Source organism: Strigops habroptila, chromosome 18, assembly GCF_004027225.2.
Source record: "Strigops habroptila isolate Jane chromosome 18, bStrHab1.2.pri, whole genome shotgun sequence".
Taxonomy (NCBI): Eukaryota; Metazoa; Chordata; class Aves; order Psittaciformes; family Psittacidae; genus Strigops; species Strigops habroptila.
The window spans coordinates 3296412-3348914 of record NC_044294.2 but is presented as its reverse complement, the minus strand read 5'-3'; the positions used below and the strand labels follow the sequence as shown (position 1 = coordinate 3348914).

General features: G+C 47.0%; 2 protein-coding genes across 5 annotated transcripts; one reads left to right on the top strand and one right to left on the bottom strand.

Moving 5' to 3' along the window:
* Positions 1–1690: 1690 nt before the first annotated feature.
* Positions 1691–6759, bottom strand: SNRPC (small nuclear ribonucleoprotein polypeptide C). 2 transcript variants are annotated; one of them, XM_030473043.2, is made up of 6 exons: positions 6202–6759; positions 5931–5973; positions 5405–5513; positions 3968–4060; positions 3287–3391; positions 1691–2065 (listed from the first exon to the last, which is right to left on the bottom strand). In XM_030473043.2, exons 1-6 carry the CDS (start codon positions 6207–6209, stop codon positions 1941–1943), a joined length of 483 nt encoding a protein of 160 aa, XP_030328903.1. In that variant the 5' UTR covers positions 6210–6759; the 3' UTR covers positions 1691–1940. The 2 variants fall into 2 exon arrangements, with proteins under 2 accessions (XP_030328903.1, XP_030328904.1); XM_030473044.2 differs by having other exon boundaries at positions 3968–4057.
* Positions 6757–40969, top strand: ILRUN (inflammation and lipid regulator with UBA-like and NBR1-like domains). Of its 3 annotated transcripts, XR_003989629.1 has the most exons (6): positions 6758–7157; positions 21327–21481; positions 24950–25147; positions 28072–28400; positions 36940–38674; positions 38747–40969. XR_003989629.1 is itself a non-coding variant. In XM_030473042.1 (5 exons), the coding sequence occupies exons 1-5, from the start codon at positions 7000–7002 to the stop codon at positions 33411–33413; spliced, it is 873 nt and encodes a 290-aa protein (XP_030328902.1). In that variant the 5' UTR covers positions 6757–6999; the 3' UTR covers positions 33414–36259. The 3 variants fall into 3 exon arrangements, 2 of the variants coding, with proteins under 2 accessions (XP_030328902.1, XP_030328901.1); XM_030473042.1 differs by lacking the exons at positions 36940–38674; positions 38747–40969 and adding an exon at positions 33381–36259 and having other exon boundaries at positions 6757–7157; XM_030473041.1 differs by having other exon boundaries at positions 36940–40969.
* The last annotated feature ends 11534 nt before the right edge of the window (positions 40970–52503 follow it).

Genomic DNA, 52503 nt, shown 5'->3' with positions numbered 1-52503 from the left:
AACAACTCCCAAACCACTAATTCCTGTCTATTTTTGCACTGGCAGAGGCAAATCCCTCTCACACTTCCATATTAGATGCAAATATGTCAGGAATAAGTCGGACAGTTCTGCACACTGACACAGATGACGACAAGCACAGAACAGCCAGCTATGCTCACAGAATAAATTATTTTCATTCACAGAATCCCATCATAGAATCCCAGAATGGTTTGGGTTGGAAAGGACCTTAAAGCTCATCAAGTTCCAACCCCCTGCCACAGGCAGAACAGCTTCTACTAACACAATAACAACTTCTTCCTAATATCAAACGTAAATTTTCCCTCTGTTAGTTTAAAGCCATTCTCCTTGTCTCTCCTATCGCTACTTGCCTTTATAAAAAGCACAATTCAATTGGAATTGTGCACCTGCATGATGTATAGCTCATCAAAACCCTTTTAATAAGATGAAGGACTTGGGATGTGTCTTCAGGAACATGTCTCTTCATGCTAAGGAGGGAGCAGAGTGTCCATAACTACTGACTGAACAGCTCCAGTAACATAGTTCTATGTGTCCACACAAACACCCCAGTAACAATAGAAAAGCAGAAATACATTTGGCAGTATCAGAACAATTACTGTAAGAAGTAGCATTTTAACAGCAGTTCTTTGCTTCCCTCAGTGGAGAATCAATATTTTACTAAATTCCTCCTATTTTGCACTACTGAAGTCACTTCACGCTGCAGTCTCACCAGAGTGAGACAAGGAAGCACAAAATGAAATATAATCCTTTGTAAATAAGAAAATTCCGTTTTATGTAACTTTAAGCTTGGTGGCTTTGTACATAGCAACAAAACTTTCCAAACCTAAAAAGCCCAACCAAAAGAACATAATAAGGATCCTTGTATAAGATAAATTGTTGTAGCTGACATAGTTTTAGAACCTTATGACCTTCGTACAAAATTTATTGTAACCAAAACAGGACTGCAGCTAATGGGTATCTGAAACTAGCAGATGTTCAGGAGGTGCTGTAGCGAAGTTAACTGATAAGTAGAAGGACGAGGAGAAATCACTCGCTTACGTCAGTGGTGTTACCGAATTAATTAAGCTGGTGTAAGCATTTATCTACTGCGCATACTTCAAAGACTTCCAGAACAAGAGTTCAAGGAACTTCAAGTGATGAAGATTGTTGGAAGAAGTAAAACGACCACCAAAGACCACTACCACCTTGTTATGTGCATGCGAAAATAGGTGTGGAATTATGTAAAACGATTCTCAGACAACTAATGAATACATATGACGTTTATCAGAAACGTAATGAATATGTATGTTAAGCAACAATATAATCACTGTCTGTTTGATGCTTAAATGAGACACACATTAGGAGGAGATATCCCCTGTGTCTCCTGGCACTGCAATAAAGAATACCTGCTTGTCAACTTAAAACTTTGTTGGCGAGTTCTTAACAAGTTCTACGAATCAAGAGATACCAGCCTCCGGTCACTTTGGGTTTTATTTAAAAAACATGCACACTTGTTTTGAAACAAGAATTCAAAATGCAGATAGCAATACACTTCTGGAGGGGTATGACATGGAAAAGAGACTACCTAAGAACTGAGGAGGTATGTGCTTCAGAGGTTTGCACAAGACAGGTAGAGAGGGAACAAAGAAAACCGACATCTCTTTCTGCCAGGCAGAAACACCACACAGCAAGGTTCACATTCTCTACATGTAAACCAGCATCAATGTTTTATTGTTGTGTTCTACAATTCAAAAGGGGGAGAGAGAACCAAAAAGCATCCATCCAGTGTGCAGCAGGATCTAGGCCAAATCGCCTGCAAGCTGCGGCAACAGCACATCTCATACACACTATTTTATTACAAAACGTTAGAGACAGAGGCCTGTGGTATTTTATCATACAGAAGATCACAATATGAAAACGAAAAGGCAACTCCATTTCCCCCTTTATCTGTCTGGACGGGTCATTCCTGGCCTGGTTGGCACCATCATGGGTCTGGAGGGTGGTCTCATCATTGGGGGCCCTGGCATCATTGGCATGTGTCCACCCATCGGTGGCCTCATCCCTGGAGCTACAAGGGGAAAGAGAAGATGTCAGAGAAGAGCTCTTGGGAGTAGTAACTGCCTAGTCATGTCGATATATGTGCAGGTTCACCCCCAACGCTCCAGGGAACTTTCATTTTACAGGTCTGTAAGCTTAGATCTGGAAGCTGGATTACGTTTCCCTGAGGGATATTAGCAAGCGGAAGAACCAGGCCCTGGGTTATATGCCCACTTCCGACAATACCCACTGATAAATTATTTTCAATAATAAATAAGTGGCTTTGTAATAAATAATAAGTGGCTTAATCACTGAATCGGAAAGTGCATTTGGAAAAAAGTGCTGCAAAACCCTGCAGCGTGTTCAAAGAAAACCAAACTGGTGTACTTCTTACAGCTGGGTAACAGCGTAACAAAAGAAAAGCCAGTGTTCTACTAAAAAGCACTGAAATAATGGCTTCCATCCAACTTCTCCATTTATTATTAGGCAGCTACTATGCTGCTTAATTATAGCAAATTATGCACGTATTTTGTGCCTTTAAAAAAGCACTTAAAGAACAGTTTCTACCAGCAAGACAATCATTGCAGACACTTTGCTACTTTTAGAGAGTGTGTGTGTGTTCCTTTAGCTTTATTCCAGTTAACTGCTTCAATAAGATGTCCTCTTCAAATGCCAGGAAGCTCAAAAGCAGAACAGACCAAAGACATTTTTGTTTGTGTTTACTGTTCCGAAGGAAAATTTAAGGCACATTATTTCTCTAAAATACATTATCTTGAGACATTTTAAAGACTAAAATCCATTTAGTGAAGTGCACTCCTTGTGCAAAAACCTAAGTGCTACAAACAGAATTCCTGAACAATTACAGGCTGTACTGCTAAAACTTGAGGTAGAAAAGCTGCAATTTCAGTTATACAGGGGAACTAGTCACTCAACAAGTCATAAAGGAACATAAATTACCAGTTGTAAAACTGTTTTATGTCTTAACACACAGAGGATAATGGATCAAACACGTGTATACAGTACATGCAAACTGAAATACTTCTACAGCCTGACACTCGGGGCTGTCCATCCACGCTGCATCTAACACACAAGCTATAAACTAGTGTGTCACTACAGCTAGCATCCAAACACCGCAGCTGAGGTCCTCTGACATCTCTCTATTGCACAGTGAGACAGAAAACATGACCCAAACACTCCACAAAACGAGAGCACACGGTACCACAGCTGGAGATGTACCTGTACCCAGACTTACCAGGTCCAACGGGCATCATTCCTGGTGGGGGTGGGCCCATCATTGGCATCATTGGTGGTCCACCCATATGAGGGGCTGGCATCATGCCAGGCCTCGGGGGGCCAGCTGAAGAGATACACAGATCAGTTACACATCTGGCTGCTTTGACATTCATAGACAACATGCAATGCAAAGTAGTTTAACTTTGAAGGACATTTTAGTAACTAAAGTGTCTTAGATTGTTTTACAACTTCCTGCCATCATTTTCAGATTCAACTCTGACTTCGGGTGCCAAAAAGTGAACTGGGGGAAGAATATACAAGCTGTTAATGCCACCTTTGCATCCCTAATGCAGATGGCTACTGCTGCCAACAGCCGGACTCTGCAGAAAGAGAGCTCAGCCATTTGCCAGCTGAAGCACAAAAGAACGTTATCAATCCTATCCTATTTAAAAAACAAAAAAAACCCCAAGTAACAAGGAGGCATGTATTTCTGTTAATGTACTTAACATTACTAAAATAAGACAAAATAAAGATTAAGATGGTTGCTGAAAGACTCTGACAAAACATTCCCTTACATTTTGGTATTCACGTCTTAGCTTGATTCCAAGCTAAAAGGACTTTCCTCTACAAGTCCAGAAAACAGGCAACACCACCCAAGAGAGCTGCCAGCCCTGCCAAAACCCGTCCAGCTCAGACTTACGGATGCTGGGAGGAGGTGGTATCATGGCTCCTGCGGGAGGTGGTGCCGAGAACGGTGTAGGTGGGATTTTCCCTTGCTGGAATGCAGCCGCTACATTGGGGGGGAAAAGAAAAAAAAAAGGGGGAAAGAAAGAATCCCAGGAGAAAAGCCAGTTACTAGGCTGAGGAAGTTCCTGCACCAATCGTCCTTCTCATGCCACGCGGTCAGAGCATACTTCATGTCATGCTGCGTGCTCAGTTGTTCTAACTCTGGAACAAATCCCTGGTTTACGCTGTGGAAACACCTGATATTCTTGAAGACAATTATTATAGTGGTTATTCCAGCTGAGACTAGACAGCTCCTTGATGAATGGCACACACCTAACGGGAAGGCGGGTGGTAAAAAAAAACACATCTCGTGATTTTCAGCTGCAGCGTTCAACTGGGATCATTAAAGATATGAAAATGCTAATTGGCAGTGACTCAGGTAGGTGACAAAAAGCATGAGAAACATCTTCCGTGAAAGGGAAAAGAAGAAATTCAAGAGACTGAAATTGACTTAGAAGGAAGGCAAAAGATGTGAAAGTGAGGAGCATGGGCACAAGGAATGAGGGAATGAGGCTGCGTCGGGAGGAGCGCAGACCGCACATCAGGAAAAGGCTTTTGGTGAGGGTGGTTGGTCCCTGGAACAGGTTCCCCAGGGAAGTGGCTGCAGCACCAAGCCTGCCAGAGTACAAGAGTGTCTGAAGGACACTCTTAGTCATATGGTTTAGTTTTAGGTAGTCCTGTGAGAAGCAGGAAGTTGGGCTCGAAGATCCTTATGGGCCCCTTCCAACTGGGTCTATGATTCTATGATCTAAGTAAAGTTGCCATAAAGTTAACCTGGCATTTGTATTCCTTTTCATGAAGAAAAGAAACATTATTCAGAGGACAAGCGAAAAGAACCCTATAAACTGTCAGAAGAAACACTTCACACTTTATTTACATTCTTGCCTTTAACAGCAGGGGGGTAGGGGGGAAATGAATATCCCAGGGAATTGAGAGCAAGCAACTATGTTGTAAAATAAAAAAAGGCAAGAGCCCACAGATTTTAATGTCCATTTTCTCATCTTTTGGATTTCTTCTTCATGCTCTTTCTATAAACATGCTACTACCAAAGAGCAAAATCATGTTATGTGATCTTTTAGGACACTACTAGCAGTGGTAGGTAGTGCCTACTGCCCTCTCAATCACAGTAAAGCAGTGCCTGCTCCCAGCAATCCCTTCAGCTGAGCCCTTGGTATCTTTGGTGGAAGCCACGCTCCAGCAAGTTCAAAATTCAGATTCTACGCAAAACTTTGGTGCACGATTCACAGAGCAAAGACTCACCACAAGAATCAGTACAGAAGAAAAGCAGCTAGAGGAACAACAGAGGAGGTGATGGGAAAGCAATCCAGGGTTGCAGAAAGATTGGCCTTACTTGTTTTGTCAATCAGGCTCTGAGCTTGCTCCTCCATCCATTTTTGATAATAGTCTTTCACATTCTCTTTGTGTTTTCGGCCACTGCAGTGGGTTTTTCTCACAGAGGGCTGAGAAAGATCACATAAAGCTTACAAAATATCACACAAAACCAAAGTTTACTGGGAAATGTTATATAATTTTAAACATACACAATTCATCAGTATAAACCAGGTTGGTTTCTGTGCCAGAGGATGGACAATATGCAAAAGCTCTATGTATAAACTCTAAGCGTTGAGACTCCAGTTTAATGAAAGAGGCTACTCTAACGGAGCTGCCTCCTCCTCACTCACTGGAAGACTCACAGGCAGCCGTGACTGTCGGCTGCTCCCTTATGCTGGTGACACCAGACGGTTTGGTTCTTTTTAGACGGGACACAGGAGAGGACAAGGAAGGACGACACCACGTTATTTCAAGTGACCTGGGTTTAGCTCGTATGTCTTCAAAAGCTCTTGATACACACTTAATGCTGGTAATTCGGTACTTACCGAGTCGTGGGTGAGGTACGTGTCACAGTAATCACAGTAAAACCTGAAACGGGAAAACCCGGTATTTGCGCTGTGAAGATTAAACCCCCACCACCCCCCCGCCACCACGGCACAGCCCGCACCCGACTCCGCGCTCCCCGCTCCTCCCGGCTGCCCAAGGCCTGAGCGGACACCAACAGCCGCCGCGGGGGCCACCGCCTGTCCCCGCCCGGCCCGCACGACCCCCCCCTCGCCCCGTGTCCCCTCGGGCCGCGGACCCCGCCGCGCTCACTTCGGCATGCTGCTCCCCGCCGCCGCCACAGGGAAGTGACGCGCTCACACAGCGACACCTTCCGTCGCTTGTCCTCCGGCGGCTCCCGTAGAAGAACCACGGCGGGGCAGGGCCAGGACCGAGCCGCCTGTAACGCTGTAACGTCAGCGCGGGGCCGCGCTCAGGCGGGTGGAGCCTTCCCGTGACGCAGCGCGCTCGCGTTCAAGGCCCGATGGAGGTTGTTCGCACCGGACCCTTGGGCACAGCCGGTGGCGTTTGCCGCCTGCACCGCCCCGGGGCAGGCGGGGCGCGAACCGGCGCCTCCGCGGTCTCTGAGACACCGGTCACGGAGCTCCAGAGCGCGCGGAAATGGCGGGAAAAGGAGGGAGGAGGTGTCCCTCACTGCGCCGCGTTCGCCTGGCGCCACGTGACGTCACAGACCCCGCCCACCCGCTGCTCATTTGCATACATAAACACTCCATATATGGAAGCGAGCGTCCCGCGCTCCCATGACGCAGCGCAGCGCCCCCTCCCTCCCCTCTGCCCTTGCGGCTCTCCTTCCGTGGGGTGACGCCACCGCGCCGGGGCCGCTCAGCGTGCTGGCGTCATAGGCCCGCGTGCCCCTGGCGCGAGGCGGAGCGGCGCTTGCGCAGTGCCGGTCAAGCGGCTGGCGTCGCCCGCGCCCCCTCCTCCTCCTCCTCCTCCCCCCCCCCACACCCCCCCGCCGTGCCCGCGCTCCCCTCCGGCCCCATGCGGCGCTGAGGCGGCGGCGGCGGCGGCAGCGGGGCGGCCCCGGGGCGGCCCGGCCCGCCGAGCGCCATGGAGGGCATGGACGTGGATCTAGACGCGGAGCTGATGCAGAAGTTCAGCTGCTTGGGCACTACCGACAAGGACGTGCTGATCGGCGAGTTCCAGCGGCTCCTCGGCTTCCAGCTCAGCCCCGCCGGCTGCGCCTTCTTCCTCGACATGACCAACTGGTGCGGGGGGCCGCCAGCGGGGCCGGGGAGCGGCGGGGTTGGACCTGAGGGGCGGCGGGGCCTCTGAGGCGAGCGGTGAGAGGCCGCCGGCCCTGAGGCGGCGGAGGGGAAGGGCGGGAGGGCCGCCCGCCCGCCCGCCCCGCGGGCGCTGAGGGGAGCCTCGGCAGGCCGCCGGCCGCCTCCTCCCGCCCCGAGCCGCCTCTGGGGGCGGCAGGCCCGTCTCGCCGCCCCGCTGCGGGGGGAGCTGCCGTGAAGTGGGGGGGGGGGAAGGCGGCGTTTAGTGCGGGGGGCCCCTGTTCTCCTCCCCTTCCCCTCCCCTTCCCTGGGGTCGGCGATGGCGGGCCGGCGGCGGAGCGGGGGGTGTGTGTGTGGTGAGGAGGGAGCTATCATGGCAGCGCGGAGGAGGAGGTGGAGAGGAGCCGGAGAGGAGCCGGACAGGAGTGAGGAGGAGCCCGGGGGGGGTTCGCCTCCCCAACAGCTCCGGGTTGTGATTTTGCCAGCTGAAGGAACTCGTCGGTCAAAGGGCTGCAAAGCTGTTAAAGAGTGACTAATTGATAGGAAGAGGGGCATGTGATCCAGCGGACCCAGAAACTCTTAAAGGGCGCTTTCCCAGCTGAGCGGGAGGATGAGCTGAATTCAGAGGTGGTTTATAGTGCCCTGGACACTGAAGCAGGCTTTGGAAGGAGGGAAAACCGTGGTTTAAAGGCTCTATGGAAGTTTTAAAGCTTCCGCGGTCAGGAACTTCTCTGTGAGGAAAGTTACCTAGGTGTTTGGTAAAAAGTTAGCATCTGTTTGCAAACCAGGGCTCTCTCTAAATGCTCTGGCTTTCGTTGCATATTTTGGCTCCGTAAAGGCTCTATCACTGCCCTAGGAAAACGAAAAAGCAGGTACAAGTTATCAGGGAAGCTGCAGCACCAGGAAAAACGTTGGAAATAGGCAGTATAATGGTGAAGGACAGAAGCCAGGAGTGTGAGTGGCGCGGTGAGCCCAGTGGCTGTGACAGAATGTTGTGAAATTGCCGCTGTCTGAGTTGTGGGCTTTGACTTGTTACTGCACTTGTATCTTTTAAACCATTTCTAATAGCACTGGTGTCGTGTAGGTTCAGGTGTTGTTAACAGAGATTGCTTAGCTAAGTTGTAGTTACTATTTTTTTCTTAGTGATATAATGTCAAAACCAGAAACCACAGGTTTGCAACTTGAATTCCAAGCATAGGTCTTGATATCAACAGTTGGGGAAAGAACTTGTGTGGAGTTGTTGAACTAATAAACAGTAAGAAGACTTTTTACATTTTTCCTTTCATCTTTTCCTCCTTCTGTAGCTCTCTGTTGAATTATATTGGTAAATCTGCATCTGCAGAGGGAGTAAGGGAATAGTAAATAATACTGCGTGCGTTGTAAGTGATACAGTGCAAAAGTTGGTCTCTCTTGAGGAGTTCAGGAGTTCGCTTTGGGGAAGTAGTTCACAGCAGAGGACGTTCATTCATGTGTGGATGATATGAATAAAATTCCCAGCACTGCAGGGTAATACTGGGTTTTCTTCTATGATGTTCTGGGGGACAGGAGAAAGCAGAGCTGAACCTCAAAATTACTTGTGAAGATACTGTGTATAGCTGTAGTATTCCTGGTTTGTGCTGAAGAAGCTCTTTCTTTTTCAGGAGTATTCACTCTCATTTTGAAGTGACAGCATGTCAAATACAGTCTTACAACCAATGGCTTTTTTCTTTTCAAAATCTTTTAATTACAGTTGAAGAAAATCTGAAGTGATCTAACTGGCTTTAATTTCCCAACTTCAGTGGGTAGTTTGGTTCTGAAATCACACGTTTTCAGATATTTAAGTATTAGTTGATAAGCCTTGTAGTTGAATGGGGGTGTGTGAAAACAAAATCGATTAAGTTGGTGTAATGTAGGCAAGAGTAGATGAAAATTAGTGTCGGTTCGAGCCTGACTGCTCTTAGAGGGGACTTAAAGCCTGTGAGAGTTTAACCTTTGAGCAGCAGGGAGCTGGGCTGGGTATGCTGACAGGTGCTGCTCCGTTTGCTCGTGTGTTCTTGCCAGGGCGTTGCTTTCCTGGCCTGTAGTATGGTTTGTTGTGCCTGGGTTTCTACAGCTCTGCCGCTGTGTTTCTGTTCAATTCTCCCCCTCCCACCTCTCCTTGTTTGCCTGAATGTACTAACCCTGCTCTCGGTCATCATAAAAAGGTGCGATGAAGACACATTTTCCTTTTCTAGAAACACCTCTACTTTACCATGTTGAGGGTCCCTGTGTAATCAACGCTGCTGCAGGTGATGTTAAGTAGTGGCCTAGGTTTGGGTTTTGTGGACTAGAATTAGAGTTGGAATCTTCTATCACTGTGCTGTCCTGCCAAAAATTTGTCTCAATGAGACTGTCAAGTTGCTGGAGAGGGACTTTCTGCAAGGGCCTGTAGGGACAGGACAAGGGGAATGGCTTTAACCTGCCAGAGAGGAGATTGAGATGAGCTCTTAGGCAGAAGCTCTTCCCTGTGAGGGTGCTGAGGCGCTGGCACAGGGTGCCCAGAGAAGCTGTGGCTGCCCCATCCCTGGCAGTGATCAAGGCCAGGTTGGACACAGGGGCTTGGAGCAACCTGCTCTAGTGGAAGGTGTCCCTGCCCGTGGCAGGGGGTTGGAACTGGAGGAGCTTTAAGGTCCCTTCTACCCAAACTATTCTATGATTCTGTGAAGTCACTTTTCCTCTTGTTGAAGGTATGGCACTTTCCTGCAGCAATGATCCCTTCACCCTCTTTCCGCATCAGGATTAATGTTCATCTACAGGAAATGATGAGGGAGCTCACAGCAGGGTGAGAGAAGTGCACTTACGTGGTAGATAGGGTTCTTTTTAGCCCCGTCCAGGTATGGGCTAATTAACAAAGTCATAAATAATTCTCACTAGAGGTTTTTCACAAGTGTGGCAAGCTGCTCTTTGGCAGGAATTATGTAGTCTCCAGACCTGAAGTTACTTCCCTGTTGCATGCCTTTCACATACAGTGTAGTAAATAATCTGAGCTGTAATGTGTTTTGGAATAATATTTCCAATAGTATCGTCAGTAATTGCGTTTATTTAAAGTGTATTTGCACTTTAACATTCCCGCTGGAACAGCGGAATTAAAATAGCTCGTTCAGACAATTTGGGGAAAAAAATTAGTGGTTGACTGTGGAGCAATAGAGATATTTGTCAGTAGCCTTGAAAAGTCTGTCCTCTGCCCCAGTTCACCTGCAATTGCTCAATGCACTTTCCAAGTTCTCGCAGATTTGGGACCCTAGTAAGAAACTGCCAACTGGTTTTATTAACAACAGTGCAAAAATGCCTCAGGTAGAACCTGAGTTTGAGACTGTTCCTTGATCTTCAAGAAATGCAAGTTAAACACTTGGACTTGTCTTTTTCCCCTGTTGTTTATTAAATGCTTTTCCTAGAGTTCTGCTTCTTTTTAATGATGTGTTGAGTTCTGTTTGTGGGCTGTTATAACTTCTCAGCTTTCTGCTTTGCCCTTTCTGAGAGCATGGGCTGTTCATGCTTTAACGGCTGCCCACATTGTCCCTCTTTACTATTTATTTATTTATCTTTCATTAGAAGTTGTGAGGCTTTAGAGTGAGAGGTTGAGCTTTTGCTTTTTGGCCTAAAACCAAAAGCAAACTTCTCCAAAAGATGCTTTGGCACCAAGGCATTTCTTCCTTGGGAGGCAAACCCCGGCAGCATAGCTGGGAGGACATTTTGCTGCCATTGCATCTGGGATAAAATTCCACCCTCCATTAAATGGCATGTTTAACTCTGCCTGCTCCTTTCCTCCCTCCAGATGTTAGGCCATGCAGGAGCCTGCACACAGCAGCACATCCAGCCCTGCAGGTTTGAGGGAGGGGGGCTCTTAAGAGTGTTTTTTGTGGTAAAGTTCCATGTGTCGACCACAGCTTCTCAGTATTATGTGATAGCACGGCCAGGAACTTGTCTGAACTTTAGTCTAGACTCAGGCTACCTACCTAAGAAACTCCTGTTGAAAACCCTTTGTGGGAATGTTTTAAAAATAGGAATTGTTTAGGACAGACAGTTGATGCTGAATGAGTCTATGCCAAAATACCTTCTCACAGGCTTCCTAACACAAGACTGGTTGTAGGTCTCTGGATAGATGGTGCAAGGGCAGAACGGACTTCCCAAAAACACTTGCAAAACAGAGTTTCTGGAGCTCAGGCCCAGCCCTGACTGGTTTCCAGCTGCGTGGACTGGTGTAAATGGAAGAGCAGAAGAAACTCTGCACAGAATGTGCATTTTATTTTTGTTGACACTCAGTTAAAGCCTGTTTCATAAAAGTCATCAGATTTCTCTAAATCCAGTATGGAAATTGTATTCTGACAAGGAAGAGGGGTTTTTTTCTTTATTTTCAGTTGGAGAGTACAGTAGCTTTAAGGGAGAGATGCTGCAGCGTGCGGCTTGAAGGTTCTTATTCTGTGAGAAAGTGAACTCATTTGATTTGAAGGAGCTAGTGGTGCTGGATTTAAAATCCAGATTTCCCCACAGTTGGCTGTGAAGGGATTCCTGGTTTGTAGATATATTTCAGTAATTTACATGTAAATATTCCTTTATGTTCTCCTCGCTTTTGTTTAGAAAGCTGAGGTTTTAGTAGTGTGCTAGGTGTGATATGTAATAGAAATGTGCCACATAATGAAGATTTCCGGGGGGGAGGGGGTGTGTGTTTTATTGGTGCACTTTTTGATCTAGCTCTCTGGTGAGAGGTCGTTATTTGTAAGGTCAGAGCTCTTCTGGAAGTGCTCAATTTTTTCATGCATTTAGAAGACTGCAGATGTGTCATGGTTTAACTCTGAATATCCGTAAATTTATCTCTGAAAATCCTACAGAGATCTGCTGTAAGACCTCCTTCTGTATTGTGTAAGGTGTAGGGCATTCGTGTATGCAGGAGTGAGGGGAGCTAAGGGGAGGTGGTGGTGATAGTGATGTTTGCATTAGGAATCTGCAATTTTGGAGTGTAGCAAGGAAAATGTACCCAACACTTGTGCACGTGTTTTATTGGTCTTGGAGAACAGACGGAATATTATTAACAAAACTCATTTGCCCTATAAATGCCTGGTTTTATCCCTGTGCGGGGGCTGTTTAAATTCTTTCTATCAAATGAACCCCCTATATTGCCCAGAAGTGGATGTACTTGACTGAGAGTCTAAAGACATGTTTTAGCTAATAGGTTGTTTTAATTGCTTTTACTTTGACTTTGTTTAAGTGTTTGTTTTGCTTTCTAGCAAGGATTGTAGGATGTTACTCTAAGTAAAACTTTGATCGGTGGGTGAAAGCATATCTAGTTACACTTGCTACCAGTGCTGGGGTATCGGTGCTATATAATCACTGAAGTATATTTAAGGAAGACAGAATTTAACACAACATTCTTGAATTAATGAATTCACGTGCCTATGATGCATTTCCCACAGTGGGTAAGACTGGTTCCTGGTCTTGATTTGTAACCTTGCAGGTGTTTGCAGAGCTGCCATTTAAAAGGGAAAAAAGCATGCAGATGTTCTCCATTAACAGCTTTTTTGGACTGCTTTTGAAAAGAAGCTCTCTCCAAGTGGGTGTCAGGAAGAAGTTGGGTTTGAAATGTTTCTTCTCAGTTCAGACACGTTCAGATTACCACATGAGGGGCAAAACATAGCACCAGCATGAGGGAAGGCTGTTCTTTGTCAGGAAAGGCTGGACCAGATGATCCTTGAGGTCCCTTCCAACCTGATTGGACCTTGAATATGATTTGATGTTTCTTCACCTCAACATCCTTGGCCTTCCTGCACTTTTTGTATCGAAAGGGTTTGCTGATACAATATACCAGTCATCCTATGGAACTGTATTGTTCCAGTCTTCAAATAGTTGTGTTATGTTTCAAAGATCTATGGAAAAAGCACAGATAAAAGGCAAATACAAGGACATGCAAAGTCAGACTGTGCAGCTGTAAAGTTTTTAAGCATAACCTGTCAGGTTATGAATATTGAGGTGGAATGTGGGGCCTTACCTGCGCCATAAAACCTTTGATTGTGGGGTTATATCAAAAGCTGGTTTGAGTGATGACAGTGTGGCTCTACATGGTTGTTCTGGTAGAGGGGGTTCTCTCCAACTAACTGCTGCCATTAAAATGGCTGCATTTTTATTGCAACCCTTACTTAAACACTAGCAACCCCTCAATAATTTAATTGATATCTTAGATGAAAACAGCTTTTATAGAATTTTTTAGATGAATATAATTCCCTGAACTACAGAATGTAGACTCTTCTTTCATGTCAATATTGGCATTGTTGGATTTGCCACAGAAGTGATTATGACCTTGTGATTGAGGAGCTGTGGTGTGTATCTTTACCTTAGGGAAGTCCAGGGATTCCTGCTGGCTGTGTCTGGTCACTCTTTGTCTCAGTCTGTGGGGCTCTGTGACTTCGGAGGAGAACTTTCCCACTGTTCTGCGTAAGCCTCCAGCTTAGTTTTGATGCACCTTTCCTTTTGAAAGGGTAGTGGGGGGGATCCTTGTGTCCTGGAGGAGGCAGGAAACCTGAGACCTGATCTTCCAAGTCAATCCTCCTCCTTTCCTGGAAACTTCTTTGGCTTGGCTCAGTACTCATCCAGGCATCTATTAGGGAAGTGACAGCGGTGGCTGGGAAGTCACGTTACTTTGCTTCTCTTTTTCCTGAATCAGGTGATAAAACAAGAGAGTCCTATGTTCTTTATGGCTTTATGTGTCTCGGTACACAGGAAGGTTGATTTTTATTTTATTATTTTAAGGAATTTAGGTCTTAATGTGACTCTTGAGATTAATATTTGTAGATGGTGACCAATTGAATTGAATCTGGTGAGAAGGGTAAAGCAGTTGGTTTAAAACATCGTTTGGGTTTTGAGTTAAGTAGTAGGGAAGGGGAAAGAAGAGAATTTAAACTTGCTGACATTCTTACTCTAAAACAATTGATGAACTGATGTCCTTACAGGCAGAAAAGACACTGTAGAAACAGGTTTAGTAGTTCTTGAGGTGCTGTTGCTGAATGTCAGAACAGGCCAGCAGTGCCTGAGCTATGGCTGCTGCAAAGCACTGTGTATGTGGGGTATCTGCAGCCTATGGTGGGGAGCAGAAAATTGGGGTTAAACTGTTAGATCTGTTGTGCCTAACTGAAAGCATAGTGGATATATCTTACTACATTATATACTTATATTACTTGTAAGTATTACAATGTAAGTAATAATATATGTAACTGTTGTAGACTGTTGCATCTCTGGTGTCCGCAACTGTCCCCTGATGCTACTAAAAAATAACAGAATTATAGAATTAAACAATTAAAAAATAATTCTTGGCCAGCTTTCACCTAATGCATTAAAACCCCCAGAACAACCCAGTGATTTGACCTGATTATTTTGAATGAAATCTAGACTTGAAATATATTGTCTTTTTAACCATGCAACACACTGTAATTGTGCTACGCTCCAAGTTACAAAACGCTTAAAGTGGTGCATGTGAAATGGGAATGTCAGCAGACAACTGGAACAGAAGGAATTGGGTACAGTATTATTTTAGTCCAGCTAGACTGCCTTGCATGCTTGAACTTGTTCTCAGACAGTTTCTGTAGCTTAATCCCCCTTTACTTTAATGCATACAGTTATAGATTGGTGACATAGTTTATACTGAGGAATTAGCAGTTGCAGAATCTCGGGTCCTGGCAGCTCTTGGTTGCTTTCCATGGGAAGAGCCGTTGCCTGTTTTCAAGGGCAGCAAGCAGAGAGCATCTCCTGCTGTGACATTCTCAACATATTTCACTCTGCATTTAAAGCTCCCGACCACCTGCTTGAGGAGGGTTCAGCTGCTGGGGGTGGCTGCGTGGACTTGTGCTTATAGCAGTGTCCTATTGATTCTGTCCTGACACTGCTTGCTGTTGTGTGGCCAAGTGTAGGCCCCGTGATAACGGTCAACTGCCGGGGTGTGTGTTTGCATGTGTAGAAAAGCCTGCTCAAGGAAAAGTTATTTCCTTTGGTGGTTTGGGGTGTGCAGAAAATGGTGTCTCTCTTCTGTGGCCTCTCCCTTTCTTTGCTTGTGCAGCCCCTGCAGAGGGCACAGAATTGCTTCTGGTCACAGCAGGTTTCTCTTGTCTTCCTGGAACATCCCACTTGTGTTTGGAAATGGCTGTTTTCAGCTAAGACAAGGAAATGTTTTTCTGTGTCTTCATGTGAGAAAATACATAAGCTTTGAATTAGCCAGCTCTCCCCCCACCCTTTAGCTGTGTAAGTTTAGCTTAAAGCTTTCAACTTCCCTCGGTGATCCTTTTGGATCATCTAAGGTAGTTTCCCAACTTCATGGTTTAGCATCAGAGAGGTCAAGAATGAAGATAACTGACACCCACATTTTGCGTTTTAAAATTGTCTGGTGAAAGCTGTTCACTGATTAAAATTCCCGTCCTTGAAAGCATCTCGAGACCTTCCACTTAATTGCCATGTGTCACCTGTATTGAAAAATGTTTGAGTCCAAAACTCCAGGTAAAAGTGCTTCCCTGTGGTGTAACCAAGTCCATCTCTTCCACCTCCTTCAGCTTTCTCTAAGGCTTTGAAGGAGGTATCTCCTATTTCAGGAGCAATAGGGTAGCAGGTTGAGGTGTCCCAGCCCATGGTGTTATCAAAGCAGTTCCCTAATAGCTGAGGTGAATAAAATCCAAATTAGATACTAGAGACTAAGGAGGCAAAAAGAGCGGATTTAGGATTGCCTCATTTGGATGTTCTCCCTGTGCATTTCTAGTCTCTCCTACCTCTATCATGTAGAGATATTCCATTATTTAGGAGTGAGAAATTATCCATCTGCTGCACTATTTCTTTTGTACGTTTCTTTCTGGTTTTAACAATAGACACCTTATGGGTATTACCGTGGTTACATACTGCATTTGGAGAACAAGAGAAAGGTTTGTAAAGGTTGAGAATTCAGTTACGGAAAGAGTACACTGTGTTCTACCAAACATATTATGTTCTTGAGATTTGATTGTGCTTTTCTATTGCTGCTCAGGCTTTGCATTGCGTTTTGCCAGCAGACCAACACCTGGGGTGCTTTTCTCAGGTAAAATACTGCACTGTATGTGAGTGCTGAGGACGTAGAAAGAACATACATTGCAGCTGAGGCCCTGCCTGGCTTTTCCCTCCCTCCACAGGGGGAGACAAGTGTAACTTGGTATTTACATCTTTACAGTTGCTCAGCACAACAAAGTGACTGACTCCATTTGTCAAACTGCTTTCTACTTGACCTAGTAAATGTCCTTCACTTACCGTCTGTTTGTGATCTAAGGGCTACATCCTGTGTGAAACTCTAAATCAAAGGCTAACTCGGTATTGCGCTGACAAGTCCAGCCTTTGCTTTTTCTGACAGGTCAGGGCAACGTTAGCTGGTGATGGTGCTGTAGGAATGGGCAGGAGTTAGTAAGGGCAAAATCTGCATGCTTAACCTGTGATGCGATTGGAATTTTTACTCACAAAAATCTTTGGCTCTTTCGTCAAAGAATTTGACAATAAATGAAAACTCAGATTCCTGTAGCTTAGTTAAAATTTTGTGTTTGAAGTTGTTGCTTTCTACTGTATACGTTAATCTGGAGTGGAATTCTTCAGTGTCACCGCACACACTGGACAACCTGCACCTCGTAAGGGATTTTAGTCTTCTTGAGTTCAGACCTTTAAGCTGCTGTATTGAAAACAAACCCTAAATACGGTTCCTTGTGTCAGGAACACTCGAGGGGTGATGGAGAGGCCTGTGGGGAGATTACAGCCCCTCCAGCTCACTTTGCCTATTTTGAGAGTATCTGTTTGTCAGGACTCTGATGTCCCTTGTCTCGTATGTATGTATTGCTTTCCTTCCAAGATGCTTAACTTCAATATGTTGAAAGAGTCACGTTTTTATTGGTAACAGAAGGATTAGGGATTGTGCATCTGCCTTGCTTTGCATCAGGCTGAGGTAAGTCTCAGTGCTTTGGTTTCTTCATTCCTTCTAAAAAGAAATCCGATTCCATGAATAAAAAGTATTTCCAATTACCTGTATGTTGCTTTTTGTTTGCACAACAGTTGGGTTGTATAAAGAGGCCTCTGGTTTGTCAACTGATTTGGAAGAGTTTCTTACATTTTCTTTTTTAATAACATCGTGCTGACCCAATTAATCCGGAGTAATTACTATCTAAATATATTGGTTTAACATAAGAAAAGGCTGCCTGGAAAAAAGCTGGGAAGGGAAAGAAGGGCTCTTTGCAAACGCTTAAGAGTTGTTAAGGGATGTCGCCAGAGCTATTAGCAGCGAAGGTTTTAACTTCACTATTTTGAATTTAGCTCCTGAGGCTTGAAACAAAGCAGCAGAGCGGAGGAATTGATCTGAAAAGGAACGTTTTCTCTGGCTTTGGGATAGTCTTGTTGGAAAAGCACTTGACACGGATGAGTCATGGGATGCCCTTGGAGAGTAAGGAGTGGGATACCCGCAGTTAGACTGGATTTGGTTGTTAAAAATGGAGCTATAACCTTTATTTGCTGCCTTCTCCCCTCTCTCTTTCCAGCATCTTGCTCTTGGGCCTAGAATTGAGCACTGTGTTGGTTGTGAGTAGGCTCAGTGACTTCTGATTGCAGGCATTTCTCAGGAGTTTGAGCCTAAATCCTGTCAGACCTGCTCTGTCAGTATGGCAGAGCTGCAGGGTGCTGCAGTCCAGGACTGCTCTGAAAATGGAAAAAGTGCTTAATTTAGGAAAGGTAAGGAGGGCTGACACCTGAAGGGCTGTGTTAGCAGGAGATGTATGGCCATCCCTGTAATTAGGAGAGATCAGTCATGTAAATTATACTGGCTGGATTTGGAGTGCTCATCTTAGTTTCAAAGTTGCTTGGTTTATAATAGTCATTCATCTCATGTGGCAGAGAGCAAAAGGGTAGTGTGGTGCAAGTCACACCGAGGAGGAGTAAAAGAAAGTGGGCATGGATGTGTAAGCCTTTAGATTATAATCCCCTCCTCTCAGAGGTCTGATGCTGTGTCCTGTCCCTGCACTTATCTGCAGTTGGCGCTATGCGATTACAGCTGGGGCATGGGGGTAAAGGCCTAAGAGATAAATTATATATATGTATATATATATATTTGAAAGAGAGACATATTGCAGGGTACTGAGTTTGTTCGACCTTGAAGCCATCTCTCTCATGTATGCTTGCATTTGCTTGTAAACTCCACTAATGTGGTGCCTTTAGCAGGAAGGCAGTGGCAGGGGGTACTGCTTACCTGCAAATAAACAGGTTGCAAATAGTTTTCGTCTGCAAATGGCACTTATTTTCCCTAAGCAAAGTACTATCAAACTGGTGCTTGGGGAGTTTGAGGGTAGGGAAGGGGTGGAAGCACCATGTCTTGAAAAGAGGAGGAACAAAGCTCACAGCGATTCTTTGCTGGCTTTGCTAATTGTGGCAGCATGGTGCCGTACAGCCTCTCAGTGGCTGTCTTAGGGTTGCCTATGTCAAAGAACTTGAACTTCAGTCATATTTGCTTTGTCATCCTGACTTTGGCTCTTGCCGCTTTCAATTTCTGTTTAGTTTCTGGAAGCTTCTTTTTAATTCTCTAGTGGGAACGCCAAGCTGCATCTGAACATGCAAACGGCTTTCTCCCCAAAGAAGACCCACCACACATTGATCCAAAGTGGTGGGAGCAGGAAGGTGGGTTTGTGACTATCTGTTCACAAAAGGGTAGCAAATCTGGCTTTCAGCATGTGTTCTCCTTTAGTTAGTTTTTAACTAAATGCTGCAGAGGACTAGAGCTGTTTCCCAATGGCGAAGGGAGCAATGAAATATGACACAGGGAGGGGAAGAGGGTTGGCACAGGGCCTGTGTGCACAAATAGCCCACTACCTTTTGAAGTGTATTTGCAGCCAAGCAAACAGTGCAGGCTGCCTTACAAAGAATTACAGTAGAAATGTTCTCCTTGGAACCTTCATTTTTTTTCCTCTCATGTCGATAAAATGTCATTACTACTGATTCCAGAATCATAGCTCACAAGATGTTGTGGTATGTCTGAAAATGTCTTTATGTAGGGGTGGGTTAGGAAGGGAAAGAGCTATATTGCTGTCTTTGGTAGCTCTTGGAATGCCTTTTGCCTTGTCTTGCTGTAACAGAGGATGACACCCCACAGTGAAACCTAAACTCTAGATCATAGTGTTTGCTGGTTGAGCGAACAGGAGTCTTTTGGCACAGCCCTGTTGGGAGTTATGTAAATCCTGTGCAGTGTATAAGCAACAGGCAGTTGGTGACATAAAACTGAGTGTTTGTCTCTATTTACTAGCTAATGTGACATGCACCCTTCCTGCAGCATTTGTCCGAGCTGCCTGTGTTAAATATAGCCCTGACACTCCTGAGTAGAAAAATGGCTCAAGCTGAATAATGGTTTCTGGTCTGAAATTCATTGTTCTAAACATAGAAATCTTACACGGTGGCTCTTTTGTCCCCCCTTCGTATCAAAGTCCGTTCCCTGTTGATGGCGAAAGGTCTCAGTGTAAGGCTTAGTTTCCTGAATTTGCCAATCAATTGCTGTGGCCACCTTGTGCAGAATATTCCTCCAGTGCCTCCTAATGCTTTGGCTGTGCGCTGGGAGGCTTTAGCAGGATGTCGGGAACTCCTGTGGTTAATACAGCGTCATTATCTTGTGTCACTCTGATGGATCACCCAACTGGTACATGTGGTGTTTAGGTCCTCTCCCCCGCGCCTCTGGAGCAGAGCTGCCTAATTGGGCTATTGCCCGCTGTGCCCCAAGCTCCAGTGCTATTAGCTACTACACTTTGGGCCCCCTGTGACAAGGAAGCAGTGATACTTCTCCCATGCAGTTCTGATTTGATCCAGAATGTCTGATTTTATGCCCCCCCTCCGAACACTGTAGAGATTGAACAGGAGGCAGTTTCTCCGCTCACTGTTTTGAGCCTCTTTCCAGCTGGCAAGCACTCCAAAAAGCCCTTTGTTTGCTCTTTCTCAGGGTCACACTGCAAATGTTTCTCTTGCTTTCACCTTGGCTTTCTGGCTTTGCTTTAGACATGTGACACTCTGCCACACAATGCAAACCCTCAATATAGCACTGTACCTATCTAGTGCAGCTTCTGACTAACCCTCTGCATGGTTTCGTTTAGGTGACGGTTCCCAGTTCTTGAAGGTTTGGAGTGGTTTTTTTTTTACCCTGCTCAAAAAAGCAACACAGATTTTTGTAATCCTGAATAAAAAGCAGTCTCTGTCCATTGCATTTGGCGGGATTTTACTCATCTCCGTTCTCACAGCACCTAGTCACAACATGTAAATGAGGACCACAGCCTCAGACATGAGTAAACGGAGGAATTGCATGACTTGCCAAACACATAATAACTTAATAGTGTATCGTGGAATGGCAGCTAAGACTCGTGAATCCTCTTCCTGTTGGACTGTTCCTCTTCTCAAATTAATGATCACATGAATGTCCTTAATATATCACAGACTTCCACTGTCATTTGTCTTTGTTAAGTAAGAACTTCTGACTCAGATGGTTCCTTTCAGTTGTGACTATCCAGAGCTGAGCAGGCACCTTAATGATTAACAAACAGTCTTGGAGTACTCGTGGCTCATACATGAGAGTATGTTTCAAAAGCAGCAAGGCTTGAGTTACTATCCATAGCTACTGATGCCCTTTGGCCCTGAGAGGTGTCATAAAAGCATTCTTTGTGTTTTGCTCATCTTGTGCTCCTTTTGGGCCTTTTGTGCTAAAATAAATTGGAGAGATTCAGTCCTTTTGAAATTAGCACAGGAAACAAGGCGGATAGAAAGAAACTGCCCTGTTGTTTATGTGCTGCTGCAGAGCACTTCCCTCGGTGTCTCTTGAACTTCTCTGCAGATTTCATAAAGAGCTAATGGGATAGAGGTTTCCAGGCCTGGTAGGTTCCAAAATTTCCAGTGCAAATAAGAAGCAGAGTAGAAAAGTGGTCTAAGATGGTGTCCCTGGCAAATAAAATGCTATATTTTGAGCTCTAATCTTTGGGAATCCGTGTTTGACACAGAGAAAAGCTTAAAAAAACCCCCATGACCAGCAGAGTTAATACAGATTGGATTATATTTTTACTTAACTGTTTAGGATGACATACCTAAAGCTGTGAAGACCCTCCTGTACTTCAGGTTGTAATCTGCTTTTTTGCTTTCTAGGAATCTACAAGCCGCCATTGGAGCCTACTATGATTTTGAGAGTCCAAATATCAATGTACCCTCCATGTCCTTTGTTGAAGATGTAACCATAGGGGAAGGAGAGTCCATCCCTCCTGATACCCAGTTTACGAAAACATGGAGGATACAAAACACAGGTAAGGCTTTTAGATTGTGGCAAAACTGATGTAGTACGTGATAGGTTGGCAGATCTCATGGAAGAGATGCTGGCTTAAGGCTGGAGGTTTGTGTGCACTTAACTTGGAATAGAGCCACCCTGTCACTGGAGAAGGTAACTGCCAACCTATGTGCTATCCCTTCCTGCACTGGCACGACATTTTTGTGGTGAGATGTGCAGCTCAGTTCACCAATTTGTTCTTGAGGCCACCACGCAAAAACAGTGTGAAACTTCTAGATAAAAATAAAGGGAAGTACAAGTCGTTGGGTGGGCCTCCCACGCCCTTTTTGGCCTCTGCTTTCTTGCTGGCCTCCCACTCATATTCAGCCTCTACTCTGTAGTTGGCCTCCCACCCGTTTTCAGCCATTTCTCTGACATCTCTGTCATTGGGTTGTGCTCTCTGTAGCACTGTGTTCTCTGTGGAGGCAGTGATGCAATGATCTACCTCTGGGAAGATGCAGTGACACAAGGGTCATGCGGCAGATACCCTTTCCTTTTGAAATCTTTCTTGGCAACATTGCTTGTTCATGCTCTGAGAGACCACAGTCCAGTCTGAAATAAGTCAAACAGTGACTGTGACCCAGGAAGTGGGATGAGGCAAAATACATTCTCAGTGCTTGATCTGTTGGGATGTGGTCAGAGAGAAAGATGGGATCCGTGGAGATGTAAAGCAGAATAGCTTGTCTTCAAGCGTTGCAATGACAGGATGTTGCTTGGATGTTTAAGCTGTGCGTCTGAATTTAATTGACATGCTTGCACTTTTGTGAAGAATGATAGCACAACAAGGTATAATATCATGAATCATCATGAGTAAAGTTCAGCTGTGTTAGTATTTCTGCTTGTAAATAACTGCAGTACTTAAGTGCTGTACAGATTTGAGCTGAATATCAATGTATAACAGAGACTGAAACCATACTAGAAGTCTAGGAGTATTTCATCAAGAAGCAAGAGGTGAGAAGAAGGTCCGTGTGTGTTTAAGAACACTTAAGTTATAGAGACTGTACTCTAGAGAAAGGGTTTAATGATTTCAGGTGACTTTTTCTGCCTTCATTTGTTTGACATGGCACAATGGGAAGGTGGCACATGTAGCTTGCTTAACTCCAGTCATGTGAGAAATTGACTGGCATTTTCTTAACATCTGTCTCAAATACAAATCTAGTAAGTTTGACAGGTCTTGTTTCTCCCATTAGTATCTTCATTAGCGAGTGTTATGACTACAACCCTATCTTGCTGCTTTCAGACTCCTTCCTCTCTTTTTCCGCTGATGTACTCCTTATTGCATGCAAATTCAGCCTTAATTTAAGATCCTAGTTCAGGCAATGTTTCATTGTTCCTGGATTGACCTTCTGAAATCCATGGGACTTCTAAAAGGAGGAAGGGGAGTTAATCTTTGAGTTCCTGGCAGGGCCAGCATTTGTTTTGGCTTCTGTGTGGGTTAAAGCCTGGCGTCTTAAAATGTACATCTGTACTCTTAACAGTGGTGCTGGAGGCCAGATCTTGTTAAAACCGTGCTGTTGAGGCATGTTTTAGTTAAATGCAACTTCACAAACTGTGTTATGACTGCAGTTTAAGGTGACCTGTAGCATTTTAAAACCATTTTATGATTTAATCAAGGTATAATATCAAAGGACTATGGTGTTTCCAGATGATATCTGCTTGTTAGGTAGATAACTGAAGCAAAGCCAAGGTTTTTAACAGCTTTACAGGAACCCTTGATTAAATGACTTCAGTTTTAGAACACAAAATACCTGAGGCATGTGTCACCGAAGCGTTTAGTGCATGACGAGTATGACAAGCAGAGCAGTGAGACATTGTCAGTTTTAGGTGTGCAAGCAGTAAGCTCGGTTCAGTCAGGTTTTCAGATGTGTTACTAAAAACTAATACCCTGCTCTGATGCCTTTCAGGATGGTGCTTGGCTTGTCTGCCAAAAGACCAGTTTGTATAGTAGAACCATTGCTGGAAGAGCAGCAGGATTTAACAGACTTATTTCCTCTTCCCACTCTACCCCCAGCAGCTGCTGGCTCTGCAGGACATCTACTACAATTTATCATCTCCTGAGAGATGAGTGTACTGAAATAGAATGACATAATCATAATTCCATTTTATGGGGCTTATCAGTTGAAGTGTTCTAGGCACCTTGCAAGCCTAAAGCCATTAAACCCGATAAAAATCACATCAATTATTTAAACTAAACCGTGTTGCTGGGCTGCCAACCTTTCCAGATGAGACTTCATACTCCTGCACACCATAGTCCGGGGTCAGCTCGTCACTCACCTTCTCTTTTCACAGAGCTCCCTATTTCAGTACTGTTTCCAACTGTAGTCATGTATCCCACTGTACTTGTTCTCATCACTTTTTCCCTGCTAGATTGTGAATTCCACATATAAGGACTTGACCAGAAAACCAGTCCCTGCCATGTCTTTGATGAAGTATCCACAGGGATTAAATTAGCAGGCAAGCTGTTGCAAAGGATGCTCTTTGGGGTAGCCTAAGGTCAGATCAGCATCCACCATTCTCATCTCAGATGAGACATAGAGTGGTTCAGAGTTCCCTGGTAGTTCAGGCTTTTCCTTAGCTGCTTTCATTGACCTCAACCAAGCAGAGGGTATTCTCTAAGTCATTGGCTTAGTCATGTCATTACTGGAGAAGAAGCAAAAGAAAACGCTGCCAAACTGATTTTTCAGGGATCTCGGAAGCACTTTTCTTTTTATCTGCCCCAATACTTGTTATGTTTGGTGGAGATGGCTGTGCTTGTGTGTGGGAACTGCTTCCTGTACCTCTGCAGACTGCCAGGTCACCCTGTCAGTCCCAGTATCTGCAGTCTAAACCTTCATCTCCACAAAGAAATCACACGTTCACAATCCTTTCCACCTTTGCACAAGGCTGAGAGAAGGGTTATTACGAGAAAGGAAATTCCATTTAGAGAATAGTACTAGTTCTTCAATTATAGTTCAAACTGCTGGCTCTTCCTGGGGCTGCGAACAGGCTTAGAAAAGAATTAATCCCTGAAAGAATGTTTCCAGCACTTTGTGTTAATAACATCTACGTTGATGTCTCAAGGCTCGGGAGCTACGTGTAGGGAGGCAGAAGGAAGTGGGGGGAACCCATCTTTGCCTCTAGCATTGGTAAAATACACGTACATGCTGGTTGTGTTGATTTTCTTGCAGCTGTTACACTGGGACTTTGAGAGTTTCTCTGTGTAAATATGATGTAGAGGTTATTCAAATAGAACTATAAATTGTCCTGCTGCTCTCTAACTGGGCCAGTTAAGCCCTGTCTGACAACTGTATTCTTCAGTATCCGTTGCTGGCAATGTGTGCCTTGGTGTTCCTTTGACTGCTCACCAATTGCACAACTGTTGTAACAAGCATGTTTCATCCAGTCTTCTAAGAGACACAAAGCGTTTCCGGGTGCACTGTCAGTAATTCTTTCTTCTGTTTAATCCCAGGGACAGAGGCATGGCCCCCAGGGGTTTGCCTGAAGTATGTTGGGGGAGACCAGTTTGGCCACGTGAACATGGTGATGGTCAGGTCCCTGGAGCCGCAGGAGATTGCAGACGTCAGTGTTCAGATGTGCAGCCCCAGCACAGCAGGAATGTATCAGGGACAGTGGCGGATGTGCACTGCCACGGGACTCTATTACGGAGGTGAGTGATCCTTTTTTCCGGCTCTTCCTTGTGACATTCCCACCGCAGATAACATGGACACTCCTGGCCCCTTGCAGGCGCTCTCCTGATAACCAAATGGTGAAAGCAGAGGTCTGCCAGCTCCGAGGCTAAATATAGAAAAGAGAATAGAGGAAACATCCAGAGAGTTGCTTTGTTGTCTGGATCAGCACAGAACTGTTTTCTAAACACTGGAACAAATTGCAGATTACACAAAGCTCTGAAAAACAGAAGGAACTTCCTTGCACAGTTTTCCTGGAGACTCTTTCCCAGTCAGTCCTTGTCAGGATTCTTTCCCAGTTTCCCAGCACTGAACATTGTGGGCTTACATACAGGCATAAAATCTATTGGAGAAAGCCTCATTTGAGAAGTCAAGGTCCAGATTTCAATACAGGAATTTGGTGCATCTACTGTGAACCATTTTTCTGTGTTTAAAAACTACTTATTGTTATCTTTCCTGGTTTCTCAGCCCAGGCCACCACCATCCTCATTCATGTAGAGTCGTTCAGTCTCTTTGAGCCATCTCTAGTTTAAACTGAGAACATCTTTGTGTCTGTTTTGGCACTTGGGAGTATCCCAAGTTACACAGGTTTGAGTGAGAGATGTTGGCACTTGGAGACAAAAATAACTCCGTGCTCAGGTTTTTGGCAGAATTGTCAGCGAATGTATGACTTTGGTGTCAAAAGTGGATGGAACTTGTCCCTGAAGAAAGGGCCTAAATTCCTCCATGCAGCTTGAAGGGCCTGTGCAGCTGGTGTGTTATTAAATTAAAGCTGAGGTTTTCCCAGCTCCTGACAGTTTGAGATCTTTCTAAACCTCCTCAAGTTGCACATTTTGAAAGACAACGACCTACAAATGCAAATCCCTTGGGCTGCTGAGCGTAGAGTCACAGCTGCCGTTCCCTGCAATATGATTATAGAATCATAGAATAGTTAGGGGTGGAAAGGACTTTAAGATCACCTAGTTCCAACCCCCCTGCCATGGGCAGGGGCACCTTGCACTAAACAACGTCACCCAAGACTCCATCCAACCTGGCCTTGAACAGCACCGAGGATGGAGCATCCACAACTTCCTTGGGCAACCCATTCCAGCACCTCACCACCCTCACTGTAAAGAACTTCTTCCTTACATCTAACCTAAACTTCCCTTGTTTAAGTTTGAACCCGTTACCCCTTGTCCTACCACTACAGTCCCTAATGAAGAGTCCCCCTCTCGTTAATGGCTTTTGTGCTGGTTAGAACCGCAGAGGGTGAGCCCCAGCGCTGCCGAGCCCCTGCCAGGCACCCGGACCTCTGGCCCGGGCGGGTTTTCGTACCCGCACGGCCCGGGCAGCACCGGGGCGGGCGGCAGGGGGCGCCGCGGGGCCGCCGGTGCTGCGGGCGGCGGCAGGGGGCGCCGCTGGTGTTACGGCGGGCGGCGGCAGGGGGCGCCGTGGGGCCGCCTGTGTGACGGGGCCGCGGGTCGCGTTCCTGGAAGGTGAATTCTCACCGTCTGTAATTGGGTCATAAAGTGCGAACTGATGAGCCTGGGCCTGTTCAAGGGGAGCTTCAGTGAGTTAGTGCTGCTTGAGAAGCCGTGGGGTAAAACCGAACAGCGAGCAGACCTGCTGGCTCCTCCCCCGGCCGGTGGCAGTGTTATTCAACCAACAGCAGCCTGGTAGGTTAACACTTGGCTGCAGAAAACCTGCAAACAATTGGCGAGGGACTTTTTGTAAGGCTTTGTAGGGATAGGACACGGGATAACAGCTTTGAACTGACAGAGGGTAGATCTAGGTTTGATCTTAAGAAGAAATATTTACTGTGAGGGTGCTGAGGCGCTGGCACAGGGTGCCCAGAGAAGCTGTGGCTGCCCCATCCCTGGCAGTGTTCAAGGCCAGGTTGGACACAGGGGCTTGGAGCAACCTGCTCTAGTGGAAGGTGTCCCTGCCCGTGGCAGGGGGTTGGAACTGGATGAGCTTTAAGGTCCTTTCCAACCCAAACCATTCCATGATTCAATGAATTACATGTGACGTGAGGTGCTCCTAAAAGATCTGCTGAGATGAGATAAGGTATTGCTGCTGTTCTTTTTAATTCTCCTTCTCTGTGCAGCAGAACAATACCAGAGCACATTTAATTGTGACGTGCTAAAAAAAGGGGGGGGGGGGAACACGATAATAAAACTGAATTTGGATACATACTAAGAAATGTATGAATGTAAATATGCCGTAATGTTTGCATGAAGTGTAAATGAAATGATAAGTGAAATAACAATCTTATCTATGTACAAGAGACAGAAATGCATTAGGTAAGAACTGTAAATATGTTTCTTACTCTAACCAGTAGTTTGTGAACTCATGTAATAGTCTACCAAGCCTGGGTATCTTATCCACCTCCCGTGAGTGTTTTGGAACTGCAGTGGAGATATTTTGCAGTGAATTGTCATAAATACAATTACCTTCTAAGTCACCCATTTGTTGCTTTATATTAATAGTCAAGCCTTTCAAAGCTAAACAAAAACAATATTGCCTTTTCTTTACCGTCAGAGTAGAAGATTGGCAGCGATACCTCCTGGCTATCATTTCAGTCTTGCTGCATAGCCTTGGATAAAGTCACTTCAGGTTTTCTTTTTGCAGTGTGTCATATTGGTAATCTGAAGCACGGAGCTTCAACTTGTCGTGTTGCTTTGGTTTTTATGTGTTCTTAGCTGGTTCATGTAAGTTCAGTAGGAGTAAAACTTGCCTGGTTTTCTTGAAAGATTGGACACTAAATTAGTGTTTAACCAGTGCTTCTGATGTTACATTAAAATATACTTTAAACAATGAGCTTTTTCTTGTCTGTGTAAAGGATGGAATTCATGTTCTGTTTTTCTTCTTCTTCCCCTTCATTAACTCTATCTAGACAACCAGAGTGTCTTTTCTTTTTCCACAGATGTCATCTGGGTGATCCTCAGCGTGGAAGTTGGAGGACTTCTGGGTGTAACACAGCAGCTGTCATCCTTTGAAACGGAGTTCAACACGCAACCGCATCGCAAGGTAGAAGGAAACTTTAACCCATTCGCCTCTCCACAGAAGAACAGGCAACCAGATGAAAACAACCTAAAAGACCCTGGGGGTTCCGAGCTAGGCACAATCAGCAAAAACACATGGGGGCCTCCTCCTGACCAAATCGAACAAGATCAGAATGGACTGTCACAAAACTCTGTAAATCTCTCCCCCAGCAGTCACTCGAACAACTTGTCGGTAGTGACATACAGTAAGGTAGGTGCCCTGGGAGAACAGGAGAATGGGTAGGTGATGAGACTGATGTATGTAATAGTTCTTCGTTACAAACTGCAAAGCCCTTCCCTTCTGCTTCTGCCAGACCTGCTAAGGAAGGTTTTGAATTTGACTGACTCTGCCAAGTCCTCATGTTATATTAAAAATTTTTTTTGCCTCTGATAGACTCTACTAGATCCACCTTTTTGTTTTTGCTTCGAGTCCTTCTTAAAATTTATATAATCTTGTCTGGGTGCTGTAACTATTAGTGGCTGGAGCCTGCTCCAGTTGCGTGTGCAAATAAGTCAAAATATCTCTCTAGATGTGCTCCTGAGTTTGGCATCATTTTGAAAAGAGAAAAAAAAATAACCACCCTCCCCAAACCTGAGATTAACCAGGTAACTTCTTTTAAGATGGTGTGGGGAGACTACAGAGCTCAGCGTTTTGAGCCCAGAAGCTACCTGTCAGGAACAGTCAATCAAAGGACTATTCCTGTCTGTGTCCTTGTCTTGTTATAATTGTAGGTGACTTTTAAATTATCTTTACTTTGAATCTCTCTCAAAAGCTTGCTTGGTGGATGCTATATGAGTCTGAGTGATATTTTGACTGTTTTTATTTGCTTGTGTGTGAAAAATGACTTGCAGGATTATTTACAATTCAGAATCCACCTGTTGATGCAGCCAGTATGTGTAGGTGTGTACTGTCGTATGTCAAACTAGTTTGATTTTTAAAATCCTTTAAAAATGCTTTACTGTACTTTAAGCAGTCTGTGTAGGACAATAACACTTGGTTGCTGAATGACTTAATAAAGCCCTAATGTTAGTTCACCTACAGCACTTTAGTTCCTAACTGGATGAACTGCCTGTCCTCTACCAGTGGATCATATTTTAGTGACCTACTTTGCACCAGGGCTATGCATTTTTTTACTGATGGCATGCGTGGGATTAACTGTGTGACAGACTTCCAATCGCCCTTCCTGTGTTTTGCACCCCAAACATAAATTGCTAAAAGCTGTACTGGCTCCTGCTTCGAGGCTCTGCTCACTGAAAGTGAAATGGATGGCTTAGGAAATGATGTAAAAATAAAGCCTTTTACCTGTCAGTTCAAATCCAACCTGAGTTAGCAGGGGCTGAAAGTCTTCCTAGCAGTTGCTTGGTGGATAGCAGTGTTCCCTGAAGGGACAGGCCATCCTCTGGCTGCAGAGGCCACCTAGGTACTGATACAGCTTCTCTGCATACACTTCCTCTCCAGTGCTTCAGGTGGGGAATGCTGCTCTGTGGCTCTGTCTTACATATCCCAGCAAAGATTGGTAACAGCTCTGTGTGTCAGCTGATGAAAACCAAAAATCAGTTACTTAAGTGCAGCTTTGGTGAGATGGTGGACTTACTGAAGTCTTTCAGAGCTGAAATACTAGGTTTAATTTGGGTGGAAAGACTCAGTTCCCTTTTTGGAGGTCAGCTTTAGGCTGGAGGTGGCTTTTATTTCCCTTGCCTGTTCTCTAAGTGCAGAGCTTGGCAGTTGCTTCGCAGTTGATATGCACTTGGAGGTGGATAGATGTGGAACTGCTTATATATGCACTTCCGAGAAAGTTCCTGTGTAGAATTCCTGGATGTGGGGTTTTGGCAGTAACATGGCCTTCAATTTTCACTAGGTCTCTCCCTGTAATGTATATCCTTACCCTTCCTAGTGAGAGGAGAGTGCTGTGGGCACCAGGAGGTAAAGCATCCCAACAGACTCTCCTGGCTGAGGAGTAGATGCTTTGTCTTTTCTGAGAATGTAGGTACAAGAAGCTGATACCTGTTGGAGGTGCAGAGGCCATAGTAAAGGTCAGCTGTGGAGTGGAAAGGAAAAGACAAAAAGGAGAGTGAAGCACTACCAGAGAGGGTGTCACTGAATTGAAGTAAGCTGGTTTAGCTGATAACCCAAAGCTCCTGAGCAGTACTCCTGAGATGTGAGCCATTACAACCTAACCTCAGATGTAGAATAGGTGGTAGGTGGCCTTTCTCCCCCTCCCCTTACCCCCCCTTTTTTTTTTCCAGATGTTTGGGGGGGGGGTATTTGTTTATTTCTTTTTGTATTTACAGAATATTCTTGGGTGGATTTGAGGTGGATTATCTGAGATAAAAAGTATACATTTTGGGTTTTGCTTGCTTGAGAAGGGATAACTTTATGGTCCTTTTTGAAGATGGGGTGGGGTATGTGAAAGTTCATTGATACTTTAGGGTTTTTTCTCTACTCCAGTGTTTTTGTTTGTTATATAATAAAACAAGTTAGCTTTTCCTTTGGAGGCCATTCTTAAGGTAGGTCTGAAGATTAGAGTCCTGTTCCAGCCTTGCCCTTCCTGTCCAGGGCAGGAGGCATTCTGCCACAGACTTAATATTCATCTTGGTACAATCCTGCTTCTGTAGTGAACATGTTTGAGTAGGTTTGACACCCTAGATACTTGGTGTCATTTCAGTTGCTCCCTGGCTGGGGTCTGGCACCATTGCCTGGTGCCTCCTGCAAGCTGGGAAAGAACATACTACTTTTTCTTTCTTTCTTTTCCAAAGAAGGGATAACGTGCAAGCAGTAACCCCATAACGTGCAAGCAGTATCCCAGCTGGGGGTACAAAGGGCTTATTGGAAGTGATGTAAGAAGCATTAAACCTGCTGAGCAGATGGTGTTCCAGTACCTGTTAGGAAAAGCAGTATCTGACCCATCTTCCCCACTTCCTTGGAGACTTTACCTGTTCTCTGCTGCTTGAGAGGGGGAAAGAAAACTACATTTGAAGCTGTTGTCCTATGATTGAATATTGATGTGAAAGGCTTTATTTCAAGTTCTTGGGGCAGACAAAGAGTCCTGTGGGTTGGTTCTGTAGTTGCATGTTGGGATTCCTGGATTCTGGTGATCTTTGGCAGGACCTCCAGTGTTTTTGTCTGCTTTCGTATGTACCCGGAGAATGGAGTGAGTCCCTAGTCATGTTTGAGACACCATTTGGTGAGATACAGTGGTGGGAATGGGTAAGGTCTAGCTAAGGTGTTCAGAAGGGACTATGTCCCATACTTAGAAGTAATATAAGTGCTTAAATATTTCTCAAATCACTGTGGGGGCTTCTCCCTGCCAAGAGATCATGGAGAGTACCCCAGTCATGCAGTTGCATGAGACCATGAGATCTTTGAGCTAAAACTAGCAGTTTCTGGCATCTGCAGCTGTAAAACATACCAGAAGTTGCCAGACTTTGCCTGTGTCAGTTCTCCCTCTGGTGCAACTGAGCAGGTGTGACTTGTCCTCTAAAATTCCCCATTGGAGTCAGGATCTTAGTGACAGTGACATGCCATCTGCTGCTGGGTTAGACGAGTATATCAACGTTTCACACATGGAAACATTCAGAATGCTTTTATCCAGCAGCACGTAGAGCCTATGGCTTGTGTGCTCACCTGGGAGAAGAAAACCCCACACAGAACACAAAAACCAAACCAAGAATTGAATTCCCTGTAAGCTAATAACATGAAAGCTGTGATGTGGTTGAAACAAACTGAGTGTGATCTTTATTCCTGCCGTAGTGCACACCTTCCCTGGGCCCACTCCGCTTACCTTATCAAATCAGCTGCTGTAAGGTGGTAGATCAGGTTCTGTGTTCCCGGCATTGCTTTGAGCATGTTGTCATATCTAGTCCCAGTGGAATTTTTGCATGTTCTTAGAATTAAAGATGTGCTTAAGTGCAGGATAGGATGCTTATCTCAGGGTAGGGATGAGCTGTATTAGAGTCCAGATATACCCATGCATGGGTATTTTATTCTCCTTTTTGGCAATCGGGTTCTCTCTGTATTCTCGAGAGAGATGAGGCGAATATAGCTTCTATTTACTCGCTCCTGTCTCATAGCAACACTGTCGAGGTCACTGCTGCTCTCTTGTGACAGTCTTTTACATTAAAAGTGCAAGATGCAGTCTTACAGTGCCTGGGGAATTAGAGTTAAATTTCTTAACTAAAGAAAGAAACGTACAGGTTTAAATGCCTAAAAAGGTCTGAGGTGGATAGCCATATACTGACATTCGGATTGTACTGCGTCACGTGTATATTAAAAGTATATATATATATAAAAAAATGTTGCCCATATGAATTGAGGAATTGCTGCTTTCTGTGTAATGCAGAAAATGCATATAGTAGTTCTGATTCTGCAAAGATTTGCCCATAGAGAACAACATGTGTAGTCACTGCCATAGCAAAGGGCGTTCTGCAGCTTGTCTGGTATTAATCTGTTCATTACTCACACTATTAAAAGCCCAGTGAAATACAAGCACATTTGCAGTTCACAAAATTAAAATCTTAACACCTTTTTTCCTGCTGTATTTATGCTCCCATTCCCCTTCATTCTGTGTGGAGCTGAACTCTGATCCATGATACTTGACAGCTTTCTATATGTAAGGGGAAACAAACCTCTCTTTATACTTAGGGCCTTCAACTGGCTTCCTCCCTCTGAGTTTAAAAGTGGCTGCTGCTTCTAGATGCATGCTTCCTCCAAACCAGGGCACTCCAATTGGCATATATTTTTAGTACCTCTGTAAACTTTAGACAGAATTTTTTTCACTGGGAACTATTTGGGTACCAAACTATATTTGTGGGTAAGGAAGATGCCCCAGAAATGGTTGCATCCATATAGAACAGAAGCTCCTTCCATCCTGGTATCTGAGCTTTAAACTGGGTCGTTACCACATGGTTAAATTAATCTAGAACAAAGTAGGAGAACGTTGGACTCGAATCTACTGTAGCTACTCCTTGACAGCCACACTGCTGCATAGCATCTGCAGGCTAAACTGATGTTGCATGAGCTGGTTTGCTTATCTGGTGAAAGACTAATGTGTTTGGATGTTGCATGTTAGCTCATCCACGAACACCGACAGTCCCTGTGCTTTTGGACTGTGGGAAATGTGAGATAATCTGGTTTTAGCTTAACTTTGCTCCATTGCAGGCCAACAGTTTCCCTGTTACTTTATCTCTGCAGACTAAAAGCACACCATTGAGTTACAAGAGCTAAGTTGTTGCATGGTAACTTAATCATGTACTTGAGCCCTCATGTACTTCATCAGCTCTGCATCTACACCAGCCCTATCAGTGGCTGCACTGTGAGAAAGCTCTTACTTCCTGGTGGTCCATGCCATGTGTGCGCAGCATCCATGGAATAACACAACGAAAGTGCTCAAGACTTTGTTCTCCTGTCTGTGTTCAGTGTCCATAAGTTGGCTCAGAGAACTCTGTGTAGTTTGGAGAAGCGCTGACTAGGAGCAGCCCAGGAGGTGCCGAGGAAACGGGGACTTGTAGCGTTGTCTGATGCTACTGTCAGTGTGCACTGGGAGACTCCTGTATCGCTTCGCAGCTGTGCATCAGAAACTCCTGTCTCTCTGGAAGTGTACCTTTTATTGATCTTGACTCAGTCACAAAGGTGAAATAAAGATAGCTGTTTGAAAGCCTGTGTTGTGCTGGTTTATGAAAGATTAACTTGATCTGCATTTTATTTCTAGCACAGTTGCCTTCATTTAAAGAGCTCAGTGTTTACAAAGGCCTTTGACTTTCCAAAACGACTCGATTCCTTTCTAGACGCAGAAGTCAAATGATAATTTATACCAATAATTGTCATGTAGAGTCTTTTCTTAAAAAAAAAAGTGGTCGTCTGTTCTCACACACTTGCATGATTAGCCAGTGTGCTCTCACCAGCAAGTTAGCAATTACTTCTGTGGAAGAGACTGGAAGAAATGAAAGTAAATTTGCAAAGCTGCAGCTGAGCTTTTCATAAAGACAATGATCTCATTTTGAGACTAGAAGGGAATTCACCAAAAATAGTGTGAATAATTCTTCAGATAAACTAACTCAGAAAAACTGCAATTGTATGCAAAATTATCTTTGCATGTTTATGATGTAAAGTAATTGCCTACAAGGGATAATTATTCTTGAAAATGTCATATAATGGAGTTTGGTATTTGCATTACAGCAGTAACTGAAGTTTTTGGGTGTCAAGACACCATTGCACTGCATGTTGAATAAATTTAATGGGAAACAAGTGCTCTGCAGAGAGCTTGCATCTTCCTGAGAAGAAAGAAAGAATTCTCATTTTGGAAAGGGGAGTAAGAGTTTCTTGCTCAGGGTCTGATGTTAAACCAAGTCTACGCTTGATCTTATAGAAAAGAAACAAGTGTTTCTTAATTTTGTATGTTCTCATGCACACTGATAAATGTCACGGGTAAGTGAAATGCAGTGAAGAGTGGCAATTCCCAAAAGCAAAGATCTGGAGCTCTTTCTTCTTGGTGAAGCTAATTACATTAGGAAATGCTGACCTTGGTCACAGCTTGTGGGACTGTTCTGGAGTTGCTCGTGAGAAGCTCACCTAGAGATGTCAGCCTGTTAAGTGCAGTGTAGCCAGTGGTGCAGAGCTGTATGTACTTGGTAATCTGACTCTCTGAAGGTGAGCTAAATGCTGGTTTTAATTAACACAAGTAACATAATTGTAAAGTTTTAAATTAGATGCTACAGAAAACGGTATCTGAAGATTCAGAGGGTTTCCCTGAGAACAAGGTTAATGGCCCCTTCACAGGGTCTCTCTGCATACAGGAAGACTTGTGAACTCCTGACTAAGCTGAAGACTGTACTGTGTACTGCTGGGCTGTGTCACTGCTTTTATGTCACCGGGCGATGCAGATGGCTTGGCTTAGGTGTGCACAGATTAAATGAGCAAGGTGGTGCCTTGCTCATAAGCTGAAGTGTCTGAGCGGTGCAGGGAGCAGCCGGAGCAGCGCCTGCCTGTCAGTACCTGCAGGCAAAGCCTGGTGTGCAGGTAACTAAGAGATAAAGCAAATTCGGGCAAATGTGTCTGTACAGGTAATCAGCAACAAACCCTGCTTTTCTGCTGTAGAGCAGTAAGTGCAATGACTTACCCTCTTTGAGTGAGACTGCTTAGGATCTTGCTTATAACACTGTTTTCCTTCTGTGTCCTTTGGGCTTTTTTTCTGTGCACCTATTCACATTAATGTTTCTCTTCTCCCCTCATCACTGTTTCAGTGATGACTGTATTTTTCAGAAATGTTGAGTATCTTGGTCTCTTTATTTTGGCAGGAGATTCTCCTTTCCAAAGTGAATTATTGTGTTGAAATCTGCTAGGTGTTGTCTTTCGAAAAGCTTGCTTTACAAACCCAGAGCACAGCCTATTCCTAGGGTAGCAGTGTGTTTGGTTTTCCAGGTATTTGTGTCTGCAAACAGTAATTTCCAAGTTTCCAGTCTTTCCATGCTTCCGACACAGTTCATGAGATGTCCTGTTTAATTGTCTGCCAATCCTCCTCTCTGGGTTGCATTTTGAGACCTGCTGATAAATGCTTCATTTCACTATTGTCTTGTATTTTGCCACCTGGTATGTCCTAAAGAACTAACTTTTTCTCACCTGCAGCAACATTACAGGCTTCTTAGAGCACTTCCTTCCTTCATAACGTAGATACACAACAGAGTTCTTGAACTTGGAGTTTTGCAACTGGACTTAAAGTAACGAAGCTGATGCTTTACACAAGTCATGTTAAAGACTCATTGCTTCGTGGCTCTGTGGCTCATGCAGTGAGGTTGTTATAGAGTCGTAGGAGAATGTGCAGGAATTGGTGTTTTCCTTTGAAATTTGCCACATTAAAGGCAAAATGGTGAAGGCTTGAAGTTAGAGCTTCACTTCAAGACCAATAATGGCTTTGTGCTAATCGGGCTCTCGGCTGTCTTAACTCATCAGCATGCTGGGAAGAAGCTGCACTGTGTTTAAAAAAGCATTTGGATAATGATCTTCCAACTTTGACAGTGAAGTATAATGAGCTTTTCTCCCTCATCTCACTTCTGACCTGAGCATGTGTCTGGATCTTACAGGAAGATGATATGTGTGGTTTGTACCTGCATCATTATGACAAACTTTATATCGCTGTGACTCAGGAAATCTCTTGCCTCCCTGCTGGTCACTTTCTTTTGCTTCCTGATGAAACCCTGGATAGCTGATTCAAACAACAGAAACTGCAGAAAGGAGTTCCTGTTCATTTGAGACCTGTTTCTAAATCTGTCGTTTAGGTGACTCGCTTTAGGATGTAAAGGAGGGAAAATGGATTCTGTAGTAAGCACTTTGATTTCTTTGGTTAAATGCGGTGGTTGATTTTTCACTTGAGGAAAATGTATATTGTTCTCTTGAGAGAGCAAAAGCAGCATTGTGGGACTCTCCCACCAGTTACAGCCTCTTACTTAACTGTTTGCTGTAATCTTTAGAATAGACTTGTGAAACTGCAGTTCTTGGCCTCACAGGTATTGTGGCATCTATAAGGGATTATTTTTCTCTGGTGTAGAAAATACAAGTTACTTTGTGGCCCAGTAACACTGAAAGAGGTAAGTGGATAGATCTGATATCTCTGGGGAAATTGGCTGCACATAAGGCTGAACACCAGAGGTCGTGTTGTGGGTAAAGGGTTGCATTTGGTTTAGAAGTACTGGGATGGGATGGTCAGTATTTTATTTCTTGCCTATTGAAACTGATTATGTCTCCAACTTTCTTTCAGGGTTTCCACGGTCCTTATCCCTTCGGACAGTCTTAAACCACAAACACACAAAACGGGTATCGACAAGAGGAGAATTTAACAAAGAACTGACTTCTGGGGGGAGGGAGGGGAATTCATGTGGCAGACAGACACAACGTGGACACCCCCCTTCTCCTCCTCCATGTTCTGGATAAAGAAGAAAAAACAAAAGCTCAGTAACTTAAGACTAGTTGTTTCCAGAGGAAAATACAAAGTCGAAGTATGCATGTGTGAATGCTGAGTTTCAGGAGTGTTGTTAAATGCTATCAGAAAGAAAATATACCAACACCATGGTTTGTTTGGGTTTTTTAGCAATCGTTCTCACACGTAATTAGGTAGCTTAAAAAAGTTTAAAAAAATGAATATGAAAAAGCCATCTTAAAAAAAAATATTTTGCCTACAGAGCGGTTGTAGTTGGAGCAAATGTTTAATTTCTGTTTGTTTCTTGTTCTTTTTTAAGTAAGGGACAGCGTGCATTTTTATGGAACTGTCATGTTTTACTTGCTACTGAATGGAATTTGCTTAGCATCTTCTGGGGTTTGTGCAGTGACTTCTTTTTGTCAGACATTTTTTAATGACAGGTTGGGCCTGCGCCCAGCTCTGCGTTTTTAATATCATCTGCTGGTTTTAGTTAGCAATCTTTTTGATTATTTTTCTTTTTAATTTCTTTTTATTTCCTTTTGGTTTGGTTGTGGCTGTTAGTTAAGTTGTCCTGCATGTTGTTGGAAACCATGCTGAAGACCAGGTCTTGGTATCAAAGTTAGAGGGAGAGACTCTGGGACTTCTAGCATAACATGGAGAGCTCGTTTCCCTTCCCCTTGTACATGAAGTACACACAAATACCACCCGTATTAATAAGAAACAGATTTGTTGAAGTTCCAGAGCTGTCATATGTGGTTAGCATTTTAAAATACCTTTTTGTTAGCTCTTGATGTGCAGTAGCTGTGCCTAGAGCAACCAAGCAAGCGTTATCAGTCTTGTGCCAAGAGGAAAGTCTCTCTCTGTAGCTGTAATTCACTTGGTGGTAGCTGCAAAGCTTTACAAAAGTCATGTCCTTTTAATTTTGAACATCCCATCTCTCTTTTATAGAGTATAAGTTTGCATTCATTTCTCCTGTGATAAAATATTAGCTTAGAGGCTAACTGTTTGTGGTTTTGAATGCAGAGCAAGAGTTAGCATCATCAGCTGGATTCCACTCTGTCGCCTTGTATTCATTTGCCTTTAGCGTCCCGGCTTGTAGCATCATTGAGGTTCTTACCTTCAAAATGAGATCTCCAGGGCTTGGTATTAGAGAAGGAATCGCTCCTCTGAAGGTTCAGGTTGCTCTGCTGTTCCTCCGATGTATTTTCCTCCAGTTGTGGATTGGGAAATCCAGCATGAGGGCAGGAAAAATGGCCTCGAGTGCTGTGGTGGATTGATTTCTAGCGTGCTGTGTCACCACAGGTCCTGCTGAAGAGGAGCGAGCTCAGGGGACAGAGTCTTACTCAGAAATGTGAACAAGGCTGCAACAGCCACCTGCCAAAAATAACAGTAATATGCAAAGCTCTCACTACCTTCTTCCAGATCTTTCCAGTGAAGACTCTTGTTCCTCTTGGAGTAGAGCATGGCCTTGCTGCATGGTGCATGTCTTTACACCAATTGTCCTTCACTAATTGTGTTTCCTTAGTTGGCTTTGAATGGGGCATTCATTTTCATCACAGCTAGCAAGGACTCTCTTGTGTATGCCAATGGATCTTGTGGAGGACAAAGGAAGTTCCTTATATCCAACGGAGGAAGAATTTGATGATAGATCTTGTTTGTATTTCAGAGGTTCAGTTGTTATGGGTCACTGTTACCTGAAATCTCCCACCAATAATCTGCTTGAAGGGAGAAACAAGTACAACATAAGAAACTACCTGCATTACAGAGGCACTGCAGGATTTGGACTGCTGGCCATTGGCACTTGCAGGCCGGGGAGCCCTGGGTCTGTCTCAGCAGCTTCCTAGAGCTTCGTGGTTGTTAAGATCCAGAGTGAACCTGTGGAAGGTGGTGCTGCGCTGCTCACTGCAGCTGTAGTGTTTGGTTCTTGTCCTGTAACATCATTTTGCCTTTGTTTATGTCCTCTTTAACATTCAGTTTAGGGAATTATTTGCATCACTATAGCATAGAGCGGGCAAGTGGATTCTTTCTGCGCTCCCTTCCTTTCCAAGCAGGTGGCTTGTGCAACAAGCTCTGAAGGCACCAACAGTGACCTGGCCATCACACCTCCTCCAGTGCTGCCACTTCCCTTCTGGAGGTGTCTAAACCACTGGAGACTGCTGTTTGTCCAAGTGACAAGGCAATTCCTTATCTTTAATAGCTCCTTTTATCAGGAGTGTAGTGGAAGCCAGGAGGGTGGTGTGTGCATTAAGATCTGTCGTAGCTGGTGTGCAACCTTTGCCTTGTGTCAGCTGAGGCATGTGGGAGACCCTTGAACTCTTGCTACTCCCACGCTGGCTTTCTTCTGCTCCCAGCCATGTGTGCTTCTCCCGTAGGTCGTGGCTGCCACATTCATGTTCCTGTGCTCCTCCTAAGGCTGAATTTTCCTTTTCTTGCAAAACCCCTTGCATGTACCCCAAGTAGCGTGTGCTTTCCCACTCAGAAGGCATACTCGTTCTGCACAGACTTCAGTTCTCTCTCTTGAGTGTTTCCAGTCTGTGGTGTCCCTGTGACAAGGGTCACTTACTCAAAGGTGTAAAAGGCAGGGCCAGATCCGAGTTGCTACTGAAATCTGCAACCTTTTGCTGCTCACATCACTGCTCTTCCCCAGGTAGCCAAGTGTGAGCCGCTCTTGTCTGCAGGGATGATCTCTGCAATCAGTCACACACAGCCTGGCTGCTTTGAGGGTTCAGGTTGTGGCCGTGACAGTGGAAGAACGTTTAAATTAGTGGTTGCTCTACCTCTGGGTTTTTCCTCGCGTAAAAACTGAGGCCAAAGGTGGTTTTATCTCTTGTGGTTCTTTGGAGCTTAGTGGTGCAGCAAGCACCAAAATTGCTCTCAGGTTTCCAGCTTTTTAATAGGTGGGGTTTGAGATGAATTCAGCAAAGCTCTTTCCAGGTGACTTCAGGGCACGGTGATTGTGTTGGTTTCTGTATGGCTGATACATTCAAACTGGTGGAGTCTGAACATCAGATACATGAAACAAATGGCCTGCTTTTCCAAAAGTGCTGAATGCCAAATGTTCTGGTGAGCCTGAGGCGTGTGGCTCAGATAACTCTGATCCACGTGAGTTACACATATACAGCTCAGGTGTGTTAGAAATGGGAAAGAGTCCTTGCTGGGTTGAGAGTGGTGAACTGGTGAAGAGGCTGTTGCGCCAGTGAGGCTGGTACCCACTGCTACAGGAGGATGCAGTGACAGAGGCTGCAACTGGCTCCAGTCTCCGATTAACACCCATCTGTCTTGAAGTCCTAAGAAAGAAGGAGAGATGTTCCTTAACTGCCCCAGCCCTTCCAAAGGAAAAAGGTAACACAGAACATCTCTGATAGTCTCTAAAATGGATCCCGGTGTCAAGCAGGAGCCACTTAGGCTGTGGAACCATGTTGCTGGTACAACCTTACAACACCACCCCAGGCACAGTGTCTCAGCCTAGGCAAACTGGAGCACAGTATCCCTAGGTCCAGCCCATAACTGGTGATGCCATGTGAGGGGATGGGGGAGCTGGAATGTGCTGCCCACATCTCAGGAGTGTTGGATTCGGAGCTCTCTGGGGTTTGGAGGGTGAACTGGGCGGTCAGAGAGCACGTGGCACCAGAGGTGCACGCTGTCCCGTGTCTCCGTTTCTGTTGTGTGTTTCGATTTCTTTTCGTGTGTGAGTGTGTGGGGGTTCTGCAGCCTGGCTGTTCTCTCCGGGCAGAGTGCATGTGTAGAACAGGATGGTGTGTTGCCTCATTGAGTCTGGGAGAAGCCCTATGATAGCACATTGGGGGGGAAAAATAAAGGAAGCTTTTTCCTTAATGTATAAATGAATATTTGTATGATTAAATTAACACAGGAAAAAAAAAAAATGTTCTATAGCTGTTGAGAGTTTTATTGAAGCTGCAAAAACATCCGAATCGGTCATTGTGTAGTTAAAAGTACACAGCTTGTTTCTATCTCCGGGGTGTTTCCAGACACTAAAGCACAGTATCATTAAACCCAGTTCTGGTCTTGTCCTTACCCCAAATCACTTTAAAAACAAACCAGATTTGGTGTATATTGAATTTATCAACCAACCTTTCCAGTCCATGCAGGCAGGTACAAGGATGGCCAAGAAGCCCATCTGGGTTATTTTGTGAGGGGTGATGGGGAGCAGAGCCTGTGAAGAAGGGAGGGGGCTCACCACAGCGTCTGTTTCTGGAGGAGGATTCCCGCTGGAGCTGCACCAGGATCTCGGTGCTGGTACAGACCATTCCAGTGTGCAGTTAGGTCACTGATGTTGGCAGTGGACATCCCTCGGTATAAGGTCAGGTAACTTCTCCACAGCAGTGCTGTGCCTCCTGCCCACATGAGCCCTCGGTCAGTGTGTGCGAGGGGATGTGCCAGAGCTGCAGCCGGGTGATGAAGGTGAGCACCGGCTCAGCACCGCGCTGGGAAGGGCGTGAGGCAGCACCGAGGGGTCCAGGGGTGGATGGGAGGAGGAGGAGGAGGAGAAATCTGGCTTTATAATGATCATATGGGAGTCACCATCACAAAGTGAGGCCGAAGCCACACTTGGTGTGGCGATGTGGTGATTCTTCACATAAATGGCAATGGATCAGACCTGCTGTTTCATGAGTCTCTAGTGTGAGGCAGGAAAGGAATTCTGAATTTGGATTTGGGTTTTTCTCTTACTGTCGCTAAGGGAACAGCATTCCTGTATATCAGGATGAGGACACGTGAAAGTCTGTGCTTTGGTTGGCACTTGCATGGTCATTTCAGGCTCATCCTCTTTCCCAAGTGATGCCTAACCACTCGAGGCACCCAGCCCAAGCATTTGCCTATATAAACTATATTGTGGAGCAGCTTAGCTGAAGCCGTTCTTTTGCTTACATGTGATTTTGTTACTAATCCTCGCAAGGAGCCTCAATGTGTGCACACTGGGTTTGCTTTTTAACATTTGAATAAATGCCTGGAGCTTTCATGTGCTGTTTCAGCTTGACTGAAAGCCTTAATGGGAACAGACATCCTGCTACCTGTGCCTACGGGTATTTATTTTGTGCCTTGAAAAGAAAGCAACCCTTGAGCTCTTAGTGCTCATGGGTGTCTTTGCAACCAATCTGTTTGGGTAGATTAGGATTGCCTCTCCTTCTTTCTGCCCAACTTTTCATTTACTAGTTATTTGCTGAAAGAATATGTTTGTCTTTAGGGTTGCAACCTGTCGAAGTTTGCCAGTACAGGACAATACCATCGCACCTTCTTATACTATCTCCTGAGCAGCCAAGTAACCTCAGGGATGGCTGTAACGGAGGTGATCCTACCACTGTGATCCCTGCATGGAGGCTGGGTGTGGTGCAGGGTGGCAGGGCAGGGGGCCAAGTCAAACGGCTCCTGCAGTCACCTGTGAACTACTTGGGTTTGCTTTTCCTGCTTATTTATTTTTTTAGGGGAACCAGATCGTTGTTTATTAAAAGTTATAAAAATAACCCTGTTTTTAAGCAGCTTTTGTTTGGTCCCTGAAGTGATGCTGCAGAAGGGTGCTCTCTGCTGAGTTGGACTGTGTGTGATGAGCTACAGTGAGGATGGCATGCTCAGCATGCCTGGTAGTGCCCAGGGCCAAACAGCACTGTCCCCTGCGCCCGTGCTCCTCTGGGTGCAGGGTGCTCCACAACCTCCACAGCACCCTGGTACCTGCGGGCATGGGCTCGAGGGCAACAGCTCCAACTGCAGCAGAGAAGGGCAGGGGCTGTGATTTCTTTGTATTTGTCCCCCCCACACCAGCCACATGCACTAAATCCTGCAATGCGCAGCAAGGTACTGAGGAAGGGGTTTGTGCTCACTTCACCTCTTCCCTCTGCTCTTGCTTCTCTGCAAGTCCTTTGGGGATGCACAGTGAAATATTAACAGGCCTAATGCGAAAACTGGGCCATGGTGGTGAAGGGGATGTTGTGAGGGACTCCATGCGGAAGCGGTACAGGATCTGCATGTACTTACACAGGGTCGGGAATAACTTGTAGTGTAGGCTTTCTCTGGAAGCTTGCTATAAGCTGTAATCTGTTCTTCACCTGCTATGCCTGTGTGTTGGAAAATACCTGGTTAAACAGGAATTACTAAAGGAAATCTAATCTCAAACGCTTCCTACACCATTCATAAAACAGCCAAGTAGTAAAAGCACGCAGCAGTGACTGAGCCAGGAAGCAGATGGCACACGCAGGTAAGGACTGGCCTTGTTTGTCCCATTGAATGCTGTGGGCTCAGCTCTGCGGAGCAGAGCTGGCTGAAGAGCTGTCTCACTTGTAGTGTTGCCTTATTTTATGTGTTCCCTGCATAAGTGGTATCTTCCCAATAACTTAAAGGGCATAAGGGAGTTGGGGGGGAGTGTGTTTTTCACCTATTTACAAATGGAGTAACCAGTGCAGCGTCCTGTAAGGCAGCTTGGCTGTGCTGTGTTGGTAACGCTGTAGAATCATGGCTCCATCTTCTGCCATGGTGATGGTGTTGGGACAAGGATGATGCTGGGACCGAGGTGGAGGGATTGACCTGAGCGGGGTATCCTCCAGGCAGAGGAAGAGCTCGCTGCTTGGCTTTTTACAGTTCACAAGCTTCCCGGAGGCAGCAGCCCCGGCTCCTGCCAGTCAGGGTTGTATGAACACCTTCTGCATAAAACCATTTGTATAACCAGCTTCCCAGAGGCTCCCATGGGCTGCTCGAGCTCTGCTCCCAGCTGAGGTGTAGTATTATTCAAGCTAAGGGTGTTTGAACAAGCCTGAGGCTGGAGATTGTATGTACTTACCTTCACTAAGTGGTGTGTTTTCTTCCAGCAGTCAAGTGCCAACTCTTCATCTCTGGGGCTACCTGGTGCTGCGTTGGCTGTTGATGGGAATTCATTAAGGATCTCCGCAAACAAGGATAAACATCTTTGCAGGAGCTTTCCCACTTGCTGGCAGGGCTCGGCCTTGTGCTGCTTTGCTTGGCTGGCTCCGAGTGCTGCTTAAGGTGTGTGTGCTGTCCTGAGAGAGCAGGAATGAGCTGGGTGATGCTGATGCTCCTCCTAAGGCACTGTGAAACTCCAGAGCCACTGATCTCTGGCAGATGGAAAGTGCCTGGCCAGGAGGTCAGGCTGCTTCGCTTCCAGGTATGTTCCCACTGAGGTCAGTGCTTGCTGTGGTTTAAAAGTGGGAGAGGCTGAGGCTGGAGGTCCCAGGTCCCCCAGCCAGTCCCTGGGGCCATCCAAACTGCCCCACAGGACCCATCTAATGCCAGGAAGTGCTGGTGGGTGCCTTGTCTTTGCTCCCCAGCGCTGTGGCTCAACCCTGCTGCTCCAGCTGAGCCTCACCATGCAGCTTCCTCACGAGGGATAATTACCCCGAGGAGGCTGGCTGGATGGATGGGCTGTGTCCTGAACAGGCTGCGTGTGCTGGGTTGCAGCATCTTCCCAGCTGTGGGCTGGGACACCGTGTCCCGCAAGGCGAGAGGTGTGAGAAGGCACTTGGAAGTGTTCTTTATAACCAGGGTTTTCTGAAGCAGGAGCCAGCAGAGGGAGCTGAGGCTGTTCCTCAATTGCAAAACCCCCCAGAGCTGAGGTGCCCTGAAGGCAGAGGTGTCCTGCCAGTGGCCATGAGGAACGTGTCTATGCACCAGTAGGTCCATGCTGTGTTCCAGTTGGGAGGGTGACGTGCTGCTGGGGAGCAAAGAGGGGCCTCAGTAATACAAGCTGAAGCCAAACATTGCTTGGATCCAGCCAGGTGAGAAAGGGTGAGAGTTTCCCCTTTGTTGTGACCCTGTGCCTGTTGGGGTGCAGTGGGTACAGCAATTCTGCTGGCCAGGACCCTGCCCTGCCTCTCCGCCAGGATAAAGCAGCAGCAGGTCCTGTGTCCCAGTGGTCGCTCCTACCTACCTCCATGTAGGACCACGGGGATGCATGGAGGACCTTGCTCTGCTCTCGCTGCTGCCCCAGGGCAATGCATGGCTCTGCAGGAGGGAGGGGACACCCAGACCTTGGGTCTGGGGTAAGCCAGATCTGTTTGAGGAAAGCCATCCCACAGAAGGGGGATTTCAGTGTTTCCTGGGGCCTGAGCTCCCTGCACTGCTGGCAAGGAGCAGCCTGAGCCAGGCAGGGTCTGTGCCCGGGCGGGCAAGGCTTGCCAAGCAGGGGGAAACGCAGCGAGAGCGTCGCATTCCTGGTTATCTAATCTGCCCCGTTTTCCCTCCTCGTTGTTTGCCGTGGCTGGGTTTCCTCAATTAGCCCCGACAGCTGCAGGCTGGGCCCTGACGTCAACCTGTGGAAGCCCAAACCCCCAGGGTGACGTTGGACAGGACCCGGGAGGTGACCCTGGGGATGGACCCCTCGCCCCCAGCCAAGGCTCCTGAGTAGGTGACAGCAAGAGATGCCTGTGGACCGACACGAGTTCAACAGCAGCGGTGGTCTCTATCCCCAGAGAGGCCACAGGACACCCCTTGTCCATGCTCGTGGGACACTTGAACCCATCCTCTCTCGTCCCCAGTGGCGCTGGGTGCTGGTCTGACTGGTGCTGTTAGTACTGGAGAGCAGCGCTTGGCTGGACTCTGCACAGAGGCGTGTTGGGCAGTTGTGGGCAGCTGCTGCCACCTCCTTGCCAGCTAATGGGCGAGTGGCATCGCTTCACACATCCTGGGGCAGCAAGCAGAGCCGGGGGGAGAGGGCTTGGCCAGCACCAGGCTCGTTCCTGCTCCCTCTGGTCCCCAGCAAAGGCCTCATGCACTGACTCTGGTGCCTTTCCATGGTGGGAAATGTGTAATGTCACCTTCCTTCCCAACCTGCTCACTGGCATCACTGCTCCTCTGAGCTTGGCAGGACTTAGCAGCAGCTCCAAAGCATCTGTGTGTGCTGCCATGGTCCGTGGTGGGATGGAGAGACGAGGACGAGCTCCCTAAAACACAGCTTTGAAGCATTCCAGTTTGTCCATCTCGGAAAGGAGGAGGTAAGTGGGGGCTCGATGCTCCACACATCCCTCCCCAAGCAGGGGACCCCTTCCTGGGACAAGCCTGGCTGCTCCGCCTTGCCCGCAGGCAGTGGAGGGGGAAAGCTGGGAGGAAGCGGCTGCTGGTGCCTGAGAATCAGGTTTGTCAGAATTTTAAAGGGATCTAAATCAATAGTGATAAGGAAACAATTATTTAAAGAGCAAACAAATGGAAACTGCTAAATGTACTCTCTGTTATTTCCTGCGGGTGAAGGGTGCAGGGCTGATGCCATCGAGTGCCAGGAGTGGGTCCCTCAGAGGAGGCTCAGCCTGTGGCCCCAGCCAACATGGAAACGAGCCTCGCCATGACCAGATATTTTTTCATCCCACTAGAAAATAGGTTTTATGGGTCATCTGAAAATGCCCGTCCCCAGGTGAGCCCGTTTGTGCAGTTACTTCAGAGCAAGGATGTGCTTCTTGCGCCTCTTACGTGGTGCTCAGGGTCCTGCTTGGGTTGAAGCAGGGGCACTGGTTTGTGGCTGCCCTGGAGCCATCCCTGCTCTAATGGAGAGCATTCCCCTGCCCTGCTCCGCTGCAGGCTGGGGGATCCCCGCTGCCTTGGTCACCCGGCTGCACCAGCACTGCTGGCCCCAGCAACACCATCCCGTGCTTTGGGCTGTGGCTGTCACCACTGGGGCTTTGTTTCAAAGGGCAGCTTATTCCCATCCTCTCTCCTTCCCCCATGGCTTTTTCATCAGCTTTTCGCTGGGGATTAGGCATGTATTGACAGAACAAACATTTTGCTGCTCTCAAAATCCACCACTGAGGAGAGCAGCGATGTCCTCGCTCTGCCGGTGCCCTGAGCCAGTGCTGGGATGGCAAGAGCCAGGCATTGGGGCTGGAGCAGCCCTTCAAGGAGAAAGCAGAACCATTTTGTGTCACGTCCTGCACTGGGGCTGGAGCCTGGCTCCAGCTCTCTGCCCTCTTGCAGAGCATTAATCGCTTTCTGCTCTAGTAGCCCATCCTGTGAAACCAGGGATGCCACCAAGGAATGCTGCCCCTCTTTGATGGGGCTTTGGCACGTGCTGTTGGCCCAGGTTTGTCAAGAGCTCCCAGTGTTGGTCAGTTATGTTCTCCCCAAGCCAGGCTCTGGGAACCAAGGCTCTGTGAGGGTTTGAGGAGGTAATGAGGCTGAGGACTCAAAGCCAGGTTGGACACAGGGGCTTGGAGCAACCTGCTCTAGTGGAAGGTGTCCCTGCCCATGGCAGGGGGTTAGAGCTGGATGAGCTTTAAGGTCCCTTCCAACACAAACCATCCCATGATTCTATACCCATGAACTGTTCCCAGGACAAGGGTGCCTGACCTGGGCAATGCTCACCAGGAACTCTGTTTTCTTAGGAGCTGGTGTCTCCCCACTGAGGCATGGTGTTCTCTGCAACAGCTCCAAGCTCGCTGCCATCTCTGTCCCCAGCTTTCTTCCAGCCCCATGGTTTTTAACCAGGCCCACAGCTCCATGCAATGCTGAGGGATGCAGAGCACTCTTAACCCTCGTGGGGTCCCTGCCCTCTGTGTGTGGGGGGCTGAGCAGACCTGGCTCAGCAGAGTTGGGGCTCTCTGCTGCCAAGAGTGATGGGAGGAGGGTAGCTCTGGTCCCTGCTGAACCTCTCCATTCAGCTCTCAACCTGGGACAGGGCTGAGCCTGGGGTTTAGGGTTATTTGCCCTGTGGCAAAGCCTCCTGCAGGCTCACCGGGGATGGACAGCACTGGCCTGAAGGAGAAACTGCAGCCAAGAGCCTACCCTGCTCTCTGGGGCATTGCGTGCTGCCCTGGCCCTCCTTGGCTTTGAGACCATTGGAGCTGCTCGTGCTGTGTGCTCCCACCCGGGGGGGGGGTGTTTCCCTACCCCAGAGGCTCCCACGCTCTCCGGCGGCCGCTCTGTGGGGCCGTTATGCCCGAGGATCATTTTGCATGTGGGGAGAAGCACCAGCAGCAGAAGAATAGTGAATTTGCATTTCTTAATGGCAACCAGTGTGGGAAACAAAGCTGCCGCTCGGCCCCGCACCGGTGCTGTGTGAAAAGACAACATCCCGTCTGCTGGCTGCGGGCCCGGCCGTCTCACCTGGCTGCCTCTGTGTGCCTGGGAACTGCCACCACAGGCGACCCCGCGCCCGGCACGGGGAGGGGATGCTGGCCCCATTGCCCAGCCATGGTGGTGGCATGGGTAGGTGATGATGAGGCAACAGGTATGGTGCTTGCGTGGGTTCTGTCATCGTGGATGGGGTTTGGGGTTTGGCTACTGCAATGGAGAGTCCAGACCAGGAGCATCCCCACATATAGGTTTCCCCTCCTCTGCACCACAAATCACTGGTGACTCTGTGTGTGTGTGGGGTGACCTTTCCTCATCCTCCTCCTGCCAGGGTTACCATGCTGCTGAGCTGGCGCACCCATGCCACCCTGAGCCACCTCTTCCTGGCACCGCTGGGCAACCAGCGGCCGTTTCTAGGCTTTTAATCCCAAGAAACAAAAGCAGGAGTTTAATGCAACTGGAGGAAGAAAAGAGCAGGGCTTTGAGTAGGGAACAGCAAACACTCTGGTGGATCCCACTGCTCCCAGCCCGGCTGGGTGCCCTGCGCCCTCCCCACCTGCGTCACCCAGGGTTTGTGCTGGCAGCGTTTGGGCAGTGATGTGGGCAGGGGAAAGGTCTGGGAGCAGGCAGGGCAGCGTGATTGGGGGGGGAGCTGGTGGTCCAGGATGCTTCTGGCATCAGCCTGGCGTATTCATCACCCACCAGCTCGTCCTTCCTTGCCCACCTTGTCCGATGGCTGGGCTGAAGGAGCGGGGCTGTGGCGACTCGGAGCCTCCCGCTGCTGTGGGGTGTGAAGGAGCCTTTGTGCTGACACCTCCATGCTCAGCCAAGGGATGGCTCTGGGACCTCCGGCACCACCAGCACAGAGCAGACACTGGCCCCTGCACCCCTGGATGGAGCTGGGTTCTCCAACACTCCCCCCAAGCACCTTCAAGGGCTGCCCTGTCATGTAGGTGACACCATTTGGGTTGTGGGACCATTTACTCTCCTGCTGCTGCTCTTTTCGTCTTTGGCTGGTTGGGGTTTTTTGCTCAGGTCTCCCTGCCACAGCTGGGAACACCGGGAACGCCGGGAGCGCCTCGTGCAGCACCAGAGCCGTGGCCCAGCTCTTTATCAGGGTGGGCCCCGCAGGCGGGTGCCAGAAGCAATAATCGTGGCTGTTTGCGTCGAGCATACATGCTTCCCCTGTAAACAGGGTTTATGGCAGCATCTGGAAGATGGCGAAGCCAAGCAAAGGTGGCCAGGGGAGGTAATAAAGAGGGTCAGCCCTGCTTGGCCCCAGGGCTGCTCAGGAAATGGGTGTATTTGACTGGGGTGAGGAGGAATTTAAGGAGATTCAGTTGGTCTCCGCTTTGGAGCGGTCTTAGTGATGCAAGAGCTCTGAGCATGTTTCCTGGTGGATTTGCACAGGGTCATTGTACAAACAGAAAGCGTGCTGGCTTCTCCGTGCATGCCTCTGAGCTCCTTCCCTTGCACTCTCTGGCCCTTTGGTTAACTTCAGGTTTGCAGAGACCTCTTCCCCTCCCAGGTTCCCTCCAAGGGCAGAGGAAGCCTTGGCCGATCCCCACTGGAAGCACCCGGTCCTGGGGTGTCCAAGCAGCATCTCACTCCCTTTCCCCACAGTGGTGGCTGCTCATACCCCTTGTGGAGGGGTTTGGGGGGGATCCGAGGGGAGCACGAGCAGCAGCTCCTCTGGATGCCAAAGTTGTGCTTCCTGCTGTTTGCTCCAGTTTGATGGCACTGGGACACTGTGCAGACATGCCAGCTGTGGGAACTGTGACCGAAAGATGCTGCTTTGCACTGACACCTCTCACCAGAGCATCTCCAAAACTCATCTGCAAAAACCAGCCTTCCCAGAGCTTCCTGGAGAGCAGGACACGCAGTTTGGCCAGTGAGAAGTGCAGAAGTGAGGAGAGCCCTCGGAGCGTGGGCTCTGAGCAAAGCAGATGGGAGCTGGGATAGGAAATGTGGCTGGTTCCCACCTTCTGCCAAGCCTGCTGTCCTTCATGGGGAAAGAGGAGCCTATAGGCAGTGGGTGAGAGATGTCTGAGACCCGCTGGCTCCCAGGCCTCTGCCTGCTCCTCCTTGCTCCGCTCCTGCCAACGAGGCTCTCTCCAGGATCGCAGGGAGTACGCCAGGCTCTGACCTTCTGTATGTGCATTAGCTTGAAATAACACGAGTGAGGGTGATAAACCCTCTTGCTGCAAGCTAGGAGGAAGCGAATTGCTGTTAGCAAACAGCTAGTGAAGAGCAATTAAGATTATGGGTGGCAGGACGGGAGAGAGCAGCCACCTCTTCCCACTGGGACCTTCCTTCTGCATGGTGGCTTCAGCCCTGGGATCTTGGGTTTTCCCTCACCCTTAGCAGGGATTCCCTATGTCCTGGTGCTTTCCCAGTAACGGGAAACTGGTAATTTGTAGGTTGGTTTCTGTCTTGCTCTCAGCCCAGTGCAGGGAGCATCCCCCTGCACCCAGAGCCCATGCAGGTATGAGGGCAGGGGCGACGGTGTTGGAGAGGTGGAAACCTAAAGGATGCTCGGTCCAGTGGCAGCCTGGGAGCATCTGTCCTTGTCATGCTGCTGGCCTGGAGCCGTGGCACATGTGTCAGGACAAAAATACCCGCCACATCCGGGGCTGTCATGGGCTGAGGTGCTGAGTGCTGCAGATCTGGCTCCCATGGGTTCACACCTGCAGAGCAAGACTGAGCTGGGGGATGTGTTACAGGCATTTAAACTATTTCCAGTCTCATTGGGTTGCAGAAAAACCCATCCTGCAGCCTGGGAGCAGGATTCACCTCCTCTGTGAGCATCACCCAGAGGTATAGACACGGGGTGCAAGATGAGGCCTCTCAGAGGGACCCAAGCTTATGGGTTTGCTTTGCATGGAGACCACCGCTGTCCCCAGGTGCTGTGCAGGAGCCAAAGCAGAGGAAACCCTGCTGCTGCCGGGGACCAGGAAGCACCACTCAGCTCGGGCATAAATCGGGCTCAAGCGTCTCTGTGGTTTTTGCAGTGACATCAAGCGTCTTCAATAGTTTTATTATATATTACATGGCTGCTTATCTATTATTCTTGTGATGGAGCCAGAGATTAGCTGCAGGCAAGGGGGCAGAGAGATTCTTCCAGGCTGATTCACAAGTCTTTTCTCCATCCCTTCCCTTGGGCCACGTTCCCAAGCGTTGAGGTTTCAGCCATGGCAAAAGGCACCGGAATTGGAGCCGATGGGTTGACAGGGAGGACAAGGAAAAAGCTTTGAAAGCTGCGCACATGGGGCAGAAAAGCCAGACTTTATTTCCCCTCTTTTGTTGTTTCTCAGGTGTTGCAACCTGTCTTTTCCTGGTTTGCATATGCAAGCAGAGCTGTGCCGAGCCACCGATTGCGAAAGGCGGTGGTGAGAGCATAGCATGGCCAGTGACGCCAGGCGGCTGCAGCCACCAAACCTGCTCTGGGGAGGAAAGCAGAGATCTCATTTTTGGGCCTGTTTTTGCTGGTCTGCGTCATGCTGCTCTCCCCAAGCACAGCAAAGCAAATGTTTTTTCCCTTTAATCTCTTTTGCTTATCGAAATCTCCGGTGCTACTGATAAGAGGAGCAGGGAAAGCTTTTTCAGACCCAGATGTTAGTTTGGTGATAGACTCCCAGACAGAGCAGGATGAGCTGGGTCCAGGATGCTCCAAAGCAGGGACCCAGCACCAGGTACTTCCAGCGCATCTCCTTTGCTCTATGACCTCCTGCTCTTACCCAGTGTCCCCGATTGCGCTCTCTCCTCCATTCCTGGCTCCTTTGGGTGACTGTTTTGATGTTTGCTCTGGTAACGAGTAGTAATGAAACCTAATACACAAGGGAGACCTGCAGGTGATGTCACAGCAGGAGGTGCAAATCCAGCTCGTACAATCCGTGCAAATTGTAACCTGCTCAGCAAACTTTTCCCCAAGCCAGCAGCAGCACGGAGCTGCTGCGGGAAGGTGCGGGCTGGCTGCAGTGATTTCCTAGCATAGCTTGTGTGTAGAGTTTATGCATGGTTTTACTCTGTATCTTAAGTTTCCACAGCCAAGATTCCTGCATTTCTATGCTATGATAAAGGTATCTGTGCTTGGAGGGCTACAGTCTCATCTCGGGAGCTGTGTTGGGATGCTTCCACCCCTGGTTCCTGTGTGGGGATGCTGCTGTGGGACACGGGAGCGGGTTTGGGCACGGTGCCCGCTGTTCCCAGCTTCCCACGATGGTTCTGGCCAGGACCTGGCAGCTCTCGGGAGCTTTGCAATGGGCTTCAAGGGCTGCAGGACCAGGCAGGGCTGCATCGCGCTCATGGTACCTGGCCTGAAGTAGAGGGGCGATGCCTCAAGGGGTGCAGGGGGACTGTGCTGTGGCTACCATGAGCCAGCAGCAC

Bases quoted from the DNA above. Each gene is read 5' to 3' on its own strand.
- SNRPC (XM_030473043.2), bottom strand. The intron at 5,514-5,930 runs GTAAGTACCGAA...GATCTTTCTCAG, and splicing joins CGTACCTCACCCACGACTCG to CCCTCTGTGAGAAAAACCCA. The intron at 2,066-3,286 runs GTAAGTCTGGGT...TTCCCCTTGTAG, and splicing joins AATGATGCCCGTTGGACCTG to CTCCAGGGATGAGGCCACCG.
- ILRUN (XM_030473041.1), top strand. From the start codon at position 7,000: ATGGAGGGCATGGACGTGGATCTAGACGCGGAGCTGATGCAGAAGTTC. The intron at 25,148-28,071 runs GTGAGTGATCCT...CTTTTTCCACAG, and splicing joins CACGGGACTCTATTACGGAG to ATGTCATCTGGGTGATCCTC. The intron at 28,401-36,939 runs GTAGGTGCCCTG...ACTTTCTTTCAG, and splicing joins CGGTAGTGACATACAGTAAG to GGTTTCCACGGTCCTTATCC.